Source organism: Dipodomys spectabilis, unplaced genomic scaffold (genome assembly GCF_019054845.1).
Source record: "Dipodomys spectabilis isolate Male_0828 unplaced genomic scaffold, ASM1905484v1 ptg000439l, whole genome shotgun sequence".
Lineage (NCBI taxonomy): Eukaryota > Metazoa > Chordata > Mammalia > Rodentia > Heteromyidae > Dipodomys > Dipodomys spectabilis.
In genome coordinates, this window is record NW_024871116.1 from 592,501 (window position 1) to 649,654 (window position 57,154).

General features: G+C 60.1%; 3 protein-coding genes across 3 annotated transcripts; all 3 read right to left on the minus strand.

Annotated features, from left to right (window-relative positions):
• Positions 1–12,625: 12,625 nt before the first annotated feature.
• Positions 12,626–21,721, minus strand: Crybb2 (crystallin beta B2). The gene is made up of 5 exons (XM_042668498.1): positions 21,653–21,721; positions 18,377–18,495; positions 16,174–16,306; positions 14,914–15,056; positions 12,626–12,863 (listed from the first exon to the last, which is right to left on the minus strand). The coding sequence occupies exons 1-5, from the start codon at positions 21,704–21,706 to the stop codon at positions 12,695–12,697; spliced, it is 618 nt and encodes a 205-aa protein (XP_042524432.1). The 5' UTR covers positions 21,707–21,721; the 3' UTR covers positions 12,626–12,694.
• A 7,612-nt stretch (positions 21,722–29,333) lies between these two features.
• On the minus strand, positions 29,334–32,850 carry Crybb3 (crystallin beta B3). The gene is made up of 5 exons (XM_042668495.1): positions 32,761–32,850; positions 31,972–32,090; positions 31,047–31,179; positions 30,511–30,653; positions 29,334–29,506 (listed from the first exon to the last, which is right to left on the minus strand). The coding sequence occupies exons 1-5, from the start codon at positions 32,836–32,838 to the stop codon at positions 29,341–29,343; spliced, it is 639 nt and encodes a 212-aa protein (XP_042524429.1). The 5' UTR covers positions 32,839–32,850; the 3' UTR covers positions 29,334–29,340.
• Positions 32,851–35,770: 2,920 nt separating this feature from the next.
• LOC122097915 (uncharacterized protein KIAA1671-like) lies at positions 35,771–55,077 on the minus strand. Its single transcript, XM_042668492.1, is given in 9 exon segments — positions 35,771–39,499; positions 41,033–41,115; positions 41,788–41,906; positions 43,002–43,126; positions 44,269–44,443; positions 45,242–45,415; positions 45,417–45,495; positions 50,640–50,758; positions 54,934–55,077. Coding segments are annotated over 8 exon segments (1,014 nt in total). The 3' UTR covers positions 35,771–39,499; positions 41,033–41,036.
• Positions 55,078–57,154: the final 2,077 nt, after the last annotated feature.

A 57,154-nucleotide genomic window follows, 5' to 3' on the forward strand; every position in this document is an offset into this window, starting at 1 on the left:
GGCACCATCTTGGCCACATGGTAGATGATAAGGAATTGGGTTTGACGGGGGCCATCTTGTTTTCAGGGTAGAGACAGGAAGTCCCACCCCCAAGTGATGGGCATGCCTGAATTCCTAGAGGCGGGGCAGGGGGAGGGGACACTTGGACAATAGGTTACTGGACCTGGGCCTTGAACTGTGGAGACTGAGTTTGTGCCCCCTAACCGGGGCCTTACTCAGACCAGGCCCAGCTCAGGGGCCATGATGCCATGCATGCTTCGTGTCTTCCGGCTCTGCTCCCGTCACCAGGGCGTCCCCCTCCAGCTCTTCACTGGAGTTGATCTGGATGGTTGGTATTGTTTTTCTGCCCTTTCTTTCCTACTGCCATGGCTCCTTTTTCTAAGAGTGTTACGTGTACGCCAGGGCCTTCCGGTCTGTGAGACAAGACTCCAACCTGCAGACACGGGCTCTCCAATACAGACTCCCAATTTATAAATACATCTTCAGGACTGGTTTGATCTCTCCAATACAGACTCCCAATTTGACCTCTCATCGGGGGCCTAAGCTCAGAGTGTGGGATAAATACATCTTCAGGACTGGTTTGATCTCTCCAATACAGACTCCCAATTTGACCTCTCATCGGGGGCCTAAGCTCAGAGTGTGGGATAAATACAATTTCAGGACTGGTTTGATCAGGGGGTGATCTTAACGCCAAAAGGCCTGTCATCTTTCAAACACAAACGACTCACCCTGCCGCCTTTATAATCCAAAATGGACTTCACAGAGAACACAAGCTACCAGATCCATAGTTGAATAGAACACTAGTCTAATGCCCTGTCTATGATAGAGAAGAGAGAATACTTTTTATAATGAAAATACATATTTCAATACATAAATAATTCACACACAGCTGCCCCAGAAGCTGTGGTGAAGTAAGCAACATTTGCATTTGGAGTGATGGGCCATATTATGTGTTTTTAGATCTAATGTTTACTTTAGATCTAACCAGAATAAAGATGGGGTGACATGTGCACACACACACATGAACTTCTCCCAAGAGGTCTTGCAGATTTGCATTTCCTATTAGAATGCCTCCTCTTTTTTTTTCCATACTCAAACTTTATGGAGCACATGTGCCTGACAGCACATTTGCATAGGAAAACATTTTGCACCCCTCCCAAACATTCAGCCCAATGTTGTGAAGAAAAGCTTCTCCAGGATCGTTCCTTGGCTCCCTTCCAAGTGTCATTGGCAGAACATGAAATCCCCGGTTTGGAAAGCGTCCCATTGCCGGCACAAGGTGCGGGGATGTCCCGGGTTGTTGCTGAAGAGACTAAAATACGGTTTGCAGACAGCCTGCAGCCCCCTGAAGCACGGAGCTCCGTTCATTCCCCCACACCTGGGAAATCACTGGGCCAGGAACACAGCCATCTCCTCCAGGTGTCCTTGCGCCTCCAACTCCACGCCCGGCCTGGGGCAGCCGCCAAACCCACACCTGTCACTAACGGTGACAGTGCACCATCTTGAGCACTTCATCTCCTCCGTGGCGGCCTGTCTTTACAGGGCTGTTTTTTATCCTACGAGGTTGTTTGGGAGTATGGCTGGGGATATAATCTATTCTAACATTCCCACTTTGTGTGTGTGTGTGTGTGTGAGAGACAGCCACGCAGCTATCAGTCAGCAGTTCTAGGACCTCGTCTTTCTGACACCACCCCTAGTGGAGAACATCCCCCATCTTTCCTTTTTTCCCAGCTGTCTCTAGGCTACCAAGAGGAATTCTCAGTGTTCACCATGCATCTATCCGCTAGCCAATCAGAGATGGAGGTGGGCCCCACCTCTAGCCAATCAGAGATGAGAGGAATGGGTCTTGTGTCTGACTGGTCAGTATCAGTGCTGTCTATCAGGTCTTTTGTCCCTAAGCCAATCAGAGTTGGAGGGTGAGTCTCACCTCTGATTTAACCGGTATCAGTCATGTTTGCCAGATGTCTGTCGATAAGCCAATCAGAGCGTGAAGATGGGTCCTGCATCTAATTGGCTAGCCCTTGGTCCCGTGCTCATTCTGGGATGGAGACCTAGTCAACCCTTGTCTGAATTTCTTGGGTGGAGTAATGAGTGACACTTGCCAGAGAAAAAGTCATTAAGAGGAGAAAAAAAGAACCCGTGTTGGGTTGGCAAGAAAAATCTCATATTCAAAGGTCACAGGCTCACTTCTGTCTCGGAGGCGGAGTTCTCTAAGAGGCTGAAAACATGAGCCAGGATTCAAGCAGGCGCGAAGGCAAATCTCAGCAGATAACATTTACATGGGATAAATATAAAGCTTTCCGCGTAACTTGGGTCTTCACATTGGGGCATGCACACCACAGGCTTAGAATGGATTCTCATTCGGAGAAAAGCGATTCGAGTCGAGAGAGCTGTGTGATGGGCACAGAGTCCTGCTTTTTCAGGCCACACTAGGGGTGCAAGGGAGGGAGGGAGGCCTAGCGCCACCCTTGGAATGCTGAACTGGCTCCGGTTACAAAGAAGAGCAAAGGCAACTATCTAGGCAAAGGGTGGAAGCTGGTGACCAGGCTAGTGAGGTGTGGCTGAAGAAATCTGGAATGCCTTAATGCTTAAAGGCACCGCAGACCAGAGGAAGGCCTCATAGTAGTCTCTAGATCCCAAGACCAGGGGCACTGGCTTAGGGATCCAGCTGCCAATACCAGGATGAAAGTCCCACCTGTTGTCTACACAGACATTTCTCAGCTCTGGGTCAAGGTTTCCTGACTACTTGTTTGTTTTACAAACAATCCAGAGGCTGTGTACAGTGGTGCATGGCCCCAACTACTCAGAGGTGGAGATTAGGAATTCAAGACCAGGTTGGGCAAAAAACAAAGAAAAGGAAATGTAAGCAAGACACCCATTTCAACCCATAAGCTAAGCGGGGTAGTACACACTATAATCCCAGCTATGAATGAGATGTAGATAGAAAGGGCTCTGGGTACGGCTCAGGTGTAGAGCACCTGACTAGCAAGCCATGAGGCTCTGAGTTCAAACCCCTGTAGTACAAAATAAATAAGGATATGAAATGGCTCTGTGCAATATCCCCCGTTCCTCCGCAGAACCTCAGCTGACCTTTCTCAGAATTAATGCCCTGTGAGACATAGTTTGTGAAACACTGGTCCTTTAGTGTGTGGATCTCACAGTAGGATGTGAGCTCTCTCTCTCTCTTCCTCTCTCTCTCTCTTCCCCCCCCCCCAGTCCCCCAAACACACATACACAGGCCAAGGTCAACAAGGACCCTGTGCTTCCTCCTTCCCAAATGAACCAGCACCTGCTCCTCCAAACTTCTTTCCAGGCACGGTTTGCCATTCACTATGAAGCAATCGCACAGCATGCCTGGATGATGTATCAGCGGGTGAGCGCTGTGTAACACACAGCCCCCCGGCCATCAGAGCAAGAGGGTTTGCTCGCTCACAGGCCTTGAGTCTGCTAGACCGCTGTATCTGTCTCCGATGGGATGAGATTGCCGACATGTGAGCCGCAGGTTCGGCTAGACAGGACGGGGGTCGATTCTGAGCGCTGGGTCTCCAGTGCTGCGGTTGACCAGCCTCCGCTCCCTGTCATCAATCCATCCCCGTGGTTTTGCTCTCTGACCTCTCAGTTTACCCTCTGTCCCCTGCAGAAATAGCAAATGAAAAATTCCAGAGGAGCAATTCTTACATCTTTAGAAAATGTGCCTGGGGTCTAAGAGCACGTTGGAAGGTAGCTCCACCCCGCGGGGGCTGCTGGGAGTGGGAACTGCCCCAGGGTCCTCAGCTGTGTTTTACTTCAGAACCGTTCCACTTGTCATCCTAGCTATTCAGGAGGAGATCTAAGGACCGTGGATCAAAGCCAGCCCAGGCAGGAAAGCCCGTGAGACTCTTATCTCCAATGAACCACCAGAAAACCGGAAGTGGCGCTGTGGCTCCAAGTGGTAGAGTGCTAGCCTTGAGTGAAAGAGCTCAGGGACAGCGCCCAGGCCCCGAGTTCAAGCCCCATGGCAGATAAAAAGAGAGAGAGAGAGAGACAGAGACAGAGATGGAGACACCAGACTGGTGCTGTCTGCGTCCTGCACTTGTGCTATTTATTGCTAGTTCCTATCCATCTCTCACAGACCTCAGACACACGGGGTGACCTGCCATGGGGATGGGGATCATTTCCAGGCAGTCCCAGGGGGGTGAGAGCGTCCCCTGTGGATGAGGGGGCGCTGGGGCCGCTGGATGGGGGGTGGGGCGGAGGTGCTTGAGGAAGCCGCAAGGTGCGGTGTCGGTGGAGCGAGGCTGGGCTTGCTCGTGGAGACCTCCGGAAGTTCTGCTGAGCGCCAAGACGCCATTTCTCTCCTTATTACAGAGCGTGGGGACAGGGGACACGCTGGGGCTGATGGTGAAATTAATCTACAGCCCCCACTTCACCTGTGCTGGGAGTCCATCCCCCCTTACACACACACACACACACACACACACACACACACACACACACACACAGAGGTTGTGACCCAAGCCCCAGGCTCAGAGATGAAGTAAAGCAGGGAAGACCTCCCACTCCCACACCTGCCGGGAAAGCCAGGCTTTAGAAACTCCAAGTCCCACACGAGCCATAGGAATGACATCCAGGTTGTGGGAACGGAGTGTGCCAAGACCCCGGGGCTGGACTGGGGGGAAGGGCAGAGAACTGTGGGTGTGGCGCAGCAGGTGCGAGGGAGGGCTGTGGGAGGGGGAACAGGAGGGAAGGACTCGGGGGAGGGGGGCTCTGGGCCCCCCAACAGACAAGCTCACCCACATCGTGACAGCCCTGGGACGGCTGCGGGGGCTCGCTGGGACCCATTCAGCAGGAAGGCCGGGGACGCTGGATGTCAGGGCTGGAGACCTCAGGGGAATGGTGCCACCAGGGCTGCCCAGCACATCGGGCAGGGACTCTGAGATCGGCAGCAGGTCCTCTGAGATCGGCTCCCTCCCTCCTCACACACCCGGGAGCCAGGCCCGAGTCCTCCCTTCCGGAGAGGAGGGAATCAGCAAAAGCCAGGGCGAGAAGAATATTGGTGGCTCCTGCCTGTCATCCTAGCTACTCAGGAGGCTGAGATCTGAGGATTGTGGTTCAAAGCCAGCCCAGGCGGGAAAGTCTGTGAGACTCTTATCTCCAATGAACCACCAGAAAGCTGGAAGTGGGGCTGTGGCTCAAAGTGGCAGAGAAAAACAGCTTGAGAAAAAAAATAAATAAATAAAAGCCCAGGGCTACGCCCAGGCCCCAAGTTCAAGCCCCAGCATTGGCACACACACACACACACACACACACACACACACAGAGATGCGCACATGCATGTGCATACACATGTAAATGTGTGAACATGTACAAGCATGCACCCACATGTGTGTATGCGCACACGCAAAGCAAGCACACGCATGCACACACACACATGCATCCCTTGGCCCCAGACACCAGCGCCCCCGGTCTCCGCAGCCCCGTGTTATTTTCTCAGGGCCATCTGTCCCCGACTCTGCCATAAATCTCACTCTATCTCTTTGCCATAAGGCATAATTAATTCCTTCAAGGCACAAAGAGCGCCGGCTCCGCCGGCTGGGTGCCAGCTGGCACCCAGAGGAGCAATTTCCCACCACGGACCACAGCCTGACTACTGCGCCCTGCCACCCACCCACTCCCCCCCACCCCAGTGGGGGCCGGAGACCCCTCCCCAGTTCCCAGTGTGGCATCTGCCACCAGCTGGGAAAGTGACCGTGTTCCCACGGCGACGCCAGGGCCCTGTGGCACCATTACCCACGCCCGTGAACTCAGCCCCCACCGCGGACGTGGATCTCCGTCGCTCCCCGTGGCATCCACGGCCCGCCCGCTCTGCCTGCCTGGTGCACGCTGACCCCCCAGATCCTTGCAAGCCAAGCTGGGGCCGGTGAGGGAGGGGAGTAGAAGGAAAGCACCTGAGCCCCGTCTTGGAGATCCTCGGGCGGGAACGGGTCCTGCCCCAGCTCTCAGACACACGTCTGCAAACACACAAGGGCCGCTGCGCCAGCCACGCAAGGCTGCAGGAGGATCCCACCTTGCCCGGCTCACACGGGCTTGGCTGGCTCAAGTTAGAGGCCTGGCTGAGGTGAGAGCCTACGATGCGCCTGCTTCTGTGGTGTGCAGCTGGTGGGGGGGTGGGGGGTGGGAGGTGAGGCCTGAGGTCCAGTTACAAGTCAAGAAGTACCAAGCGTGGGCCGGGTGTGGTGGTACATGTCTGTGATCTCAGCTATATGGGAAGCGGAGGGAGGAGGATCATGGTCTGAGGCCAGCCTGGGTCCAAAATGCAACAAGTATGGTAGGGGCATGGCGCAGGTGGTACAGAGCCTGCCTAGCAGGCTGGCAGGCGCATGCTCTGACTTCAAACCCCCAGAACTCCCCAGAATTTAAAACATAAAATTAAAAAGAAGCACCCAGGGCTGTAGGAAGGTCAGATGTCAAATTGACCTAGAGCTGCCTGGGAGAGAACTCAAAGGATGGTCAGGGCCTAACCGGGGGAAGGGACAGATCTGGCATGTGCAAAGGCCCCCTATGGAGCGGTTTGGTGGAGTGGAATGTGGGCAGCTGCCAGCGGGGCTGTGCTTGAAAGGAGGCAGACATAACGGAGGACCAGCTCTAGGAGGCTGGACCCAGGCAGGGCCTCGGAGACACGGTGGGCTTGGAGATCCTGAACGCAGGGAACCTGGTTCCATCCATACCTGCAGGTCTCCAGCTTGAGAACCAGGAATGGGAATGTGGTTGGTGGCAGAGCGGGCACCGCCAGCTCAGCCGTCTGGCCCTCAGCTCGCGGACCTGGCACTGCCTGGAAGCAACAGCCACATCCTTGAGCTTTACTCCCGTCCAGGCCTGGGCCTTCCTTGTCCCTTCCCTGCTAGACGCCTACCCCCTCTCAGGTGACCGAGGGCCTGTGTCCCCTAAGGCTGTGTGCTGGCTTAGCCATTCTTCCTGGGCCCCCTTCTGTCTTCAATGAAGTCTCCGTGGGCCAAGTCACGGATTTTGCACCCCTCTTTCCAAAACCCTGCCCCCTTCCTTCCAAAGATCCGGATGGTCCCATGAACCACGAAAACTTGAACCCAAGCCACCACAACCTTCCCCGCTTCCTCCCCCAACCCCAACACAGCCCAGCTCCCCAGGCCGCCTCCTGAGCCTTGTTTATACCACCCCGGGGAGGGGCCGTCCCCTGGGGTGGGGGGGGCGTGTTCCTCACAGCCAGTCCTGGGCCCCTCCCCGCCCCACCCCCCTGCAGCCCTGTCCCCCATCCAACCCCACAGTGACCCCCTGTGTAAAGGTAGCCTTTATGACTCTTCTTTTCCTGCCACAAAACAAGGTGGCCCTAAAATAGGCCAGGGCCCGGGCCTGAGGCCAAATGTGCAGGGAAAAGTGGGTCAGAGGGGAGCCGCGGGCTGCACCCCCCAAGGTGAGCCGGCCCCGGCCAATAGGCAGCGGGGTTTGTCCACACGGGGGCAGCGGGCACCGAGCCCCATGCTGGACGGTTCCCCGCCTGCCTGTCCCAGGCAGGGGAGATGGGGGCCCGCCCGTTACCAAGGAGGAAACTGAGGCCGGGCACTTCAGGACAGCTGGGCGAGCCTCCAGACTGGAGACTCAGAAGGGGAACTAGAGGCTTGGGCCATCTGGCATCTCCACGCCTAGCCAGGCCCAGGCCAAATTGTAGCCCACGGACACAAGCATACGGACACACGAACACCTCTGCCCCGCCCCTTCCTTTGCCCATTTGCCAATGGCTTTGAAGGGATCAAAAGCGGCCACCCATCACTGGCCCAACCCAGGTGGGTTTATGTGCCTCCCTGTCGGGGAAGGTCTGCTTCAGGCACAGCTGGATCCAGGTGCTCATCACGGGATGTCTGTCTGTCCTGGCAGGTGCTGGAGCTGGGTTCTCCCTCGCTTCGTCTCTCTCTGTGCTGTGCTCTCTCCAAAGCAGGAAAAAATGGTTAGCAACCAGTAGTTCTACGTTTGGGAGGCTCTTCTCCCTCCTTCTTTCCATCCATCCATCCATCCATCCATCCATCCATCCATCCATCTATCCATCCCTGTCTGTCTGTCTGTCTCACCCTTCTCTGTTTCTCTTGTCTCTGGTTTCAGGACTCGGGGCCAAGTGGAGTTTCAAAAGCCTGTTTCTGGGCAACCTGTCACCTTGGGGAATTTACCATCTCTCACCCAGGCACCCCGCTATAAAGAGCTCATCTCCCCGACCCCAGAAGAGTCCCCACGAATTGTCAGTCAAGACTCCGGTCCCCAGCACATCGCACCAACGCCAGAGTGTTTTAAACGAGTTGATACCAAGGGGACCCGCCCCCCCCTCCAACCCACAGGGGTGCTTAGATATCTGGTCAAATGTTATTCCGGGTGTGCCTGGCAAGGGACATTTGGGTTAAGGGGTATTGGTTGGGTCTGTAGCCCAGATAAAGCACATCCTCCTTCCTCATCTGGCCGGGTGAGCCTCGTCCAATCGGGTGAAGGCCTGGACAGGAGAAAACGTGCTGAGGGGATTCTTGTCCCTTGCGCGCTCAGGCTGGGCAGTGCTCCTCTCCCACCTTCGGACTCAGATGTGGTCTTGAGCCTTACTGGCTTTGGGGGCGGGAGCTTTATTCCATCCATCTTCCTGATTCCAAGACCCTCAGACTTGAAGCAGGAAGTGTTATATTGGGACTTCTCAGCCTCTATCTTTCTGCCAACCCCACAATTTACATATTTGTTTGTGTGTGTGTGTGTGTGTGTGTGTGTGTGTGTGTGTGTGTTGCTATCTCTCTGAAGAATCCTTATTAACATAGACACTCAGAATGCCTGGCTTCAGGCATGGATGTATCCAGGAGCCTACATAGCATCACAAGACTCTGTCATCTCTTGGCTAGGTGGTACACAGGATTTCTTCAACGTTGAGCAGGGTGGTGCTTCCTGTAATCCCAGCACTTGGAACAGGAAGATCAAGCTCATACATTTGAGGCTAGCCTGGGCTACATAGTAAGATCCTGTCTCAAAAATCCAAGACTGGGGTGTGATGTCTGTATGTGTTGGGGGGGGAGAGTGGTAATAGCTCAATGGGAGAGTCCTTGTCCAATGTGTCCACGGCCCTGGGTCACAGCCCACGAGCCCCGCCTCCCCGTGTCCGGCAGACAGCGGGGTGATGGGCCTCCCGTGTAGCTGGACAGGAGTCCTGGGCTCCTGACACCTGCAGCTCTTCCCAGCCCTCATCCCCGTGTAGCTCAGTGGCAAGCCGAGGCTGGGGGGGGGGTGTGGGGGGGTTGGCAGCGGGTCCCCACAGCTGCGCCCATCCTCCGATGCGCTTCCCTTCCCTTTGAGGCCCCACTTCCCTCGGAGGCGCTGCCGGGAACAGATGTGTCTTCGGAAGCCCGGGCAACGGTGGGTATTTTTGGTCCCCTTAATCTTGGGAAATTGCGAGAATCTGCCAACTCGGTAGAGAGGAGACAATGCAGTGCCCATGGGCGCCCGGCCTGTCATCGCGAGAGGAGGACAGAGCCACAGGGGGACAGACGGGGTGGGCCATTGTGTGAGAGGGGCTCTCGGAGCACCTGCCTGTCTGTCTGTCTGTCTGTCTGTCTGTCTGCTCGTCTGTCCATGGCAGTAGTGCATGTCTGGCCATGCTCACCAGGGCGGTAGCATCTGCCACCTGCCGCCCATCGTCTCCTCTTGCATAAATAACAGGCAGGAACTGCAGAAGCACAGCGATCCACCCAAAGTCACCCGGCCCGCGACGGCGTGGATAAAGCCACGCCCGGACTTTCTGCTGCACTCAGCTTATGACATCGATGAGCCGGCGATCGCACCCAGGGCCGCCGATGCAGCTCTGTGGGGGAGGGCTGGGACGGGGCGGGGAGCGGCGCACAGGTTACAGGAGAGAAAGCAAAGCAGCAGCCATGAAGCCAGCACCGTGGAAGGCGGGCATCACGAGGGGCCTCGTGCTCCAACAAGAAGACCAACATGGTAGCGCATGCCTGTCATCCCAGCTGCTTCGCAGGGGAAAGGAGGAGGATCACAGTCCGAGGCCTGCCCCAAAACAGGAAAGCAACACAGGGCCGGAGGCTCTTTCCTGGCTCTCGGTTCTAAGGACAGTGTGGCCCTGAGGGTTCACGTGGAGGCCTGGAGCGTGGCCAGGCTTTGCTGGGCCTGTGCCGTGCTGGTGGCTGTGGCACACAGCCTCTCCTGGGCGGGCCGGGCGCTGGCCACCCCGGGCCTCTAGTGCAGAGTCAGAGCAAGAGCACTGCGGACGGCGGGGCACCCCAGGGGTCACGGGGCCGAGTCTAAAGCACCTGGAGACACGGCGACACGGATCGGAACCTGGAATTGCTGTGACTCCCTGGCCGAAGTTTGAACTCGGGCCTTATGCCTGCTAAGGCAAGTAGCTCTACCATGGGAGCCCCCTCCCCCCCCCGCCCCTCCCCCCCCGCCCCTCCTCCCCCCCCTCCCCCCCCCCCCCCCCCCCCCCGCCAGCTCTTCTACGTTTGTTTTAAGTTCATGTTCCAGGTTAGATTCTGAGCTTTTGCCCCAGTGGGCCTTGCTGGGACTGTCTTTCCTATGGCTGGGATTACAGGCAGGCACTACTCTGCCCAGCTGGACGACTGCTGTCTTGGAAAAAGGCAGTGTAGGCCACCTGGTGGGTGTTCTGTGGACTGGTGGGGAGAGGAGATTTACCCGCTCTCCGCTCCATTTTGCCAGCCTTTACAGGAAAAGGATAACAAGTCAGACAGGGGGCGTTCATCACCCGCGGGCCTCTGTGAATGGCCCTCACCAGGCCGGAAGGGTGGAAGCCTGCCGCAGCACTCTAGCCCCAACCCGGGGGCTGGTCCAGCACAGGTGAGTGGAACCCCACCCCCCTCCAGAAATCCTAGGTTCTGATTGGCTAACTCAGGACAGGTGCTGGGAACTTGGATTTTAGTTTTCAGGTGGGCCTGAAAGTTCTGGTCTGGGAACTTCTCCTAAGGTCGAGTGTGATAGCTCTTACTTTTTATTTGTCTTCCCATCCACACACGCTGGGGGCAGGGCCTTCCTGGCCTTGGGGTGGGAGGGGGGGTGGAGAGGGGAGTCTCTGTCTGGGTCTCTTGGGGAAGATAAAGGGGGGCTGTGGCCCCACCCAGCTAGGCCTCGATGACTGATAGGGCTCCGCTCCAATCAAGACCAGTGCCAGGAGCTGCGAACACGGCGCTTTGCTGACACCTGGTGGTCAAAATGGGAACTGGCTCCTGTGGGGGGGGCGGGGGTTCAGGCAAGAGGACACAGCCCAGCCGGGCCTGGCCGCACCCTGGACGGTTCCACTGCACCCAAAACCGTCTCCAGCAAGAACATGTGACATGTGGGTACGTGTGGCGACGCGTACCTGTCAGGAGGAGGAGACGGGGAAGATCAGGGTCCAAGGATCACCCCAAGTTAACAACCATCTCCAGACCTTCTACAAAAGGAAGAAAAGCACAAGGGTGGAGGGGCGTGGCCCGGGGAGCAGAGCACCTGTTTACAAGCAGAAGGCCCTGAGTTCAATCTCTAGGGCCTCCGTATTTTCCCCTCCCTTCCCTCAGCTCCAAGAAAAAGCATTTAAATGTGAAGATCAAGGGGTTAACACGTTTAAGAAATAACGCAGTGGGGGATACGCTCATGCCCTGGGGTTAGCATTCTACCAGGGGGGGAAAAAAAAACACACCCAAACCTATGGAAAGGCGGGTCATGTTGGGGGGGAGGGGAAGCCTCATGGATAATGACGCCGGGGAGAAGCCAGCCAGACACACAGCACCAACTCCTGCCCGCAGTAGACACGTAGAAGCCGAGTCTCCAGAGAGACGGGCGCCCACGGCCGGGGCCCAGCCGCACCGTGCCAGTTCCAGGAGGCGCTGCCGGTCTCCTGGTTTCCCCAGGTGGTGATGGCAGGGCTCTGGGAAAGCCACATGCCTGGCTGCCATCCCACCAGCCCTACAAAACAGACAGTTGGCCTCCAATCACTGGCCTCTAGCAGCCAGGCCTCCAGCAGCCAAAGGATGAATGAGGGACCAGGGATAGACAGACACACAGGCAGGCGGTGGTAGGTGGGGTGGCATGGTAGGTTCTGGGCTCCCATACAAACCAACCAACCACCTACCGCCCAGGACTCATAATGAGGAAAATGGCCACCAGTGGATGTATGGTTAAGGGCTGGAGTACCAGCCACCTGCTCCCTGAGGCTGATTATGCTCATTGTCCACATAGCACATGGCCTGGGAGGTCAGCTAAGCCAGCTACTTTGGAGGCAATGGGAATTGTGAGTCTGGTAAAGGAACACAGGCTGGAGCTGGGCACCATGGCTCACATCTGTGACCCTAGCTACTCAAGGATCTGAGATCTAGAGGGCTGAGATTCCAAGCCAGCCTGGGTGGGGAAAATCCCTGAGGCTCCATCTCCAGTGAACCTCCCCTCCAAAAAGAAAGAGCACAGCCCGGCTAGAGGTGTGTGGCATTAACCAAGGGAGAGTGCCTGGCCTTGAGTTCGAACCCTGGCACCACCAGAAAACACAGAAGCTCAGAGAGGTGCATAATGTGGACAATGTCACACAGCTAAGGACTGTCTGTCTGTCTCTCTCACCAGGCCTTCGGTGAACAGACGACGCAGAGCAGGCTCATTGCAAGGCACGCTTTATTACTGGCTGGGGTGCGCCGTGGCGGGGGCGGGGCGGGGCGGGGTTCGGGCTCTAGTTGGAGGGGTGGAAGGCGCCCCGCTGGTGCCACTGCATGTCCCGGATGCGGCGCACCGACTGCACCTGGGGCTGCGGCGCCCCGAAGTCGCTGCTGTCCTTGTAGTCGCCCTTCTCCAGCAGGTACTGCAGCCCGCGGTAGCCGGGGAACTGGTAGCCCACCCACCTGCGGGGGGGGGGGGGGGGAGAGGTGTGGGGAGGGCCGGGCCGGGCCCTCCCCGCCCAGCCCGCCGCTCGGGAGGCTGGGATCCGAGGCTCGCGGTTCGAAGCCAGCCTGGGCAAAGGCCAGCGCCCGGGACAGGCACACACACACACACACACACAGCCCTCGGCCCGCTGTGTCCACGCGTTCTGCATCTACAACTCGAAGCAATGGATGGAAAACCTCAAGGGAGAGCGGTTCTGCGCTCAGTGGGCATGCGCAGACTCTACCGTGGAAAATAGGCCAGCGTTTCTGCGCTCAGTGGGCATGCGCAGACTCTATCATGGAATGCTCGACAGTGACTATGCTCAGTGGGCATGCGCAGACTCTATTCATGGAAGGCTCAGGACGGTGACTATGCTCAGTGGGCATGCGCAGACTCTATCATGGAATGCTCAAGACAGTGACTATGCTCAGTGGGCATGCGCAGACTCTATCATGGAAGGCTCAGGACGGTGACTATGCTCAGTGGGCATGCGCAGACTCTATCATGGAAGGCTCAGGACGGTGACTATGCTCAGTGGGCATGCGCAGACTCTATCATGGAAGGCTCAGGACGGTGACTATGCTCAGTGGGCATGCGCAGACTCTATTCATGGAAGGCTCAGGACGGTGACTATGCTCAGTGGGCATGCGCAGACTATCGTGGAAGACTCAGGACCGTGACTGCGCTCAGTGGGCATGCGCAGACTCTATCATGGAAGGCTCAGGACGGTGACTATGCTCAGTGGGCATGCGCAGACTCTATCATGGAAGGCTCAGGACGGTGACTCTGCTCAGTGGGCATGCGCAGACTATCGTGGAAGACTCAGGACGGTGACTATGCTCAGTGGGCATGCGCAGACTCTATCATGGAAGGCTCAGGACGGTGACTATGCTCAGTGGGCATGCGCAGACTCTATCATGGAAGCCTCAGGACGGTGACTCTGCTCAGTGGGCATGCGCAGACTATCATGGCCCACTCAGCACGGTGGCCGCACTCAGTGGGCATGCGCAAACTTTCTCTCGCGCTGTCCCTACACAAGACAGTGTAGCCTCCACTCGTAGCGGCCACGCTGTCGGGAGTTCCGCGCGGGTGGCGGTGAGCGCGCGGCGCACGCCGGGTGCGCGTGGCCGGGTGGGGAGGCGCGGGGCACTGGGGGCGCGCGTGGCCGGGTGGGGAGGCGCGGGGCACTCGGTGCGCGTGGCCGGGTGGGGAGGCGCGGGGCACTCGGTGCGCGTGGCCGGGTGGGGAGGCGCGGGGCACTGGGGGCGCGCGTGGCCGGGTGGGGAGGCGCGGGGCACTCGGTGCGCGTGGCCGGGTGGGGAGGCGCGGGGCACTCGGTGCGCGTGGCCGGGTGGGGAGGCGCGGGGCACTGGGGGCGCGCGTGGCCGGGTGGGGAGGCGCGGGGCACTGGGGGGCGCGCGTGGCCGGGTGGGGAGGCGCGGGCACGCAGGGCGCGCGTGGCCGGGTGGGGAGGCGCGGGGCACTCGGTGCGCGTGGCCGGGCGCGCGTGGCCGGGTGGGGAGGCGCGGGCACGCCGGGCGCGCGTGGCCGGGTGGGGAGGCGCGGGGCACTGGGGGCGCGCGTGGCCGGGTGGGGAGGCGCGGGGCACAGCTGGCTCGGCACCATCCTTCCTGCCCGGGCTGGCTTCGAAAGACAACCCTCAGGTCTCGGCCCCCTGAGCAGCTGGGCTGGCATGCGCGCGCCTCCCGTGGCCAGGCCGGGCCCGGGCCGCGCCATCCCACGCCGCTGCCTCGACGTACCCCGTGGCCCGCGCTGGGGGGGGGGGCGGCCGGGGCCTTGGCCCGCGCTGGGGGGGGGGGTGGCCGGGGCCTTGGCCCGCGCTGGGGGGGGGGTGGCCGGGGCCTTGGCCCGCGCTGGGGGGGGTGGCCGGGGCCTTGGCCCGCGCTGGGGGGGGGGCGGCCGGGGCCTTGGCCCGCGCTGGGGGGGGGGGTGGCCGGGGCCTTGGCCCGCGCTGGGGGGGGTGGCCGGGGCCTTGGCCTTCACAGTGGGGGGGGAGGGGGCACTCACGTGCCACTCTGCACGCGCACCGACGACACCTTCTCCTGGTAGCCGTGCGCGTGGAAACTCGGCACGTCGTCATCCACGATCTCCATCTTCTTCCCCGTGAAGTTGGGGTTCTCGTACAGAGTGATCTTGTGCTCCTGGCTGTCCTGGAGGGAGGAGGGGTAGCGACAGGTGAAGAGGGGCTCCCTTCCCCTTTTCTAAGTGGCAGCCGCCGCTGCCCTCTCCACCCTCACGCTCCCCAGATATGGCTCTTTAGTCATTGCAGCCTCTCAGCGACTTTTATGAGCCGATGGGGGCTCAGAGAGGTAAAGAGCCTTGGCCAACATCACACAGCTGGGAGCAGAAGGGCCAGTCCCACGGGATCCCTGCCCTGGGTGTGTGCCATGGCCAATGTGACCAGCCTTCCACAGGCCCGGAGGGGAGCTGGCAGGGCTTAGAAGGGTGGTTGGTAGAGAATAGCAGGGCACTGCTGGGCCTTTGCTCCTCAACACCTCACACTCTAGTAAGAATCAGGACCAAAATGAAGGGACAAAGGGTCAACAAATGCAGCTGTGGTACTCACTGGATCCTAAACAACTTGTGGGTGGGGGTGGGAGGGAAAATCTGGGAGAGAAGGAAAGAAGAGATGAAATGTGCTCTTAGCCTGACTTATGTAACTGTAGCCCCTGTGTACATCACCTTTATAATAACAATTTAACATTTTAAAGAAAAGGAATCAGGAGGGAAGAGGTTTTGGAAGTTCCACACCTGGTATGGAACACCCAGATTAGTGTGTGTGTGTGTGTGTGTGTGTGTGTGTGTGTGTGTGTGTGTGTGTGTGTGTGTGTGTGTGTGTGTGTTGGTCCTGGGGCTTGATCTCAGGGCCTGTGCCTGAGCTGTTTTACCCAAGGCTGACACTCTACCACTTGAGCTCTATTTCTGGCTTTTTGGTGGTTAGAGATAGGAGTCTCATGGACTTTCCCACCTGGGCTGGCTTTGAACCCTGATCCTCAGATCTCAGTCTCTTGAGTAGCTGGGATTATAGGCGTGAGGCACTGGCCCCCAGCCTATCTTTTAATATTCCCATGGCAGTTTGTGGAGCAGCTGCTTTGTGACAGGATTCCTCCATCCCACGTCCACTTCCTGTGAAGGGAGCCAGCGCAGGATGGAGGCTGGGGAGGCCCACCTTGAGGAGTTTCCCTCGGAGGACACGGTAAGGTCAGCCAGGCGCCCCCCGCCCCCTGGTCCCGAGGTGCCCAGGGTGAAGGGAAGCAGTGAGCTTACCACTTTGATGGGCCTCAGGGAGCTGAGGGAGTCGGTCCTCCGGCTGCTGGTCCAGGAGTCCCAGCGGGGGTACTCGCCCTTCTCAAACACGAACTGCTCGCCCTTGCAATTGGCCTGCTCGTAGCCCACCCAGCTGGCGAGGGGGACGGGAGAGGGAGTGCGGGTCAGGTATCCGCACGGGCAGGGCCCAGCCTCCGCATCGCCCAGCAAGGAGAAGCCCCATTATCCTTATCCAGAACCTGGGGCCTGGCTGCCGTCAAGAGCCCATAAGGACAGGGTCCACAAACTGCCGCTCACCGATGCCTACTCACACCCTTCCCCTGCGCGCACGGCACGGGCGCGGCCAGGCTCAGAGCCAGCCTCAGAACACAAAACAAAACGGAATCGGTGGGGTTGGTGGAACTGGTGAAATCGGCAACACCAGCCAATCCCCACCAAGCCCAGGCTCCCAGCCGCACCCCGGCCCTCCCTGCAGAGTTCCCGAAACTTTCTACAAAACCTCACACATACCACGAGCTCATTGTTTATCATGCCAGTCTTAGGGCTTGAACTCAGGGCCTGGCCGCCGTCCCTCAGCTGTTTTGCTCAGGTCTGGCGCTCTACCACTTGAGCCACAGCTCTACTATCAGCTTTTCTGGTGGTTTATTGGTGATAAGAGTCTCATGGAGTTTCCTGCCCGGGCTGGCTTTGAACTGTGAGCCTCAGATCTCAGCCTCCTGAGTAGCTAGAATGACAGGTGTGAGCCACCAGCATCTGGCAATTTTGGGCTTAAAAGAAATTCTAACTATATACATAGTAAAAAGGCAACATTTACTCCAAAATCATCATCATGAGTACTTTTAAATGGTAAAGTTGGCGTCTGTGTGTGCGCTCTAAATCCTTAATTTCACATGTTAATTTTGAACAATAAACAATGGTTATTTGCTTTAATCATGCCTCTCAGGAGGCTGAAGCAGGAAGATCCCATGTCTGAGGCCATGGGCCAAAGACAAACAAATGAAAAAACAAAATCCAAGTCAAAACAAAGAGAGATACCGATCTTAAAATTTTAAGATTCATATTTTCAGAAAGAAAGGTGTGGAAAATCTGAGAGGTTGGGGATGGCTGGGGCAGAGCATTCGTTCAGCCTGTATGAGCTCCATGAGAACCGGCCCCAAACCAACCACACACACAAAAACACCTCGAGTAAATCATGTTGGAGACATACAGCCACCAAAATGTTAAAAGATAACTAAAGCAGATAGCGGGCTATAATGGCTCACGCTACTCAGGAGGCTGAGATCTGAGGGTCGCAGTTTGAAGCCAGCCCAGGGAAGGAAAGTCTGCAGGACTCTTTAATAAACCAGCAGAAAACCAGAAGTGGTGCTGTGGCTCAAAGTGGTAGAGAGCTTGGCTTGAGCTAAAGAGCTCAGGGACGGCGCCCAGGCCCTGAGTTCAAGCCCCATGACTGACAAAAATAAAATATTTTTAAAATGACTGAAAGATAACGAAAACTCAGATAACAGCACTCCAATGAGCAAGACTTCATTTGTCTAGAAAGGGGGGCCTGGGGTGCCCCCTACCACTGGGGCATTTCCCTTGGGGGTCCCCCCATCTCCCAGGCTACACCCATGGGACTCTGTCCTCAGCAAGTTCCCTTGGACCTCAAGGCGAGGTGCGGGTCAGCCACCCTGGACCCCAGCATTCCACTCTCCTCAGCTGTTGGGGGTCATGGGTCCCCCCATTCCTGAGGATCCCACAGAAGCTGGGGGCTGTGCTCACACACCCCTCCCTCACAGACCTGAGCGCCCGATGTGCCCTGAAATCTGTGAGGGCTTGGGTCGGAGACGTCGGGGTCTCCGAGCTGGGGCTTCCGGCTGTGAACCTCCCAGGGAGAGGCAAGCCCACAGCCAGAGTCCGGCCACTCGAGACACATCCAATGGCCGTTCTAGAAACATCCAGGAAGTGTCTGGGAAGCACACCCCACAAGGAGCAACAGTTTTCCCACCCCCCCAAATAAAAAGGCCTAATAACTCCCTCCTCTCAGGGACACCCCTCTACCCCCAAGTGCGCGGCTGAGATTTGAACCCAGTGCTGTTTGCTCCCAAAGCATCAGTGCTTTCCAAAGGCCGCCAGACCCCCCCACATCCTGACCCCCTAAGTCAGGCATCTAGGGGCTCAGAGAGGGAACACCCGCCCCCAGCCCCCCCCGCCCTGTACACACGGTCCGGCCTGCACCAGGACGGAGCCCGCCTTCTCCACGCCCGTGTCCTTCAGGTTGGGGCAGGGCCCGCTGAGCTCGTGCGAGTGGCCCTGGAAGTTCTCCTGCTCGAACACGATGATCTGCAACGGGAAGGGGGGACGGTGAGGGGAGGGAGGGGGACTAGGGAGGAGAGGGGCCCGGGGCCAGGCACCTGCCGGGAGTCCCAGCCTGAGATGTCACCACAACCTTCCAGCTCTAAGGCAGAAAACAGGAGCGGCTTGCAGGGCACTCGTGGGGGCCCACTGAGCCCGAGGGCCTGGAGACAGCGTTTCCCCCACCAGAGTGGCCTGGTAGAATTACACACGCACCTGCGCACACCTGAGCCTTTCCTCTAAGCCCCACCCCTCCGGGGTAGTCCTCAACTGCCTCCCCTCCCTTCCTTCCTCCCTTCCTTCCTTCCTCCCTTCCTTCCTCCCTCCCTTCCTTCCTTCCTCCCTTCCTTCCTTCCTCCCTCCCTTCCTTCCTTCCTTCCTTCCTTCCTTCCTCCCTCCCTCCCTTCCTCCCTCCCTCCCTTCCTTCCTTCCTTCCTTCCTTCCTTCCTTCCTTCCTTCCTTCCTTCCTTCCTTCCTTCCTTCCCTCTTTCTTTCCTTCCCTTCTTTTCTCCTCCCTCTCCCTCTCTCTCTCCTCCTCCTCCTTCTCCTCCTCCTCCTCCTCCTTCTCCTCCTTCTTCTCTTTCTTCTAAACCCAGGGCCTCGCGCTCGCTCAGCATGTGCTCTACCGCTTGAGCCACACCATACAGCATTGGTTATTACCCAGTCACGTCCTCAGTCTGTGCCCGGCCCGGGTGGCCTGAGCTGCCATCCTCCTCCGGGTGCGTCCTCATGTTGCTGGGGGTGATAGACTCATAGCACCTTGCCCAGCCCTTGGCTGGGATGGCGTCTCCTGAGCTGTGTGAGTGAGTGTGTGTGTGTGTGTGTGTGTGTGTCTGTGCATGCCAGTCTGGGGCTTGAACTCAGAATCCTGTACTCCTTGCGTAGCTCTTTTGTTCAAGGCTAGCACTGTACCGCGTGAGCCACAGCTCTGCTTCCAGCTTCCTGGTGGTTCATTGGAGATCAGAGTCTCACAAGCTTTCCTACCCAGGCTGGCTTTGAACTGCGATGCTTGGATCTCAGCCTCCCGTGTAGCCGGGATGACAGGCCAGAGCCACCGCACTGCACCAGGCGACCTACTAGGAACACGACTCTGAGTCATGGCAGCAGCCCTGAGAAGGGGCCCCCGGGATCCTCCATCAGAGAAACAGAACGGCTCCCCTCCCAAAACAAAAAAGGAAGCGAGAGTCACCGACGACTCCCAGCCAAGTGCTGACAGGAGGGCCCGTGGGAAGCAGGGGCCAGGGCCGCCCCTACCTCCCCAGCATGGCCTCTGGATAAAGAAGAGAGCACCGGGCCCCGGCCTGGGGGAGGGGCACAGCACGGAGCCACTGAGGCAGCTGGGCCTGCCCTGCAGGCCAGGCGCCCGCGCCCAAGCCCCAGATTAGCAGAACAAAGGAAGCCGAGAGAGCGGCCTGCATTCCAGGCATCTGTCCTGCTCTGGTGCTCACTGACCTGCCCTGATGGGGTCAGGAGAGGGGCGCAGGCAGCCGCCTCCACCGGCTGCGCAACCCTAGGAAGAACTTGACTCCTCTGGGCCTCACTTCTCCCATCCACTAGGCAGAAGATCCAGCCCATCTTCCGGCCTTAGAGAAGAATCTGGAAGCATCTGGGGGCTTTTGTTTGTGGTGCTCCTGGCCCGGGAGGTGCTGGCCCTGAGGAAGTTCAGCCAGCCCAGCATTTGCCTCTGAGGACCATGAGGACGGAGCTAGAATCTTCTACGCTGTCCAGGCATTTTGGTTTGGTTTTTGGTTTTTTTTGGTGCCACTGAGGTTTGAACTCAGGGCCTTGCATTTTGCTCAAGGCTTGCTAGCTCCGTGGCGGGCACTCTACCACCGAGCCATGCCTTCAGCCCAGCTTTTTGCTGGCTCATCCAAGATGAGAGACCTTTCTCAGACCTTTCTAGGGTCCTCAGATCTCAGCCTCCTGAGTGGCTGGGATTACAGGCATGAGCCACTACCCCCTGCCATGGGGCTGAATCTTCTAAGCCTGCAGCTTTGAGAACGGTACGACCAACCAGGTCCACGTGGCTGGTGAGCAGGGGAAGCCAGCCCTCGTTAAGATGTTCTGTAAGCAGAAAAATCCACATCTACTTTCCTTAGGCGTCAGGTGAAGGGGGAATTCTTAGGTTAATTGTCCATTAAAGGTTCACAGTCGGCTTGTAGTGATTGAACAAGTAAGTATTAGGTGAAAATTCATTTCACCTGTGTTGGTTTTCTTCCTTTCTTTTTATTTTGGTGATGTGACTTCTGGAAAGCTCTGATTAGGCACGCGGCTTTAAATGAGTTTAGAGCCTGTTCTCGCTGGTCCTGAAACCCACCCATGCTCACTAGCAACCCCGGGGCCTTTGCACCTGCTGCTCCCCACCCTTACCAGGATTCTCATCCACCTCTGCCTCCAGTTCCCACGTCACTGCTCGCTCACATCTCCAGGCAGGTCTCTGTGCACGTGTCATCTCCTCCGAGGGGCCTGGGACCCCTCCCCACCACCCAACCCTAGCCCCTCCCTGTTGCCTCTGGGGAGACTCTTACCCCGTGAAGACGTCTCACTCCTGGTATTTGTTTGCTTATTGTCTGTCTGTCCTCTGAGCACACAGAACCCAAAGGACAGACAGAGCAGGCGGGGGCTGGACCAGCCAGGTCAGGCACAGAGGCAGACATGGCCGGGGGGGGGGGGGGAGAGGGCGGGGGGGTCCTCATGCGACCCGTCCCCCACCCCACTCTGGAGCAGAATGACAGAGAGGCAGTGGGTTGGGGGGGGCAGCTGGCAGGGGCCTGGGGTCACCAGGATCCACCCCACCTCCTTAGGAGGGGGGCTCTCGGCGGGCACTGGCTGATGGGCACTGAAGGCAGGCCAGGTGTAGGCTCAGCCTGATCTCTCCACCCTGCCTGTCAGTCTGACAGAGGCAGGAACCAGGGCCCAGAGAGGTCAAGTGACTGGCCCTGGGTCACACAGCAGGACCGGGTCTGAATATTGCACGCTAACCTCCTGTTCACGAGCGCCATCTCCAACAGGGACGTAGAACCAAGCCCAGTGCACAGATCAGGGAGACTGAGGCCCAGAGAGGAAAAGGGGTGGTAGGGGTACTGGCAGAAGGGAAACCGAGTCTGTAGGAGGATTGCTCGTCCCCTCCCCCCCCCCCCAGTACCTTGGGGTTGAGGGGCTGCGGCTTGCCCGCCTGGGTCTGATGGTCTGCAGCCATGGTGGCGTGTCCGTGCAGGTGTCACCTGGAAAACACAAGAAATGTGGGACCCCGAGGGACCCCGCTGCTCCCAGCTCATCCTGGAACACGGCGTTCGGAGGGGGCTGCTGCCTGCAAACCTTGGCTTCCCTCCTGACTGACCAGACCCGCACCGGGCGGAGGGGGAGTGGGGTCCCCCAATAGTGCGGGGCTCAACTAGAGCCCCAGGTGAGGTCCTGGCCCGCCACTTGCCTGAGGAGAGGCAGAGCCCGCGGGGACACACCACCCGCGCCCACAATGTACCCCTGCCTCTTCCCCCCCACCCATTCCTCCCCTCTGCGCCTTTGCCTGTCTCCCCAACACCCAGACCCGAGACGGGATGGAAGGCCAGCCCGGGGCAGGTGGGGATGGGAACTCCTCCATCAATCCAGGGCTCCCCCACACACACCCAGCCTCCCCCCCACAGAAAGAAGAAAATCAGTTCAACGGCTTGGGAGCTGGTCAGCTGGTCCATCCGGAAATCCGGCCTTCGGAGCTGTGGGGTGCTGGGTCCCAGCCCACCCCTCTCTGTCTCTGTCTCTGTCTCTCACACACACACACAGCTACGGGAGGTTTCTCAGGCTCAAGGTGGCAAAGCTCCATTGTCCAACTCGGGCACCGATCCTGCCACCTAGGGCGGCCCCAGCTCCCTTCCTTCCTCCCTGGGCCTCAGTGATCCATCTGCACACGGGGCTGCAGTGGCGTCTCAGAAGACCTTGCGCGGGGCCGAGGGGCCGAGGCGCCCGGAGGCGCAGCACCCCCCCCCCCGGCTCAACACTGCTACGTGGCAGAGCATGGTGGCACCGAATCACCTGCCCCCCGAGACCTGCGGTTCCCCAAGACTGCCCACAGAGGGGGCATCTGGGGCGGGGAGTGGGGGCACCGACGGCGCGGCCCCGGGAGCCATCAACGCTGATGGCAGGCTCGCCAGACCTTCCGTGGATTTGCCCGCACACTGGCCAGGAGAACCAAGGGCTTTATATTTATAAGGGGGTCCCCAGGCTGTTCGCCCAGGGCTCCCCATCCCCCTTGATCGCGGAGGAGTGAGGACCACACAGAGAAGGACAGGCAGGGCCAGCCCTGAAGTCTCTGCCCAAGCTGGCCTCTAGGCCACAGGCAGGCAGGCCCCGGGAAGGGGAGGGAAGGAGGGCGGAGGGGCGCTTACCCGCGTACCCGAACACCAGCCCCGGGAGTGCCCTGGAGCCTGGCGGCAGGAGGTGGCCTTTATACCTTCCCCAGCGGCGCCCATGCCAAGACGGGGATCGCTGCGTGCCCGCCGAGCGCAGGGCGAGAATGCGGGATTAGCTCCGCATCCAAGCGCGGTCAGCAAATGCCCACGGCCATTGTCTCCACACAATAATGTCATTAGCTGTCAGACCGGGCCGCGCCAGGGTGGTCATGCGGATGGGCAAGGAGATGCCCGCTTTGCATGCATCAGCCCTCCGGCTGCCAGGACAGGGCTGTGCCAGGTTCACAGGCCCGGTCACCGCACCCCCCGGGGCATGGAAGACAAAAGGCACCTCGGGCTCTGGGTACAGACGATGGGCATCCGGCAGAGCCCCACATTTATCCCTCCGCCTGCCCATGCAAAACACATGAGTCCACCCACCCCTGACCGTCCATCCACCATCCATCCACCCACCCATCCATCCATCCACCCATCCACCCACCCATCCATCCATCCATCCTCTATCCATCCATCCACCCACCCACCCATCCATCCATCCACCCACCCATCCATCCATCCACCTACCCATCCATCCACCCATCCATCCATCCACCCACCCATCCATCCATCCACCTACCCATCCATCCACCCACCCATCCATCCACCCACCCATCCATCCACCCACCCATCCATCCATCCATCCACCCACCCATCCATCCATCCACCCATCCGTCCACCCATCCATCCATCCATCCACCCACCCATCCATCCACCCACCCATCCATCCACCCACCCATCCATCCATCCACCCACCCATCCATCCATCCACCCATCCATCCATCCACCCACCCATCCATCCATCCATCCACCCACCCATCCATCCATCCATCCACCCACCCATCCATCCATCCACCTACCCATCCATCCACCCACCCATCCATCCACCCACCCACATCCACCCACCCATCCGTCCACCCATCCATCCATCCACCCATCCATCCATCCACCCACCCATGCATCCATTTACTCCTGTCTACCCACCTGTCCACCTATCTGTCCATCTATTCATCTATCCATCCTTCCACCCACCTGTCCATCCACCCATCCACTCACCCATCTGACCAGCCATCATGTCCACCTGTTCACTTGTCCATCCATCCATCCATCTGTGCAAATATTCACCTATCCATCCATCCATCCACCCACCTGTCCACCCATCCATCCATCCACCCACCGGTCTATCCATCATATATTTACCTGTCTACCCACGTGCCCATCCACTCATTCCCCGTCCACATACCCACCCACTCATTCATCTATCCTCTCAGTGTCCATACATCTGTCCACTGTCTGTCTCCACCCACCCATCCATTCACCTGCTTGTCTGTCCATCCATCCACCTATCCATCCATCTATCTACCCATACAATAAATACTACCTCTTGGACTTGCAGTCTGTGCAAGCTGTGTTCTAGGGGTCAGGGTTAGGCAGGAGATGGCCCCCCGCCTGGCCCATCCAGGGAGAGAAGTTAGCCCAGAAACACAGCGTGGAGGAGAGCTGGGGAGCTGGTTCTGTGCGTTCAGAGACTCTCCCAAAGCAGGTCGCATTGCTTAGATGTGGCCAGCAAAGCCCAGAGCCACGGTGGGCAGGGTCCCGGGCATGCAGGCAGGGCCCGGGAGGCCCGCTGAAGAAAGTAGACTTCTTCAGGGCCCCTGGACACAGAGGTCTGGAGAAACTTCCGGGATCTCTTCCCACTGCACTGCGCTGGTGGGCACTTCCTGCCCCTCCCCCTACCACACTGCACTGGTGGGCACTTCCTGTCCCTCCCACTACCACACTGCACTGGTGGGCACTTCCTGCCCCTCCTCCCACCACACTGCACTGGTGAGCACTTCCTGTACCCCCCCCCACGCCTCTGCAGACCAGGCCTTCGCTTCACCTTGAGGCCAAGGTCAGGAGCTATGCTGGGTTTGGAAACCTAGGATTGTAGATACCTGCTTTCCACCCCGTCCACACGTGCATGCACACAGCACGCACGGACACACACGTGTACCTCACATTCACGTGTGCACCCGCGTTCCTTCTCTCTGGGCCCCTGTCGCCCTCGATTTTCCTTTTCTCCATCAGCAGGCGGGGTCTGCAGATCCCAGGACCGACACATCCTAAGAGCTGTGTCCTGTTCTAGATGATGACAACACATCACAGGCTGGAGTGGGGGGGGGGGGGGAACAACAGAAATCTGGGGAGGGAGGGGGCGAAATATGGCAGCTGCCCAGACCACACACGGGAAGACTGCAGGACCCGGGAACCCCACCCACGCTGCCCCGAAGAACAGAAGGCAGGAGGGCGTGCGTGCCCACATTCCAGGGCCCCCGTCACATGGGTGGACAGGCGGAGAAGGCGTGAGCAGCCCTTGCCAGATGAACGGGTACACAGAACTAGTACGCGGAGTGGAATATTACTTGGCTGTTAAGAGGGAGGGAATTGGAAGTCATGCGATCACCTGGGTGCACCTTGCCAAGGTTTTGTGGGAGACAGTGACGTGGGCCCCCAAGAACAAAGGGGGATGATCCACGTTAGAGTGAATTAGACTTTTCCAGAAAACCACGCAGACATCCAGGTACACAGAACAAAGAAAAGGTTTATTGCGGGAAAAGGGGCTGGCAAGACCCCTTCTCACAGGGAGAAGTAGTGCTGGCTATTGTCTGAGGCGGTCTATCTAGGAGGTTTAGGAGGCGGAGGCCCTGGTGTGGACTTGAAGGCCAGGGGCTTCATCATGGTGGATTAGGATTCATGGCTGCTGCCCACCTAGTAATAAGGAGCTTGCAGCTTCCCAGACCTGAAGGTCGCTCTAAGGGGCTCTTGCTGCTTTATATGGGGGTAGCCGCCCCAGAGCAGTGCCACCCCAAGGTAAAGGAGGGTGGAGGCTGATTATTTACTGCCTTTACTACATGGACCTGGTGTTGCTGGGAAGGGAGCATGCGAAGCTGTGGAAAGGAGCGAACTGGGCTAACATTCTGCCTATTGGCAGCCGCTAGAGGAGGAGAGCTCCCAGCCAGAGTGGTGCACGCAGCCGGGGGGGGGGGGGGGGGGGGGCGGGCGGGCGCCAGGGACTGAGCTTGCGTTTGGAAGGACGGGGCTCTGGGGGCCAATGGTGGAGACCATGTCACAGACCCTTGAAGGGACACGCCCTGCGAGTATTTTACCATGAAAATCCACTGCCAGGCCTCCACCCGTCCAGTTCAGTGTCTCCCCGTCTTTCTCAAGAACAGAAGTCACCGCATCCCTTCCCCCGCCTCGGTTCCCCCCCTCCCCAGGACGGAAGACTCCTCTTCCTTCCACCTGGGAGGGTCCAGGTATTCCAGAGCATGGAGACGAAAACTCTCCAGGGGGATTCTTTGGAAAACCTGCTGCTCTGTGGCCCCAATACAGGAGCCTCAACCCCGGGAAGCTCCCGCAGCCACAGCTGATGCATTCACCCGCCACATGGCCAGAAACATGGGGCTAGGCCTTCTCAAAGCCTTCTGTCCCTCCTTCCTCCCCTCCCTTTCTTCCTCCCTTCCTTCCAGCTTTCTCTGTATGTGTCGATCCTAGAGCTTAGACTCAGGGCCTGGGCGCTCTCCCTGGACTTTTCCACTCAAGGCTTGTGCTCTACCACTTGAGCCACAGCTCCACTTCCGGCCATTTTGCTGGTGAACTGGAGATAAGAGACTCATAGACTTTCCTGACTGGGATGGCTTCAAACCACAATCCTCAGATCTCAGCCTCCAGAGTAACTCCTGGCCTGGTATTTTTCTTTTGTAGCCTCTAGTTCAGAATAGGTGTCAGGACAGAGATGACCAGCAAACAGAGCCTTTCTCTCCACCCATCCATCCATCCATCCATCCCCCACCCATCCACCCATCCATTTATTCATTCATCTATTCATTCATCCACCCTCACACACATTCACCATACATCGTCTTTCTTTCCTCTGTCCAGCCAGACCTTGACTGCTGGCTGGTGTTAGAGGCGTGCCTCGCCAGACCCGGCTGTGGGTTCTTCAGATCTCCAAGCCCTTGGCTTTTAGCATGACCTGAGCCATTGGCTTGTTTAAACAATGAGCTGGGTGAAGCAGAGCCAGGGGCTGCTCGGGAGTGCGCCGGCGCGGTGCACAGAGCAGGCTGGGCGGGCTGAATCCACGATAAGGCAGAGGCGAAGTGGGAGGCGCCGGTCCCGGGTCTTCCAGGAGGCTGAGTCATTTGGGATCCGGGAGGGTGGTGGTAGGGGTCCGGGGAAGGGAGGCAGCGCGGGGTCTTCCCTGGGGTTTGATCCCAGGCTGGGGAGCGAGCTGTGAGGAGGCTGCGGGGAGGCCTCGCGGGGCGGCATCCGGGAGAGGAGCTTGGCAGCAGAGGGAGAAGAAACTCGAAGTGAGCCGGCCTGGGGCTGTTTGTTACGCAGCAGAGCTGGGCCGATGCACCCAGGAGAGGCGAGCCCCGGCAGCGGGGAAGACACCGCGCCATCGCTGCGGGGGAAGGGCACGGAATGGCCTCCAGGGCTTTTCCAGCGTGGATCGAGGCCTCCCCCAGCCCCCAGCCTCTGACCCCCGCGGAGGGGCGGGGGTACCAGGCAGCACTCCATCAAGTTGGCCTTTGGAGCCCTTGGCTGTGTGACCCCAGAGCTTGATTTGCCCTTTCTGAGGCCTCGCTGGCAGGTCATGGGAGTTGGAGGCTTTGGGCGGGGGGCGCTTGTGCACCACTGGCCCCCCTGAGTTGTCCTAGATTTGGGGGTCCCGCTGAGCCCCACATCTAGAATCAGCCCAGCTCCAGCCCTAGCACTGCCCCTGGCCGGGGGGAGGCTGCCTCCCTGCACCGGCCCCCCATCGAGCCTCCCTCCAGCCGCACTGCCTGGCCTGGGCCTGGGGGCTGTGCACGGAGACCAGGTGCGGGTGGTTCCCGCCAGGTGAACACAGGTTCGCCCATTACCGGCACTGACACTGCAGTGTGGAAGGCCTCCTGCCCGGGAGAAGGGCCCGCGGGACCCACCCCCGCTGAGGGCCACTCCCAGCTGATGGCTGGGCGGCCGCAGTCCATCCAAACCCACCCGGGGCCGCCCGGCCTGCCCCGCCCACCGAAGCACACAGCCAAGCAGCGAATCCGTCTTCCCTGCCGGGTGTAGCCGCTGAGGTGTCCTGTTCCCTGGGGGTCTCCCGTGCCCCCTGCACCCACCGCTGGAGGGACGGGGGGGGGGGCAGACGGGGGCTCCAAGGGAGATCAAGGCCACAACACACGCGGGCTGGGCTCGAACCGGTGGGCAGACGGAGGTCCCTGAATGGGCTGGAAAAGTCAGCCCTCAGCCGCTGTCAGTCAGGCCCCCCCCCCCACCCCCACAGGACGCAGAGGCTCCGCAGAGGTCGGGGATGGGGGGGACCGGCCTCCACCCCGGCCCCCAGCCTCCCCCTCACGCCATCCCAGACCCGTCGGGTCCCGGGTCATCTCCCCACCACCCAGGCACCGTCCTGCCTCAGGCTTCCACCGGCTCTTTCTGGAATGTTCTGGAATGTTCTCCCCCGCCCCCCATCGTGTCTTGCGCCAAATGTCACCAGCACACCCCACAACTGCGACTCTTCCTCAGCACTGGGGACTTTCAAACCCACTCGGTCCAAACCTATGTGTTCGCGCTTCTCCCTCGCCCCCACCCAAGGCCAGGTCCTAGTACGCTGGGGCCCGAGGCCTTGGACAGACATGACGCCCAGCAGTGTTGGTGACAACGGAGATCCGGGAGAGGAAGACAGGTGCATGGGGCGGGGCAGGATTAACGGATGGTGGACGGTGGACAGATGGATGGATGATGGACAGATGGTGGACGGTGGACAGATGGATGGATGATGGACAGATGGTGGATGATGGACAGATGGTGGATGATGGACAGATGGTGGATGATGGACAGATGGATGGATGATGGACAGATGGATGGATGATGGACAGATGGTGGATGATGGACAGATGGATGGATGACAGACAGATGGTGGATGATGGACAGATGGATGGATGATGGACAGATGGGTGGGCGATGGATGGATAAGTGCGTGGGTACGGGATGTCGGGAAGGACGGGTGGACAGATGAGTAGAGGGAGGGCTGGCTAGATGATGGACAGACCGATGTGTGGGTCAGGAACGGAAGCACAGAGGTTCCGGTGGAGGGAGACAATGCTACAGACGGTCATGGCGGGAGACGCACGAGCCTTGCTGGGAACCGGTCCCCGGCGTCCACACGGCCCTCCACGTGTGCTTGGGGGGTCTCGGGACCCTCCAGCCCGGCCCAGGAGAAGAGACAGAGCGGCATGGCAGGGGGGGTGGGACCCCAGGCTTTATTGAGGAGGTTCTGGGCGGGGAGGAGGTGGGCGGGCCCGGCCGGGGCGGCCGCTGGGCGGCGCTGCGGTGCGGCATGGCGCGGCGCGGCCCGCGCTCAGCTGCTGAGGAAGCAGCCCCGCTTGTGCCACTTCTGGTCCCGGATGCGGCGCACCGACTGCAGCTGCGGCTGCCCGGCCTCCCACTCGTTCCAGTGGCGCAGCTCGCCCCGCTCCAGCACGTACTGCCGCCCGCGGTAGCCGGGGAACTCGTAGCCGACCCACCTGCCGGGGGAGGCCGCAAGGGGTTAGCCCACAGTCCCCCGAGACACCGTGCCTCTGAGCCCTGGGATTCTGTTCCTTCTGCCCAGAACACGTATCCCTTCCACCACCTCCCTGCTGCCTTTTCCTTTCCATCCTCTGGTTTTGTTTTGTTTTGCTGGTCCTGGGGCTTGAACTCAGGGCCTGGGCGCTGTCCCCGAGAGTCTTAGTGCTCAAGGCTAGCGCTCTACCACTTGAGCCACTGCACCACTTCTGGATTTTTCTGAGTAGTTCATTGGACGTAAGAATCTTGTGGACTTTTCTGCCCGGGGCTGGCTTTGAACCGGGATCCTCAGATCGCAGCCTCCTGAGTAGCTAGGATGACAGGCGTGAGCCACCGACACCCGGCCCTTTCCATGCTGCCTAATGCAATTTTCTTGTCCCTTTCTCCACCTCCACCCCTAGGCTGAATCAAGCTCCCCTTGGGGTTCTCAGAACTCCGGGGTGTCCGCACAACTACCCCGATCACAGTAAGCCTGGAACACATTTCCTCATCCAGCCCCAACACCAGGCCCACAGGACAGAGTCGCTGAGCGGATGACCAGGGCCCAGCCCCAGGTGGCCGGCCCAGGAACCACGCCCAGCAACGTGACCCTGGGTGACATCATGCCTAGAAGGAGGGTGGTGGAAGCCTGTCCTGTGTCCTGCTCAGGTGATTGACAGCTGTCGATCTCCATAGGACCATGGGTCAAAGACCCGGCCAAGTGGGGGCTTTGTTGTTCTCAAAGTGCCGGGGATCAACTCCCAGGGCTTCTCACATGCTAAGGAACACTCTACCACTGGGCCACACGCTCTGGCTCTGTCATCTAAACTGGCCTGCGACTAGTGATCCTCCTGCCTCAGCTTCCCAAGGGCCAGGATGAAGGCGTGCACCGCCACACTTGTCCAACATTCATCAGTCTGCTGAATGGATAGTGTGGCTGGCAGGAGGCCGGGGCGGGGGAGCACGTGGGGACGGGGTCCCTTACGTCCCGTTGATGACGCGGATACTGGCCACGCGGTCCTGGAAGCCGTGAGCCCACAGGCTGGGCACGTCATCATCCACTATCTCCATCTTGCGGCCACTGAAGGCTGGGTTCTCGAACAGGTGCAGCTTGTGATCCGGGCTGTCCTGGGGGCGAGATCCGATCCCGGGGAAGAAGGGCTGGGTCACCCCCGAACCCACTGCAGGAGGGAAGGGGGGGGAGGTCCCAGGAGACACCCTGAGAGCAGGCGCACCGGGAACCTCAGAGCCACAATAAGAGGGAAGGGGCCTCTGGGTCTCAACCCTGCCATCCAAGAGAGAGGGAAACTGAGGCCCAGAGCAGGTGGCAGAAGACCAGGATGTTGTAATGATTGGTTTCCCGGCCCATCCCATTGCCCTCTAAGGGGACGGAGGGCTGGCCCGGGGCTGGCTGTGTGGCTTCCGGTGTGCGATTTGTTTTGTTTTTGGTGGGTCGTGGGGCTTGAACTGGGGGATGGGGGCCCCATGGGGAGGGGCAGGGACCCCTGGGGTGGGGCTCACAATGCTCAGCGGCCGGAGGGACAGCAGGCTGTCGCTGCGGTGGCTGTTGGACCAGGCGTCCCAGCGCGGGTAATCTCCCTTCTCCAGGACAAACTGCTCCCCGCGGAAGGCCCTGCGCTCGAACGCCAGCCACCTGCCGGGGAACAGGCAGCGGCTGGGCATAGGGGACCAGGACTAAGGGGACACCCCACCCTCCTCCCCTTTTTTGCCAGTCCTGGCATTTGAACTCAGGATCTGGGCGCCGTCCCTGAGTCTTTTTGTTCCCCAGACTAGCACTCTACCACTTGAGCCACAGCGCCACTGCCAGCTTTCTGTGAGTAGTGTACTGCAGATAAGAGTCTCGTGGAGGGCTGGGAAGGTGGCTCAGTGGAAGAGTGCTTGCCTGGCATGCGTGAGGCCCTGGGTTCAATTCCTCAGCACCACATAAGCAGAAAAAGCTGGAAGTGGCGCTGTGGCTCAAGTGGTAGAGCGCTAGCCTTGAGCTGAAGAGCTGAGGGACAGCGCCCAGGCCCAGAGTTCAGGCCCCAGGACTGGCCAAAACCAAAATACAAAATAAAAACAACAGAAGAGTCTCGTGACTCATGGACTCTGCCTGAGCTGGCTGCGAACCATGATCCTCACTTCTCAGACTCCTGAGTAGCTAGGATGACCGACGTGAGCCCCGGGCCCGGGCTGAGCTGCGGCTTTCGGGCCTGGAGTCCCTCCCGCCCCTGGCCAGGCATCTGCTGACACGCAGGCGCAGGAGCGTGTAACACCACACCCAGCCCGGGTCTGGCCGTGCGGCGTCCGTGTGGGGCGGGGAGCTGGCTGCCTCCCGCCGGGCCCGCACACCCCACAGACATGGAGAGACCGCTGGTGGTGGTTCCGTGCCCTCCTTTCTCGCATGGGGAGACTGAGGCAGGGAGGGGACTGCGCGGGCACTCACGGGCCCGACTCCACTTGGATGGAGGCCACCTTCTCCAGCAGGCCGTCCGTGAGGTTGGCGCACTCGGCCGACAGCTCACACCGCCTGCCCTGGAAGTTCTCCAGCTCGTACAGGGTCACCTGGAGGGGGGAGAGCAGGGGGTCACCCCGCCCTGCTGGGGGGGGTCCTCCGCCGCCGCCCCCCACCCCGCCCCACCACGCCCCCTGGTGGCTGCCGGGCTCCAGGCAGGCAGCCATCCACAGACCGGAAATTTGCCAGGTGGGGCGGCCTGGACAGGGAGGGAAAGGTCCTGGGTGGCAGAGAATGGGGAGGGGCCCAGGGGAGCGCAGCCTCCCCCCTACACCCCACAGACAAGCAGCACTGAGTGTGCAGGCTCTTCAAGGGCTCTGCTACCCTCGGAGGCCCTGGGCTGGCTCAGCATCACAGGAAGAGCAGGCGCCCGGCTCTCTACGATGGCCTCTCCTGGCTCCCTCTCATTCCTTCACCCCCACACCCTCACATACACCCCCTGCGTGGATGGTCTCACCAAAGGCCCCGGAGATGGCCAAGCCACCAAAGGAAACTCAGAGAGGGTGAGGAACTAGGCCCGTGTCACACAGGAGAGACGGAGCTCAAAGCCACATCTGTTGGAACCAGGTGACCCTGCCCCCGGGCAGGGTGTGCGTGACACGCTCCCCCCCCTCCATGTGGCACATGCACGTGGCCGAGGGCTGGGAGGGAGGGCTGGCCAGAAGCGGGCCCCGGGGCCCGGGCACGCTCCCCTCCCCGATGGATGGCGGAAGGCGTCACCTTGTAGCTGCCCCCCAGGCCTCCATGGCTCTTGCCGGCCACTGCCTGCTCCTGGGCACCGTGCTGCTGCTCCGCCATCTCCCGGGAACTCTCGGCCTTCAAGGTAAAGGGGAAGGTGCGGGGACACGGGGCCCCGTGGGTGAAGCACTGGACTTCCGCTGCCGTCACCATGATCGACACTCAACCACTCAGTCATTCAACAAACACCCGTGGAGCCCCTGCTGGGGGAGGGGGCCTGCAGACGAGGCTGAATGGTGGGAGCAGGGACCCCATTTTCTAGAGGGGAACCCGGAAGCCCCACCAGGTGAGGCCCACGGCGAGGAAGGAAGGGACCAGAGCTGGGGCCTGAGGCGAGGGCTCAGCAGACTCAGCCAGAGGCGCCCCCTGCTGGGGTCCCTTCCCTCCCCCTGCCTTGCCAGCCCTGGGCCAGGGCCCTCAGCCTGGGGAGGGAACCGGGACGCGGACACGCAGAGAAAGCCGAGTCAGGGCGCGGTCCTTGCACAACTGCCCTAGGCCGCGCGGCCTGTGACTCGTTCCACGGGCAATTCTGGCGTGCTTGCTGCACACAGGCCACCGCCAGACAGGCGGCGACACGTGACCCAGGCCCCTGCGGGTCCCACGTGAGAGGCCTGGCGGGGTGAGTGTGCACACGCCTGTGCACGCATACATGCACACGGGCAAACACACATCCCTGCACATACACATGCATGCACACACACACATCCCACCCAAGGCATCTCTGTCTGTCTGTCTGTCTCCTACACACACACACAAACATGGAGCACCCACATCCACGCCTCATTTCCCTTCCTCGGCTGCTCAGTCTTTGAACCCCCCCCCCTTCCCAGCCCCCAGCCCCCACCCTCTGACACACAGGCGATCCCCCCCTCCCCGTCTTAGGCCCCCTCTGTCGGCCCCACCCATGAGTGATGCCTGGTCTGGGCCCGGGTCCAGTTCCCACCCCTGCCCCGTGTCCCCGAATGCACCTGCCGCTGGAGCTCAGGAAGGACCGGCAGAGGGGCGGCTCACGCTGGGCGGCCTCCAGCACCCAGCTATTTATGGCTGCATCCTGACAGCCCAGCACATCGGGGCCTGCTGAGCCAGCGTCCTGTCCGCCCCATTCCTCCCGGGCCACTGCACCCCAATAGCGAGCCCCGGGCGGCCCCCCGCGCCTGTCTCCTCGGTCAGGGCCTCTGAGCGCTTCCTGGGGGCAGGGGTCTGTGATACACGGCTTTCCTGCTCCCCCGAGCCTTCTCCCTTTGCGTTCTCAGTGCTCCTAGGATACCTGACCCCCCTAGAAAGGAGTTCTGAAATAAAGGGGACCCCAGATCCCCCCCCGTCGCCCACATGTTCCATGGCTCACAGCTCAAGTCAGGTCTCCCCAAACTCATCATCCAAATTGGGCGTGCATCCGCTTCTACACGAGGCTGTCACAGAGCCTTCTTCATACAGGCCACGCGGGCAGACAACAGCATTTTCCAGAGCCCTACTACGTGCAGGGCGCCGGGCTGGCCTTGCTCACGTCGTCTGAGCCTATTAGAGAGGCAGAGTGGTCTTCACACTGTGAGGACACTGGGCGGACGAGAGGCAGGGAGGGAATCTGCCACAGGGCCTTGGGCTCGCCCCTCTACATAGGGAACTATAATGCTCAGCCTGAACAACTTATCCAATCAAGGTAACTTTGCCTCCAACAGGTGGTGTGTGTGTGTGCGTGTGTGCGCGCACACACATGTGCATGTGTGTGCTGGTCCTGGGAACTTTCAGACGTTTTGCTCAAGGCTGGTGCTCTACCACTTGAGCCACCATTCCATTCCGGCTTTTTGGTGACTAATTGGAGACAACGGTCTTGGTCTTTGCTGCCCAGGCTGGCTTCCAACCTCAGTCCTCAGATCTCAGCCTCCCGAGGAGCGGGGCTGACAGGTGTGAGCCATCAGCACCTGGCCTGCAACAGGCACTTAATAAGCAATTATTCACTCAGGGAGGAAGAAAGCTGTGAATGGGTTAAATGAACTGCGTTTCCTTTTGTAGGTTTTGTGTGCTCTGGACTGACATTTGACCCCCAACCTCTTTGTCCATCAGCGAGTGCCTGGATTCCTTCTGCACAGCTTTGATGGACATCTGACAGAAACAACTAGATGGAGAAAAAGTATGTATTTGCCTGGTTTCAGAGGGCCGGGTTCAAGGTCCTGGAGCTCCATGAATGTGAACAGAACCTCAGGGCAGGGCCCCAGGCCCCTGCGACGGCGCAAGGCCAGGCTCCTGCTGCCATCTGGTGGACACTTCGGGAGATGGCAGCGGCAGGGGCCACTGTCGGGTCCCCAGAGGACCCCAGGAACCATTGCTGAGTATTTGTATTTGCTCCCCCCCGCCGACCCCCGCACAACCCGGTTGGGGGCTTGAACTCAGGGCCTGGGGGCTGTCCCTGAGCTCTTGTGCTCAAGCCTAGCGCTTTACCACTTGAGCCACAGCACCACTTCCAATTTTTGAGTAGATAACTGGAGATGAGTTTCACAGGGACTTTTCTGCTCAAGCTGGCTTTGAACTGCGCTCCTCAGATCTCAGCCTTCTAAGTAGCTGGGGTACGGGGTATGAGCCACCGACACCCAGCTGTGTTTGTTGGTACATCTGTGAGCGTCTGTAGGAGCCAATCTGCAACCTAAGCAAAGCACTTTTGGGGGTGAGCATGGGGGGTGGGAGACGGGGCTTCCCAGTACACCCTGGCGTCTCCTGGCATGCTGTGGTAACTGCCTCTGTCCTTGCCTGGATCTCTGAGGGCACAGCCCACCCCGAGGGGGAGGGGATGCCGACACCTGGTGCAGTCTGGAGGTGACAATGGAAGGCAGGCCTTGGTAGGGCTCCATTCTGAGATGTCCACCCCAGAACCCCGTGCCAGCCAAGCTTGATTCCTGCCCTCCTCCTACCCCCCCCCGACCCCCCACTGCCCAGCCACGGAAGAGCAGAGGGCAGGCCCAGCCCGGCACGCCCAGGCACAGACCGGCTTTGTCCAACATAAACATGTAACAAAGCTTTATTTGCAGTTTTCAGAGTCGGATCGCAGCGTCCTGACACTCGGGGCTCACCATCACATGGACACCGCCGGCCGGATTTCCGGCCGCTCATCCAATCCACGAAGAAACTTCTTTATAGAGATGAGAAAGAAAGAAAAACCAAAACCAGAAAACAACAATCCCTTGCACAATCAGTAGTACTCTGGGAGCTCCAAGAAGCCACACTGCGGTTTTATTATTTTTTTTCCCATTAAAAATATAAAGTTTTGTTCTGTTTTCCTAGGGGGGTCATCAGTGGTGCAGGCAGGCTGCGGGTAAATGCCTGTGGCTTTGTCTGCCTTCCGTCCGTGATCCTGGAGCCAGGAGCTTGGGGTCGTGGCGTGTGTAGTCTTTTGGTGCCAGAAGAAACGATTAGGAAAATATAGACTATATGTATGGCTCGCCCCCCTCCCCCATCCTGCTTAACGAAGCGTGGGGCCCGCGGCCACTGGGGACGCGCTGGGCCCCCAGGGCTGTGGCGTGAGTTAGGAAACGACGCAGAAGCATCTTGTCCGGTGGCACGGCCCACGGCGGTCCCGTGAGCCCCTCCTGCATAAGGCAGTGGTGTGGGACACGGGTCCACATCACAAGCTCTCTTCAGGCCTGATTTGTAGGTGACAGGATGTCACCAGTGATTGTCACGGGTCAGAGTCACGGAAGAAGGGGGGGGGAGGGAGGCCTCCAGGCCCAGGGGCCCATCCCGGCCCCCGTAGCTGAAGGGAGGGGGTCCTCGGGTTTTCAGGCACTCCGGGGGGTACCATCTGGGGGAGGGGGGGCTTCGGGGTGAAAGAGTTCAAAAGCACAGGAGGAGACGGTGGCCATGGGGGCCCGGGATAGAAGAGTCTGCCCTGGCCCAGGCCGCGGCTCAGGCTTTCCTTGTGGCTTCCTGCCGTGGGCCTCACTTCCCAGACACGCGGAAGGAAATGCACCTGGGTGCCATGGGAAGGTGTGGTTGGCTCCCCTGGGGATGCTCTTGGCCTGGCTTCCCCCCCACACCACCACAGCTGTCACATTAGCACCTCACCCACCCCCATCCTCCCAGGACCCTGAGCTTCCCTCCCACAAGCTCTGGGGGTTCAGTTGCCAAAGGGATCCCCCCCCATACCCACCCACCATGCCTCTCAGCCAGAGATGGTAAAGGCAGCAGGGAGAAGATACAGACATATGGAAAGGGCAGCAGCTGTCCTAGCGGGGAGGGGCAGGGGAGGGGCTAGGGAGCAGAGGGGAGGGGCCTGCGGGAGGAGGCTGCCCGCCAGTCTGCATTCTGCACCAGGCTCTCTCCTCTGAGGACAGCCACCTGGAGGAGCGTCACACGGGGGTAGGCTCGATTAAGGCATATTACGCAAGGCATATTAAGGGGAGACACAGTTCCAAAGGCAAAGGGAGGACAATGAACCTGCATGCAGCCAGAGGCTCAGCCCCGGGGAGCTCGCCCAGCGAAGAGGAGAAATCAACAGCCCACTCATCTGTGCTCCTGGGTCTTCGCAGGGCCCCTCAGGGGTCACCAGAACCCGGAATTGTGGGAAGAGCCACAGAGGGCCTCAGAGGTCACAAAGACCCTGTCTGGGTTCCAGGCGATGAATTCAACCAATCCACCTGGAATCAAACATGTCTGCTGCCAGCGAGCCCTGCAAGGATGCCCGAGGTCCATCTCACTTCCGAGTGGGTGTCTTCCTCACTGGGACAAAGACACAGCTCCTTGGACACGAAGCATCCTGCAGGGCACACAGGACAATCTCGTACCCCCGGAGGAAGGAGAGGATGTGGAGGTCAAACACCAGCCATGTGCTCAGAAAGCCACTCTGCCAAAATCCATTGAAGGGCAAGCACAGAATGGGTCTTCAAAGCAGATACGCAGAGCAAGTGTTGCTGTGGAATCCCATTCCCCTAACGGCTACAGGGAACCGACTGGCCCTGAATTCAGGAAAGGAAGGAAATGCAAGCTGGCACTGAGCTGGGGAGGTGATGGGGCTTTTAGGGGCAGCAGGGGTGTGTGTGTGTGTGTGTGTGTGTGTGCGCGCGCGCGCGCACACGTGCGTGTGCATGCATGCACACCTGCATGCCTGGCACCGCTGTCCGTGGTGCTACACACAGGTGTTTGCTGAGCCTGGAGGAAATCAGGATTTGCTATCCCTGTCCACCCCACCTGAGCGGGAGAAAAGCAAGAAAAGAGAGATGACAGAGAGGATGTGACACAGCGGGAAATGGAGACTCGTGGGGAGGTGGGCAGGGGGAAAGAGGGTGAGTTTTGACACTTGTTGTTGTAGCGCAATGACCAAGGCCGGCTCCATGTCTCGGGAAGTCGGGTGGGGTGGGGGTGGGGCGGGGGAGACCCTGTGGAGGGCTCTAATGAGCACCATGCACAGGTCCATCAGGATGCCCAGCCCGAGGCCACCCCAGGGCCTCCCCGGGTTGTGTCTCCTAGGCAAGGTTGGCACCCGGCAGATAGCAACCCCAGGCCGGGCAGGTATAGGTGAGACGTCTTTACGGACCTGGGTTTGGGGGTGCAGGAGGCTGGTGCTTGAGTCCCTAAAAGGAAGGACAGAGTGGAGGTGTCTGGCGTCTCCAGAGGTATTAGCCACCCCTCAGAGCTTACCGTCAGCAAGAACAGACAAACAAGAAAGGAGGCGAGCTGAGCCTCACATCCCACCCCCTTTCCTCTGGTACCTCTGCTTAGAGTCTCTGGTCTGGGGAACCCCTCGCTCCCCCCAAAAAGGGCTTCGAATAAGATGATGGAGTTGTAATGTGGCTGCCATTTGTGAACCTAGATGTTGAGGGACAAAGGTCTCCGCCCAGAAATCAGAGCCCCCCGTGCAAAAAGCCTGGGGGACAGTTACAACTTTTCGGCAGCTCAGAGAAGAGTAAGATAACCTCAAATGGACACTGGGAAACCCAGGACTCGAACTGCCATCTCCCCGTCGTCTAATCTAAAGAGTGTCCATTGTCAAGTTTCAAAGAGGATTGGCTGAATTATTGCTTCATCGCCTCCAAAAGCCAACAAGCAGGGTACACGCAGCGCCCTGCCTGCTGGAAAGGAAAATCCATTTCAGATGCTGAAAAGAGACTTAAAAAAAAAATCAATCAAAAGTCCCATGGCAGTGTCCTGGGCCGAGGCCCCAGCAGGACGGGCACAGTTGGAGCCCCCTTAGCAATGTCTTCCAGAGAGCCCTGCCGGGGAGGAGCAGGTGTCTTCAGAGGAACGCAGGAGCGGGTCCAGCCCCGGGTGACGGCCCGGTGTCGACGGAAGGCGTTGAAACAAGGTAGAAATGCAAACTTGTCTTTCTGAGATAGGGTCTCCGTAGGTAGGCCCAGGTCTGGCTGGCACTGAACCTGAGATCCAGTCCTGCTTGGGTCTCCTGAGCGGCCAGGATGACGCACATGCACCGCCCTGCCACAAGTGCTGTATGCAGGGCCCGGCAGGGGACTGCGGAGGGCGGGCCTTCCTGTGTGAGGTGGTCTGCAGGGCCCGGCAGGGGACTGCGGAGGGTGGGCCTTCCTGTGTGAGGTGGTCTGCAGGGCCCGGCAGGTGACTGCGGAGGGCGGGCCTTCCTGTGTGAGGTGGTCTGCAGACCACGGAAGGGCCCAGGCACATGATGCTTGGCGCAGGGAGGAACGGTGGCTGTGGCCTCCTCCGAGGGGTCTGATGGTCACAGTTAAGGCTTCTGTTGATTAGGTGTGGCGGTGTCCCACACCTGGAGTAGAAAGAGCAATCTGGGTTCAGCAGACGGAGCGTTTCCCGCCCCCCATTTCTCTCCATCACTAGGCCTCTGGCCTTGGCCAGGGCCTGGGTGCGTGATGTCATTTGGGGGCATGCTCAGCGTGCAGGCGCTGGCTTCCCATCCCCAGCACCGTCATCAAAATAACTAGACCAGGTGCCGGTGGTCCCTCACGCAGGTGATCCTAGCTACTCAGGAGGCTGAGATCTGAGGATTGTGGCTGGAAGATAGCTTTGAGAAACAAATCCAAGAGACTTTTTTTTTGGCCGCAGGGCTTGAACTCTGGGCCTGGGCGCTGTCCCTCAGCTCTTCAGCTCAAGGCTAGAGCTCTACCACTTGAGCCACAGCGCCACTTCCAGTTTTCTGGTGGTTTATTGGAGATAAGAGGCTCAGAGACTTTCCTGCCCAGGCTGGCTTTGAACCGTGATCCTCAGATCTCAGCCTCCTGAGTAGCTAGGATTACAGGCGTGAGCCACTGTTGACTGGCTTCAAGAGACTTTTATCTCCAATGAATCAACAAAAAGCTGGAAGTGGCTCGAGTGGTAGGGCACCAGCCTTGGGTGAAGAAGCCAAGTGAGAGCAAGAGGCCCTGAGTTCAAGCTCCAGTACTGGCACAAAAGGGAAAAAAAATTCATGTGGATCTTTTGTTGTTGTTGTTGTTTGTTTCAGATCCTTCCTCCCCAAGAATGCATCCCTGGGCTGGGAAGGTGGCTCAGTGGTAGAGCGCTTGCCTTGCATGCCTGAGGCCCTGGGTTTGATTCCTCAGCACCACATAAGAAAAAAGAAAAAAGCCGGAAGTGGCGCTATGGCTCAAGTGGTAGAGCGCTAGCCTTGAGCTGAAGAGCTGAGGGACAGCACCCAGGCCCAGAGTTCAGGCCCCACGACCGGACCCAAAAAAAAAAAAAAAATCCCAAGAATGCATCCCTTACAAATCTCAAGTCAGGAGGAGATCTGGGCTGGGAGGGAGGATGGGAAACAGGGGAAGTCTGATTTCATTACAAGAACTTGAGGTTAATTTTCCTGAAATGGATTGTGGGGGATAACAGTGAATTCTGCGCCACGGCTGAGGTGAGGGGTTTGCTGATTGGCCTGGGATGAGCCCTGCGCCCCAGAGAGGATCACGGTTCACAACACTGCTGCACACTGTGCACGCTGGCACCAGATCCTGAACTCAGGGCTCCAGGTCCCCCACCCCCTTGGCTCTCAGTGCTCAACCACTCCAGCCATATCTCCAGCCCACATTTTTGCTGGTAAATTGGAGATGAGAGTCTCACGGACTTTTCTGCCTTGGCTGGCTTTGGACTGCGATCCTCTGTATCACACTCTCCTGAGAGGCTAAAGATTTGGGTCAGGGGCCATCCTTGCTTGTCCGGCTACATTTTTTTTAACTTAATTTCAGTTACACCATTTGTACATGAAGGTCACTGCCTCGTTCCAGATGCAGCCTCGGACCTCCCCTCCACCTCCGCCCCTCCGCCTTTTTCCAGGATCCGGCAGCGCCCGGCCCACCTGGTCAGGCTTGGTTCTCACACAGGCTCTGCCTCTTCTTGGACTTCAGCTCCCTTAGCCACTGGGGAGACGGCTCTTCCGACCTGCCACCATAAAGCCACAGGGGAAGTCAGGTCACGAGGGGGGCGGGGGCGCGGGGCTGGGGGATGGGGGACGGGGGGCGGGCGGGGAGGGCAGGGGCGATGGGGGACGGGGATGGGGAGGGGCAGGGGCGATGGGGGATGGGGGACGGGGGGGACAGGGGCAATGGGGGACAGGGCGGGGGGGGGGGGAGGGGAGGGTTCCCGCTGAGCCCAGCATCGGGCCCTGATCACCCAGCCCATCACGACCCTCCCAGCATGGTGGAGGCTTGTGAGCCCGTGTGGGGACCGCAGCCCTGGCCTTGGCTGAGGCTGGGAGGCGCTGGGCACTCTGGGCTGGGCTCTGTGTGGAGGGGGCCTGGCAGGGGACTGGCAGCTGCTCCCCCAACTTGCCCCAGAGTCCCCCCTCCATGCTGAGAGCTCCCTGGAGAGAAGGCAGCCTGCCCCAGTGTCCCCTTAGGGCTGTGTTGGTTGGTGGTTCCAAGCAACAGAGCTGGGTTTGGGGGCTGGGGTGGCAGGAATCGGGGAAAAGAAGCAGGACCCCAGGAACCGAGCCGCTGCTGTCTGGTGGGAAATCAGAGACTTGTGGCCAGTGCAGAAGCCAGCAGATGCCTGGGGCTCCTGGGTCCTGAGTGGGGGGACCCCCCTGCTCCCCCCCGTCCCCAGGCCGCTCACCTCTCATCCTTGTCCACACTGGAGGGCAGCACACGGCCGCCCAGCACTCCAGGCTGGAAGGGGGACTTGGGGGTCCTGGGGGCCCAGCCGGGGGTCTCGCTGGGACCGTGCAGCCGGGCCTGGAGGGAAGAGAGCCACGGTGGGGCCGCCTACTGCCTGGGGAAGGCCTCACTCCCGACGTGAGCAGACGCGGGGGGCCCTGGAGAGGTCCTGAGCGAACCCAGGCAGGAGCTGGGGGTCAGGGCAGGGGCCAGCAGGGGCCCCTCACAGAAGGCGACTGCCAGAGCCGGCGAGCACCGGCTGGCACCGAGGCTCCTGCGGCAATGTCCTGCCACGCCACCCATCGCCTCGGCCTTCCAGAGAAGCCCCCAGACAGACAGCACGCACGTGCACGCGCACGTACACACACACCCACTGCCCCTGGCCTCCTCGGACACGCGCACGCATGCGCACACTGCCCCCGGCCACCCGCTGGCCTCCTCACTGCTCCAGGGCTCTGACCGGAGTCTGCAGGACCCTGACGTGGCCTGATGCGGCGGTGGTCAGAGTCTCCACCTACACTGCCCGCTCCACGCGCGGCGCCCAGCGGCTTCCACGCACGCCTGCCTGCAGCCGCTCTCCCTCGTGGCCTGCCCGGCACGCCCAGGGCGCCCAGGGCCTATCAGGGCGGCCTTCACACGTGGTTTCTTTGTCAATAAGGAAGAGCAGAGACCGCCCATGTGCGAGGCTGCTGGGCTGGAAGGAGTGAGGGAGGTGGGGAGGGGAAGAAAGAGGGAGGAAAAAAAGAAAAAAAGGAAAGGAGAGCGGGAGGAAGGAGAGAAGGAAGGAAGGCACAGGGAGGATGGAGGAAGGGAGGAGAGGGGGAGAGGGAGAAGGGGAGAGGGGGAGAGGGAGGGGAGGGGGAGAGGGGGAGAGGGGGAGAGGGAGAAGGGGAGAGGGAGGAGAGGGGGAGATGGGGGAGAGGGAGGAGAGGGGGAGAGGGAGAGAGGGGGAGAGGGAGGAGAGGGGGAGATGGGGGAGAGGGAGGAGAGGGAGAGAGGGGGAGAGGGAGGAGAGGGAGAGAGGGGGAGAGGGAGGAGAGGGAGAGAGGGGGAGGGGGGAGAGGGGGTAGGGGGGAGAGGAGGAGAGGGGGGAGGGGGAGGGGGAGAGGGGGGAGAGGGAGGGGAGAGGGGGAGAGGGGGAGGGGGAGGCAGCGGCTGGGGCGAGTCCAGTACCTTGAGAGCCGCGGGGTCCAGGCCTGGGAAGGCGGGCGTCCTGTGCAGGGGGCCGGTCGGCGTCCGCTCCACGCTAGACGAGTTCTCTTCCTCATCTGACTCCTCCCTCCGGGGCGATTTCTCTTCTGTGGCAAAGCGAGGGAGCCCAGTGGCCGGCGTCTGCCACGCCACGCCACGCGGGGAGCAGGGAGGCCTCTGTGTCCGACCCTGCCACCGCAGCCTCTCCACGGCGGCCTGGAGCGGGCAGGACGCTCCCAGCTCCTGTTTCTACCAGGTCCCCCCTCCCCTCCCCCCCCCTCCCCCTCTCTCTCAAGCTCTACCTCCTGCTAGCTGATACCGAGCGGATTCTCCCCAAGGAAAGAACAGACAGACAGACAGACAGACAGACAGGCCACATCCGGGTCAGGGAAGCCGGTGGACACCCTGGCAGAGACTGAGGGTGGCCCGCCAGCCAGGGCCGAGTGATGCATGCAGGGCGGGAGGTGGGAAGGTGGGGAGTCCACTGTGTCCTGCCCCTCCAGGCCACCAGGACGCCCCTGGGGGCGCTCTGCATTTTTATCCTAACTCTGGTTTATCTGCTCCAAGTGGCTCCAGGAAAACCCAGGAGGCTCGGGGAGACATCTGACTCACTGGCGGGCACAGGGGATGGGAGAGAGGGACCCGGCCCCCCTCACTCAGAAGCGAGGCCCTGCAGCTAAGTCCCCAGCAGAACTTCAGGGGTCTCCCTGGCCCCGGACCACCCCTCCCTCTGCCAAGATTCCCAGCTCCTGCCACACAGAAAGCTCTTCCCACCCCGGCCACCCGTTGATGGCTGGGTCCACAATGCTCTTCCCTAGATCATTCTTATCTGCCTCAAGATTCTGCTCTGTTCTTAATATGGAATGCAGCCAAAGCAGTGTCCAGAGGAAAACATATAGCCTCTAAAAATGTATTTAGGAAAGTTAATTAAAACAAGAAACAAAAACAAAACCTGGTCTGTCCACGCAAGAACCTAGGGAAGGATCAGCAAGCCTAAAGAGCGAACAGAGAAGGGCGACTTTCACAGGGATCACAAACCAATGTTAGGTTATGTCTGCGCCCTTTGTGACCCAAAGGGCCCCGATTTGATTCTCTCTCAAAACACTTGTCTTATAAGCTCTGTAGAAGAAGAACCCCCCATCCTACGTGGTCGAGTTCTGCTGTCTGGGAACCTCCTCCCAGGGTTTGAGGTCAACCCTCCCCGCAGTTCCGGGTGGTGGGTGGGTGGGGAAGGGTGTGGCCTGCGAACCTGTGGAGTCCTTGAACATCCACAGGCTGTCGGCCTCCTCCTCCACGGGGGTGGGGACCCCGGCCTCCCCGGAGCGGCTGCGCAGGGCGTGGCCGAGGGTGGGCGCGCGCCGGCGGCTGCGCTTGCTCAGCTGCACCCGCGTCTTCAGAGCGCTGGAGTCCAGGACCGAGGTCTGCTGCGGGGTGTGAGGGGGGGAGAGGGGGAAGCAAGGCGTGGGGCGCAGGCCACGGGGCCGGGGCTCAGGGCCGCGTGGACGCCTGGCTGCGTCTTCCCCTCTTCTGAGAGCCCCCGGCAGCCCTCAGGCTCATCACCAGAACAGGGAACCCACACAGACCTGGGGGCCGGAACGCAGCCCCCCTCCCCCAGTCTCCATAGCCTGTGAGGGCAAGAGCCCGCCCTACCCCTAAACGCGTCCGAGCTGCGGGCACTAGTCACAAGCACGCAGGAGCTGAGGACCAGAGAGGCCGGGGAGCTTCCCCAGGACACACAGCTGCGCGTGGCCAGCCCAGGAGGGGCCCTGCTTGCCTGAGCAGGGGTCCCCTGCAGGCAGAACCTCCTGGAGGGACAGTTCAGGAGTGGCCTGAGCCTGTGTCTGTCTTTCTAGATACCTGGGAGGCTGAGGTCGGGAGCTCGCTTGGGCAAAAAAGCTGCGAGCCGCAGGCTGGGAGGCGTAGCTCAGGTGGCAGAGCGCCTGCCCAGGAGCACAGATTGCAGAAGAGAGGGACGGGGAGGAGGAGGGGAGGGGAGGAGGGAGGGGAGGAGGGAGGGGAGGAGGGAAGGGAGGGGAAGAGGGAGGGGAGGGGAGGAGGGAGGGGAGGAGGGAGGGGAGGAGGAGGGGAGGAGGGAGGGGAGGAGGGGGGGAGGGAGGGGAGGAGGAGGAGAGGGGAGGGAGGAGAGGAGGGAGGGGAGGAAGAGGAGAGGGGAGGGAGGGGAGGAGGAGGGGGAGGCTGCCATCTGCAGCGCGGGCACTCACGTGGATGAAGGGGAAGTGGTCCACCGCGTGGGCAGGGCGGGTGTCGGGTGGCAGGGGTCCCCCGGGGCCGTCCGTGGTCTCGAGCTCAGGGTCGGAGCGGCCAGCGCTGGTGCTCCCTGGACCCCCGGGGCGGCCATGCTCCTCGGTGGAGGGCCCGGGCGGGGAGGATGGGGAGGACGGGGAGGAGAAGCGGGAGCTGGCGGGCTGTCTCCGCCCCGCTGTGCCGTCGGGGGACGGGGGTCCCGGGCGCCACGCTGCGAGGAGCAATGGAGAAGCCCCTGAGAACCGAGCGCAAACACAGGAGCGGGCGGGTGGGCGCCGCGGATCTTCCACACCAGGAACCGGGGGCAAAGCCTCCCGGGGCCCCGCCTGAAGGAGCTCAGGCCAGCATGTGCCGGTCTGTGCCGCTCACAGCGCCCCCCGCTGGGCAGGTGGGGGAGCTGCCCGGTGCCCATCACTACCTCCTTGGCTGCTGTGGGCTTCAGCGCTGGGGGGGGAGGGCAGCCAAGGGTGGGGGCGGGGGCAGCCCAGGGTGGGGGGGGGCGGGCAGCCAAGGCAGGGGGGCGGTGTCCCTGAATGTAAGCAGATGCTGGAGCTCCCACAGTCTGGGAGCAAAAAAAGAATGTAAAATGTCCTATTAACAGCTTCCTGAGAACCCGCAGACCTGGAAGGTGGCTCAGTGGTAGAGCGCTTGCCTGGCGTATGCACGAAGCCCTGGGTTCCAGTCCTCAGAAAAGGCAGGAAGTGGCACTGTGGCTCAAGTGGTAGAGCGCTAGCCCTGGGCAAAAGCAGCTAGGGACAGTGCCTAGGCCCTGAGTTCAAGTCCCAGGACTGAAAAAAAATGAATAATGGCATGAAAACTTGTGAAGATTAAAACAAATGCATTTTACTCATTCCTCAATACTCTGCACAGATGGGTCTGTGTGTGTGTGTGTGTGTGTGTGTGTGTGTGTACATGCGTGTGTGTGTTCCAGTCCTGGGGCTTGAACTCAGGGCCTAAATCCTGTCCCTGAGCTTTTTCACTCAAGGCTAGCACTTTACCACTTGAGCCACAGCTCCACTTCTGGCTTTTTCCTGGAGATCAGAGTCTCACAGACTTTCTTGCCTGGCTGGCTTTGAGCCATGGTCCTCAGATCTCAGCCTCCTGAGTAGCTGGGATGACAGGCATGAGCACCAGTGCCCAGGAAGATGGGGGCTGGGGAACTTCCGCACAGCTCCCCCTAATTCGCTCGTGTCTGGGATGAGGGAGGGCCGGCTGACCGAGCAGCTCCGTGCAGCCGTGGGGCTGACAGGCATGGCCGAGCCTCCCCACTACCCTACAAGGATTACATCAAACCCTGGAGCCCTGCAATCTGACCATGCAAAGTAACTGCTGGCCTCGAGTCATAATCCTCCTCCTTCCTACTGCCCTCTCGTAGCGGGGCCTGCAAGTGTGCACCACCTCACCCGGGCTGTTTGCTAACATGGGGGTCTCGTGATCTTTCTGTCTAGGGCAGCTTTGGACTGTGATTCCCCCTGATCTCTGTCTGTCTCCCCGGGAGCGGGGTTTACAGCAGGACCAGGTGGGAAATGCATCAACAAGCCCAGCTAGGCACACCTCCACCACACACACAGAGCCAGGAGCACGGCGGAGCTTCTAAGCCAGGACATGGGCCTGAGTCGTCAACCCTGGCACCCTGGTGCTTGCCATGCCTCGGCCACTCGGGGAGGAGGATTCCATGACAGGTGGCAGGTGGGCGGGATTGAGACAAACGTGGCAGGTGGCAGGCTTGTCCACCACCTGTGATGCTTGACCGGGGATGCTGCAGTACCGCTGGGGTACAGCAGGGGGCGCCGGCCACCGGGAGAACCCAGGCCCCGTTCAGCCCAGGCCATGTTCATCGCGGTCACAGTGGTGCGGAGCTAAGAGCTGGGCCCTGCCTCACTCAGCGGATGGGCAGAGCCGAGAGCGGGGTCTCTTCAGGGATACAAACTCCCTACTGCGTGCGGGCCTCCTCTCCCGCCAGACAGGGCACGAGTGAACGTTCACACGCGTAACTGACTCGTGATGGCTGGTTGGTGAGCTGTTGTCCCTGGGGATGGGAGATGTCACCGGAAAACCATAGCTCACCCTTCCCGGGGCTCAGGCCAGCTGGGGCGGGGCAGATTCGCACCTGGCAGGCTCTGAATCCAATTAAGGCTCCAGAACCTGCAGCCAAAGTATTTTCTCCTAGCCAGGCTGGCACGCAAAGCCCCACAACACACGTGCCTTAGAGATGGTTCGGACACGGCTTATAAAGAAGTAAGAGGTGTGTCCAGCAATGTGTGCCTGTAATCCAAGCCCTCGGGAGGTAAAAGCAGGAAGACTGCAAGTATGAGACCAGCCTGGGCTGCGTAGCGAGACCCTGTCTCAAGAAAAAAAAAATACGCCAGCTATGGTGGCTCACACCTCAATCCCAGCTATTCAGGAGGCAGAGATCAGGACAATCATGGTTCAAGACTAGCCAGGAAATGGCTGTGCCCCACACAGCACACACTCACCTGCAATCCCAGATACAACAGGGAGGCAGAGATGTAAAGGCTATTCATTCAAGGATGGCTGGTCAAAAAAGTGGAAGACCCTATCCGAAAAATAACCTAAAGAAGGAAAGGGCTGGGGGTGTGACTCAAATGGTAGAGTGCCTGCCTAGCAAGGGAAGGAAGGAAGGAAGGAAGGCAGAAAGAAAGAAAGGAAGAAAGAAAGAAGAAGGAGGAGGAGGAGGAGGAAAGGAAGGAAGGAAGGAAAAGAAAGAAAGAAAGAAAGGAAGGAAGGAAGGAAGTCCCTCAATGAGCCCCCTCACCCACTGGGGCATCCGGTTCTGTTAATGACCACAGTAACCAGTGACAATCCCCTAACGTAGCACGCCAACATTCTCATTTGACAGAAATGAATGGAGTGGGGGGGAGGGGGGAGGCTGGGAAGGGAGGTGAAGGGTAAACAAAGGAGGAGGCTGCAATGCTTGGTAAGAAATGTATGCATTATCCTGCCCATGTAATTGTAACCCCTCTGTACAGTATGTTCACAAATAAAACAAAATTAAATTAAAAAAAAAAAAAGAAATGAATGGAATAGTGCAGAACAGAACTTAAAATTTAAAGCAAGCGTAAATTTGGGCAATTGGATCTGCAACAAGTTTAAAACATTGAACGACAAAATTCTATTCTACATAAGTGAATCTGGGATATTTTACTCGTTCCTTACCATGTCTTACTATAAATTAGAAATTCAATCGTATAGCTATAGACCTGTGCCTACGTAAGAACTCTGTATCAGGAATAGAGGGATTGGGTTGAAAACCTAAATAGGTAAATTACTTGCTTAGATTTAATTTTCCTCTCGGCTTCTGATGGGCACGAGATATTGGAAGCCTAAAAGTTTAACAGTTCTCAAAGGACAAGTGAGCCCGTTTCTGTAGAAATTATCTTGGTCAATGCTCGAATACAGGAAGCAAGTAATTTCTACTTACAGCTATAATGGTTCATAATAAAGAACCTTAACTTGCGAAGCAAAATGTATTCGAGCTGTTTTAATTCTCAGCCATGTAACTCAAGGATTTTTTTTTAGGTTGTATTACTGTTCATCTGCCATCTTTATTTAATAGTTAACCTGGTTCCAAAGAGAATGTGAAAGTGTTCAAATGTTTGCAATTATGCCAAAACATCCTAATGCTATTTTCTGCCCTGTGTTTTAAAATTCTTCTAAATGTTTTATTCAAATTTCTATTAGCATTATTCTTTTGGTTGAATGCTTTTGTGGTAAGATAATAAGTATTCTTAACATTGTTAAAGAAGAAAGAAAGAAAGGAAGAAAGAAAGAAAGGAAGGAAGGAGGGGAAAAAATAGAAGTGTCCTATGTATACTATGTCCTAGCATTGGTAGACACACACACACACACACACAGAGGAATACAGGGAACATCATCTAGAGAGAATAAAATCATTGCCTAAAGGTGTATCTGTGTGCAGGGATCACAAATGACTCATTTTCTTTCTAAGTCTTCTACTAATAAAATTTACACAGCAAGCCGTACGCTGGTGGCTCAGGCCTGTCATCCTAGCTACTCAGGAGGCTGAGATCTGAGGATCGCGGTTCAAAGCCAGCCTGGGCAGGAAAGTCCATAAGACTGTTATCTCCAATAAGCCACTCAGAAAACCAGAAGTGGTGCTGTGGCTCAAGTGGTAGAGCGCTCCCCTTGAGCTGAGGAGCTAGGGACAGCGCCCAGGCCCGGAGTTCAAACCATGGCTATCAAAAGAAAAAAAAACAACAAACCACCGAGTGTGTTTATGGAGCGGACGCTGACCGTCACACTTGCCGCCACTGATTTGCTGGAATGTTTTTGTCAACCTTTCAGGAAATCTGGGACCCTGGGACCTTTGCCTCCCGACCCCCATGGGCCCTAGACCGCCCCAACCTGCCTCCATGGATCCGTCTCCCTCCCCACATCACACTTCATTTTGTTCTTCTGTGCTTGCAACATTCTCTTTCCATGACGGGAGGCTTGTGAGGCGCAGTCCCCGCCGTGCGGGGTGGCCGGGTGTGGCCCGCCCCCTCCGCGCCGCGCCCCGCCCCCTCCGCGCCGCGCCCCGCCCCCTCCGCGCCGCGCCCCGCCCCCTCCGCGCCGCGCCCCGCCCCCTCCGCGCCGCGCCCCGCCCCCTCCGCGCCGCGCCCCGCCCCCTCCGCGCCGCGCCCCGCCCCCTCCGCGCCGCGCCCCGCCCCCTCCGCGCCGCGCCCCCTCCACGCCGCGCCCCGCCCCTCCGCGCGGCGCCCCGCCCCCTCCGCGCCGCGCCCCGCCCCTCCGCGCCCCGCCCCCTCCGCGCCGCGCACCGCCCCCTCCGCGCCGCGCCCCCCTCCGCGCCGCGCCCCCTCCGCGCCGCGCCACGCCCCCTCCACGCCGCACCCCGCCCCTCCGCGCCGCGCCACGCCCCCTCCGCGCCACGCCACGCCCCCTCCGCGCCCCGCCCCGCCCCCTCCACGCCGCGCCACGCCCCCCTCCGCGCCGCGCCCCCTCCGCGCCCCGCCCCCTCCGCGCGCCGCCCCCTCCGTGCCGCGCACCGCCCCCCTCCGCGCCGCGCCCCCTCCGCGCCCCGCCCCCTCCGCGCACCGCCCCCTCCGCGCACCGCCCCCTCCGCGCCGCGCCACGCCCCCTCCGCGCCGCGCCCCCTCCGCGCCGCGCCCCCCTCCGCGCCGCGCCCCCCTCCGCGCCGCGCCCCCTCCGCGCCGCGCCACGCCCCCTCCACGCCGCGCCCCGCCCCCTCCACGCCGCGCCCCGCCCCCTCCACGCCGCGCCCCGCCCCCTCCGCGCCGCGCCACGCCCCCTCCGCGCCGCGCCACGCCCCCTCCGCGCCGCGCCACGCCCCCTCCGCGCCGCGCCACGCCCTACCTGTCCCCACGGGCACGCGGCTCGGCCCACACGCCGTCGTGGCCGTCCCCGGCCTGCACCAGGGTGTCCGTGTCCTTGGCCTCGGGGCTCCGCCGGGAGAAGCATTGCTTCAGCTGGTCCTGCGGGGGACATGCGTGTCAGGGAGGCGCTCGGAGCACTGGACACGCGAGTCACCATGAGCCACGGCGACTCATGGCGGCCAGCCTCCTGCCGCCCTCCCGGAGGCTCCCTGCTGGGGAGCCCGGCCCTCCGGGGTGTCTGCTTGAGCCTCAGCGAGCAGCCTGGTCCCCACGCCCGTGTGTCACGCATCCCCCGCAGCCCGGGGCCATCCAGCCAACTCGCCACCCACCCTGCTGTCCCTCAAGAAGCCCAGGACGTGGGCTTCACCACGGCCCCCACTTTCCCCACGTGGAGGGCGGGTGACTCAACCCTCGCCAGACAGCCAGTGGCGAGGCCTCGTCTGGAGCCCCGCGCCCATGCTGGTGGCTGACACAAGGCTGCGGTCACCACAGAACTGGCCACGGGGCCACCACGGACCCCCCCTCCGAGCTCATCCACGTGACAAAATAAAAGTCCTGCCTGTGGCCCAGCGCCCCCCCCCCCCCCCCCCAGCCTGGATGCAAACGCACTCAGCAGCTGAGGAATCTGGAGATGAGGAAGGAGCTGCAAGCAAGCCGGGCCCTGATTCCAGAAAGTTCCCACACAGCACACCCTACTCCCTCCTTTGGACCCATAGCTGTGTGGTAGAGCGCTGGCCAGGCACGTGCAAGGCCTGAGCTCTGTCCCCACCTGCGTACACACACAGCATGCATATGCACAGCGCGCGCGTGCATGTGCACACACACACACACACACACACAATCTAGTGTTCCACGGACCAGCTCCTTTCACGCGAGCGCTCTACCACTTGAACCACGGTGCCACTTCTGGTTTTCTGGTGGTTCATTGGAGATGAGAGTCTCACAGACTTTCCTGCCTGGGCTGGCTTTGAACTGTGATCCTCAGATCTCAGCCTCTGAGGCGTTAGGATGACAGGTGTGAGAAGCCGGCTCCCTGCTAGAGCTCATACTTTTCCATTAATGGTCAATGACAGGATGGACTGGCCTGGTGCTAAATCCACGCATCTCCCGGTGAGCACCACCAGTCCCCAGTGCCGGGCAGGGCTGCCGAGGGCCGCGCTGCAGGGGGGGTGGTCTGTGCTCAGGACAGTGGAGACACCTTGCCAAACCCTCGCAGGTGTGGGAGGGATTTTCCCCTCTACCTCCTCATGCCAGATCAGGTTCCCAGGGCACCTCCCTGCCACCCCCGCATGCATCCTCTGAAGGATGGACAAGTCTCTTTCTGGAATTTTCCACGGGAATTCAGGCACGGAGACCCTCAGCGTCCATTCATGGCTTTGCCACATGGGACACAGAGGTCCAGGAGCCAGAAGAGCGGGGCATGGCTCCCGGTTCTGGGGGTGAGTGACAGGCAGGGCTGGGGCCCCCCAGTATCTGCCAGACCCTGCCCCGGACTGTGCCCCTCGGCCACGAGGCTGCACGGGCCCGGGAAGGCTTCACAAACCCAGGAGCTTGCAGCCTAAGCAAAACCCGCCTGCTTGGATTCGCTCATCACCAGAGCCGGCGGCCCGTAGAAGGTTCTGGTCTTGGCCCTAGCCCAGGTCCAGGGGAGACGGGTCTGTTCAGCCCAGCCTGGAGATGGGGGCGACACATGTCTTTAAGGGTCATGTTCAAACACGCCACACCCCAGGTCCCCAAACTCAAAACGGGCACATTCAGCTGAATCAGCAAATGTTCCAGAAACTTCTCTCTAGAGAAGCATCTGACACGGTGAATACGGAGGCTCTGGGAGGGATTGGCAAGACCGGCACACAAGGAGAGCGAGCTTAGGTGTGGGCAAGATGGCAACTGGAATTCCCAGCTGCACAGGGAGACAGCCGGCCGGGGAAAGCCACCTCCCCAAGAACACACACGCCACAAGAGACTCACGCTCACACACACTCACACACACACACAGCAGAGGCAGGAAGAGGAAAATACGCCTCCGCTGCGGGTCCTGACGCCAGCTGCCTACAAACAATCATACGTGGGAGGATGAGCAGAGACTCACATTGATTCTAGAAGGTTCCATAGCCAACGGCCCACAGGGCTGGCTTTTTATTACTGATTTTATTCAGGATCCACACCTGTGGTTTGAGGCCCTGATAGAATCTAATGGTAACATTCAAATTAAATAAGTCAATTATTCTTCCAAGTGCCACCCATTAGGTTGTGTGCGTGAGCGTGCATGTGTGCACACACTCGCATTGTGCCTGGTGTGGTGGCTCACACCTGTAATCCTAGCTACTCAGGAGGCTGAGGTCTGAGGCTCACAGTTCAAAGCCAACCAGAGCAGGAAAGTCCATGAGACTCTGATCTCCAATGAACCATCAAATAGCCAGAAGTGGCGCTGTGACGCAAATGGTAAAGCACCAGCCTTGAGCACAGAAGCCCAAGGACAGTGTGCAGGCCCTGAGTTCAAGCCCCAGGATCAACACACACACACACACACAATCGCCTAAGAACAAAGCAGCCTTTGTGAGTGAGTGGCCAGGCCCAGTCAGCTCTCTTCTAGTAAAGGGGGGCGCGGTGGGTGAGCCCCGGGCCTGGTGAGCCACCATGGTCTCTGCGCTGGGCCTCACCAACTCCGCTGTCTACGGGACAGCAAAACACGCTCCTGGCTGTGTGCCAAGAAAACTTTATCGACAGAAGGGACTGTCGGCTGGATTCAGCTCTGGGGCAGTGGTTGGCTGGTCCTCACTCCGCAGCCTTCAGACAGAAGTGGGGGCTAGGCCGCCACTCTGCACCCCAGCCTGGGGTGCACTGCCTGTGGGGAGGGGGGGCAGGTGTGAGCTTCTAAACCAGAACCGGTGACATGGTGGGGAAAGAAAACACCGCGCCCCGACATAAGGACTGTGGGGAGCCCCGAGTCGGTCACAACTGACATCGCAGTTCCAAGTAACCCAAGACGTCCAGCCCGGCCCCCAGCAACTCCACACCCTGGCTGGCCAGGGAGCTCTGTGGTCACCCAGCATGGTCGCCCAGCACGGAGGACTCCTGCTTGGAGTCAGGGCCTTGCCGGGGCCTCTGGCATCGCCCTCTCCTCGTCCAGGTCCAGGTCGGTCTGAGCACATGGGGGGGGGGGGCAGGGGGCTGAACCAGATCTCGCTTCCCAAGGCTGCCATGTTCTCCTGGCTCTGGCCAACGAAGAGAGCTACCAGGCCCTCGGCAACCCTTTGTCAAATGGGGAAAATGAGGACCAAGCAAACAAAGAGAACCTGGCACATAGTAAGGGCTGAATAAATAAGACCGGTGGGAGAAAGCAAAAATGGGTGGGATGGGAGAAGGGAGGGGGGAGGCAGGAGAGAGGAAGGAGGGACCGTTGGAGGGTGGGAGGGAGGTAGAGGAGAGGGAGGGAGCACAGAGGAGAGGGGGAGGTGGGAGGCAAGGAGGGCAGCCAACTGAGAGGAAATAGATGGATGGTGGATGGATGAGTGGGTGGGTGGGTGAATGGATGGATGGATGGATGGATGGATGAGTGGATGGATGGGTGAATGGATGAATGGATGGATGGATGGGTGGGTGGATGGGTGGATAGAAAAACTGAGTGAACGGATGGGTGGATGAATGGATGGATGGATGGGTGGATAGATGGACTGTGGGTGAATGGATGGGTGGGTGGGTAGATGGGGGATGGATGGGTGGATAGATGGATGGATGAGTGGATGGAGGGGTGGGTGGAAGGATGTGTGGAGAATGAGGCTGGGCGTGGCCATCAGACCCATCTGCCAGCAAAACCTGGAGCAAGAGCGCCCCCTAGGGGCAGGGGAGAGCACTTCCTGGGAAAGGGCAAGAGGCCTGCCAGGGACCCGTCTGTGGCTCCAGCAACCACGACACAAGCGTGGCCTGGGGCCAGCAGGCCTGGCCCGCGTGGCTGGAGGTGGTGTCAGGACACGGCGGGCGTTACCCAGCGGGACGGGAGGCTGTCTCTCCAGGGCTGGTGGCGGGGGGAGGAGAAGGGAGCGAGGAGAGACCGCGGGCTGGGCAGGTGGGCAGAGACGGCATGGCCGGGGTCCTCCCTAGTCTGCGTGAAAGCACGTGGCTCTCCCTCCACGGGCCTGCAGGAGGTGTGCATCACGCCATCCATGCAGCCCACGGAGCCACGGGAAAGCCACAGAGCCCTCGGCGGACAAGCCGGGGCCTGGCGGGGGGCAGCCGAACCACTGCCCTGCGGGGCCCAGGCAGGGCCAGCTCACCTGATGGCCTCGACGGTCACCAGTCACGTCCAGGTCCCCCACGGCGAGCAAACGCCACAGCTCCACATGGCAGCCACGGTGCTGCCATCGGGCTGAGCGCGGAGGGGCTGCCGGGCCCGAGGGGCGGGGACACGCACACCCCATGCAGCCATTCTGCACGGGGCAGGCTTGCTTTCTGGGAGGAAGCACCCCGCAAAGCTCTCCACCGAGGACAGCCTTGATGAGTGGGCTCCCAAGCCTCCCGGGCCTCCGGATCCCAGGGGCCCGGGGGACACCCCGGGGCCTGGGCTCTGCGCTCTGGGGATGGAAGGTGTGGTAGAGCACCAGCCCTGAGCCAGGAAGCTGAGAGTGAGAGGTCTTGAGTTCGAGTCCTAGTATGACTTTGTTTCTATAAAGCACGCAGTGCAAAATCCTGACACTCTGTGAACAGCGTGGCCAGCGTGAAATGCTTCTTCACAGGTGTAAAATAGAGATCGACCCTCAGAGAAGTGGGGAGGAGGGCCCCCCAGAAAGTCAGGGGTCCACAGGGGCGTTGGGGGAGACCAGATCACACGTCACTGGTGTGGAAGCAGAATCTATGTGGATCTTAAGCCTGAAGGTTTTTAGTAAGCTCTGCAGTGATGCTCGGCTGACCTGTGTGGCGAGGGACAGGTACGCCACCGAGTCCCCGGGGGAACAAACAGCTTCTTGGGGACACTGGGCCACCATTTGCCAGTGCGTAAGCGGGCAGGTCACACAGAACAGGACAGGGAACAGGAAAACCGTGGGAGGGGGCGGGGGCGGGGCGGGGAGAGGCAAGGGGCAGGGACCAGAGGGGGGCGGCGGTGGAGGGGGACAGGGACAGAGGGACAGGGACCCCTCCACCTCCCTTTCTATTGGCCAAGGCTTGTGGCCTGGTGACAGGAGGACAGGGGGTGACAGTTCAGAAGTGTGGTTTCAGGCAAGCCCACCAGTGTGTCCTGCCCCGCCCCCTTCCTCCTTCCCCGCCTCTCCCTCCCCTCCCCTCCCCCCTCCCCTCCCCTCCCCATCCCCACCTCTCCCTCCCCTCCCCCCTTCCCTCCCCTCCCCTCCCCCACCTCTCCCTCCCCTCCCCCCTCCCCTCTCCTCTCCCACCTCTCCCTCCCCTCCCCCCTCCCCTCCCCTCCCCTCCCCCACCTCTCCCTCTCCTCCCTGCTCCCCTCCCCTCCCCCACCTGTCCCTCTCCTCCCCCTCCCCTCCCCTCCCCCTCCTCCCCCCTCCCCTCCCCTCCTCTCCCCGTCCCAGCCTCTCCCTCTCCTCCCCCCTCCCCTCCCCTCCTCTCCCCGTCCCAGCCTCTCCCTCTCCTCCCTGCTCCCCTCCCCTCCCCCCTCCCCTCCCCATCCCCACCTCTCCCTCTCCTCCCTGCTCCCCTCCCCTCCCCCACCTCTCCCTCTCCTCCCTCCTCCCCTCCCCCCCACCTCTCCCTCTCCTCCCCCCACTCCCCTCCCCTCCCCCACCTCTCCCTCTCCTCCCTGCTCCCCTCCCCTCCCCCACCTCTCCCTCTCCTCCCCCACCCCCCTCCCCTCCCCCACCTCTCCCTCTCCTCCCTGCTCCCCTCCCCTCCCCGTCCCCATCTTTTTGGAGGGTTCTTAAAACAGCCTACACCACATTTGACTGCACTTTTTTTGGAAGCCACAAGCTGAAATATCCCTGTCCTAGTTTATTTCAGGCCAGGGACCGACTTGTCAGGCGACAGCAGCAGTGTGCGGCCTCGGTGTGAGCAGGGGCGGGCCGCATGCCGGCCTGAGTGCGAGGAGGGTGGGCAGTGTCGGTGAAAGTGCAAGGCGGGGGGAAGCGTGCAAGCGTGAGTATGAGGCCGGGGGGTGGGCAGTACGTAGGCATAAGTGTGAGCAGGGGTGGGCTGCATGCCGGCCTGAGTGTGAGTGCCCCTGTGGAGCCCACTGTGCCGGTGTGCACCTCCCCATCACGATCACCAAGAAACGGAGACGTGGAGATGTGAGGCAGCAGGGTACCGGCCAGGCGTCCCCCAGACGCAGCCACCGGGGATTAAAAACTCCGGGTCAGCCGGTGCCGGTGGCTCACGCCTGTCATCCTAGCTACTCAGGAGGCTGAGATCTGAGGATCGCGGTTCAAAGCCAGCCCAGGCAGGAAAGTCCGTGAGACTCTTATCTCCAATAAACCACCAGAAAACCGGAAGTGGTGCTGTAGCTCAAGTGGTAGAGCGCTCGCCTTGAGCTGAAGA

Coding starts and splice junctions, on each gene's coding strand:
- Crybb2 (XM_042668498.1), bottom strand. CDS start 21,706: ATGGCTGCAGACCATCAGACCCAGGCGGGCAAGCCGCAGCCCCTCAAC. Junction 18,496..21,652: donor CGCAGCCCCTCAACCCCAAG/GTACTGGGGGGG, acceptor TTCCCGTTGCAG/ATCATCGTGTTCGAGCAGGA. Junction 15,057..16,173: donor CCCTGAGGCCCATCAAAGTG/GTAAGCTCACTG, acceptor TCCTCCCTCCAG/GACAGCCAGGAGCACAAGAT.
- Crybb3 (XM_042668495.1), bottom strand. CDS start 32,838: ATGGCGGAGCAGCAGCACGGTGCCCAGGAGCAGGCAGTGGCCGGCAAG. Junction 31,180..31,971: donor ATCCAAGTGGAGTCGGGCCC/GTGAGTGCCCGC, acceptor GTTCCCCGGCAG/GTGGCTGGCGTTCGAGCGCA. Junction 29,507..30,510: donor ATCCGCGTCATCAACGGGAC/GTAAGGGACCCC, acceptor CTCCCCCGGCAG/GTGGGTCGGCTACGAGTTCC.